Source organism: Nothobranchius furzeri, chromosome 17, assembly GCF_043380555.1.
Source record: "Nothobranchius furzeri strain GRZ-AD chromosome 17, NfurGRZ-RIMD1, whole genome shotgun sequence".
In the NCBI taxonomy this organism is placed as follows: domain Eukaryota; kingdom Metazoa; phylum Chordata; class Actinopteri; order Cyprinodontiformes; family Nothobranchiidae; genus Nothobranchius; species Nothobranchius furzeri.
In genome coordinates this window covers 57,398,938-57,470,237 of record NC_091757.1, presented here as the reverse complement: position 1 = coordinate 57,470,237, position 71,300 = coordinate 57,398,938, and the positions used below count along the sequence as shown (strand labels likewise).

At 42.5% G+C, this 71,300-nt stretch overlaps 4 protein-coding genes across 10 annotated transcripts in view; 2 read left to right on the top strand and 2 right to left on the bottom strand.

Moving 5' to 3' along the window:
* Positions 1–21,310, bottom strand: part of aacs (acetoacetyl-CoA synthetase) — a 68,564-nt gene extending 47,254 nt beyond the window's left edge. Inside the window, exons 1-6 of the mRNA XM_054731682.2 lie at positions 21,026–21,310; positions 18,372–18,475; positions 12,980–13,100; positions 11,053–11,166; positions 4,421–4,518; positions 3,650–3,764 (exon numbers count right to left, since the gene is read on the bottom strand). Coding sequence (XP_054587657.1) covers positions 3,650–3,764; positions 4,421–4,518; positions 11,053–11,166; positions 12,980–13,100; positions 18,372–18,475; positions 21,026–21,164 — 691 coding nt within the window. The 5' untranslated portion in view covers positions 21,165–21,310. The remainder of the gene's footprint in view (positions 1–3,649; positions 3,765–4,420; positions 4,519–11,052; positions 11,167–12,979; positions 13,101–18,371; positions 18,476–21,025) is intronic.
* On the top strand, positions 42–2,518 carry LOC139063659 (zinc finger protein 862-like). Its single transcript, XM_070546244.1, has one exon. It carries the CDS (start codon positions 194–196, stop codon positions 2,378–2,380), a length of 2,187 nt encoding a protein of 728 aa, XP_070402345.1. The 5' UTR covers positions 42–193; the 3' UTR covers positions 2,381–2,518.
* Positions 21,311–28,314: 7,004 nt separating the features above from the next.
* gak (cyclin G associated kinase) lies at positions 28,315–54,762 on the top strand. The gene is made up of 29 exons (XM_015973235.3): positions 28,315–28,629; positions 31,290–31,351; positions 32,354–32,413; positions 32,692–32,806; positions 33,151–33,293; positions 33,408–33,533; positions 37,951–38,040; positions 38,147–38,282; positions 39,085–39,197; positions 40,918–40,996; positions 41,472–41,589; positions 44,990–45,039; positions 45,178–45,326; positions 46,777–46,899; positions 47,386–47,519; positions 47,646–47,840; positions 51,278–51,395; positions 51,502–51,581; positions 51,713–51,906; positions 52,017–52,175; positions 52,272–52,432; positions 52,519–52,780; positions 52,864–53,058; positions 53,177–53,314; positions 53,398–53,481; positions 53,584–53,859; positions 53,941–54,089; positions 54,184–54,360; positions 54,430–54,762. The coding sequence occupies exons 1-29, from the start codon at positions 28,488–28,490 to the stop codon at positions 54,529–54,531; spliced, it is 3,930 nt and encodes a 1,309-aa protein (XP_015828721.3). The 5' UTR covers positions 28,315–28,487; the 3' UTR covers positions 54,532–54,762.
* Positions 54,763–58,155: 3,393 nt separating this feature from the next.
* si:dkey-164f24.2 (fibrous sheath CABYR-binding protein) lies at positions 58,156–68,909 on the bottom strand. Of its 7 annotated transcripts, none has more exons than XM_070546235.1 (12): positions 68,759–68,909; positions 66,563–67,009; positions 63,493–63,540; positions 61,673–61,708; positions 61,262–61,561; positions 61,143–61,175; positions 60,991–61,056; positions 60,834–60,905; positions 60,543–60,617; positions 60,321–60,450; positions 58,947–59,045; positions 58,156–58,378 (listed from the first exon to the last, which is right to left on the bottom strand). In XM_070546235.1, the coding sequence occupies exons 1-11, from the start codon at positions 68,801–68,803 to the stop codon at positions 58,990–58,992; spliced, it is 1,308 nt and encodes a 435-aa protein (XP_070402336.1). In that variant the 5' UTR covers positions 68,804–68,909; the 3' UTR covers positions 58,156–58,378; positions 58,947–58,989. The 7 variants fall into 7 exon arrangements, with proteins under 7 accessions (XP_070402336.1, XP_054587652.2, XP_070402338.1 ...); XM_054731677.2 differs by having other exon boundaries at positions 60,334–60,450; XM_070546237.1 differs by having other exon boundaries at positions 61,021–61,056.
* Positions 68,910–71,300: the final 2,391 nt, after the last annotated feature.

Here is a 71,300-nt window from a genome sequence, read left to right as displayed (position 1 = left end):
CGCACAGCCTGCAGCGAATGTGGACGTTTGTATCGGAGCCATTAAAATCCCACAACATCGAACCCGTTCTTCATCTTGGTGATTGGCGGCGCGCTGGATTTTTTTTTCTCTCCACTTATCAAAATACGAGCTCAGTCCCTTGCTAGCAGCAAAGCAGTGCTTCGGTTGGCGGATTTAACGCCTGCATGCAGACATGGACCGCTGGTTAAAACGGAAATCTAACAACGAAGGGGAACCTGCTCCCAAAAAAACTGTACAAGAAATCCCCAGCACGGAAGGCAGCGAGGGAGGAGGCGTTGGAGGCAGGGCGGGTGGCAGCGCCGATTCCAGCGATGCTGTGAATGAGACGGATCCTCCGGACTTTCAAAAAGGTAGTGCCACTGAACGTAACGTTAGCAAGCAGCCTAAAGATAAGTTTCAGGCTAACTGGCTCAGACTGTATCCCTGGCTTGAAAATAACAATGGTGAAATGAACTGCTCCATTTGTAAGATGTACGGCGCTGTGCCTTTTGCAAGTCGATGCTACAAAACATCAACTTTACGTCGTCACGCTGATGGTGTGTCTCACACTGCAGCAATAAAAAGAAAACGTGAGGCGGATTCAGCTAAAAGTGTAATGACCAAAGCTATCGAAGATGCACATTTACAGTCTGCTGCAGAAATGAAGGGGCTCCTGAAAACTGCATATTTTATTGCAAAAAATGAAATGGCAAAAGCTAAATTTTGCCATGTGGTTAAATTCCTGAAAGAAATGGAGTGTCCTGCTTTCAAAAAACTTACAGAAACATCAAGCTATGGTAGCTACATCAATGAAAAAGGACTGTCAGAAATGCAGCAAGCTATTGCAAGCACACTTGTGGAAGATATTGACAAAGCTGTTGAAAGAAGTCCCGTGTTTTCATTAATATTGGATGAATCTACTGACATTAGTAACACCAAACGACTGATTATCTATGTCAGGTTCATAGATGACAACAACGTCAAAACAAAACTGATAAGGAATTCTGAAATTGCTGATGGAAGAGCAGACACTATTGTTGAAGATGTAAAACAGCTATTGACAGAAAAAAAACTGGATGGAAAAAAACTTGCTGCAGTTTGCACTGATGGAGCTGCTGTAATGACAGGATGCAGACAAGGAGTTATTAAAAAGCTCAGAGAGCTATACAATCCAGACCTGGTAGGAATCCACTGTACGGCTCATCGTCTCGCACTTGCTGCCAGTGATGCAGCCAACTCTGTGCCACAGGTGAAACGGTTTCAGCAGGATTTGAGATCAATTTTTATTTTTTTCAGTAATTCTGCTGTCAGAAGCAACAAGCTGCATGAATTGCAGAAACAGCTGGATGAACCCCAACTGAAGTTCACCCAGCCGCATGCAGTAAGGTGGCTGTCAATTCACAATGCAGTGTCGGTAGTGTGTAGATCACTGAAATCCCTGAGAGATGTCCTGGAGCACATGGCTTCCTCTAATGCACAAGATGCTGACAAAGCTAAAGGTCTGCTACTAGCTGTGAGACAGTTTAACTTTGTGGCTCTTTGTCACATGATGAAGGACGTACTGATGCATGTAGTCCTTCTCTCAAAACATTTTCAAAGAGAAGATCTGGACTTCTCCACAGCACAGCCAATGGTTGAAAGTACCAAAGAAGCCCTGAAGGAAATAATCGTCCACCCTGGCCCTGCAGAAACTGAATTCTTCAGCTCTCTTGATGGAAACAAGTTTAAAGGAGACAAAATTTTTGACTGCCACACCCAAAAACCAGCCTTTGATGACATGAAGAGCAGGTACGTGGGATCTTTAATAACAGAGATTGAGAGAAGATTCCCCTGTGAGACACTGGATGTTCTGTCATGGTTTACGATTTTGGAGCCAAAAAAAGCCATTATGGCAAAAAAGTCCGATAACTTTTCTCATTATGGCCTTGAAAAACTCGACAACCTTCTTGCACACTTCTCAAACTATGTAAGTGCAGTGGATGGACGCTCGGAGTTTGCCTTGCTGAAGCAAACTATGGTTTCCAGTGACTCGTACGCCTCATTGACCTTCCAGCAGTTTGCAGAGGCTGTTTTGAGTGACCATCGGGGTGTGTTCACTGAAATGGAGAAGCTCATTAAGATCGCTTTAGTCATCCCAATTGCCAGTGTGTCATGTGAACGCGGATTCAGCACACAAAACAGGATAAAAACAAGATTCAGAAATTCTCTGAATAACGCAAACCTCACCAATCTGATGCTGATTTCAGAGCTTGGCCCTCCGCAAGAGCAGTTTGATTTCAACAGAGCTTTCATCAAATGGAAAGAGATGAAGCAGAGGAGACAGAAGACAGAGAGGACAGAGGACCAAGCGGAGCGTGGGAGAACCCCGCTCCAAAACTAATTAGTACTGTGAGCTAACAGATACATTAATGTACATAGTTGCAATCGTGTTTGATGCCACATCAACGAAACTGTTTGTGTTAAAAGTTAAGTTAATGAAAATTCATCAGTTTGAGATAGAGGAATTCAGAGAAAGAAATCAGAGTAAGAAGCGAAGATGGAGACAACAGATAAAGAAGCACAAACAAGAGCAAAGATGCAGCCCAGAGAGTTGGACAACAAACTTCAGCAATGAAAATTGTTAAGATAATTTCTAATACCAGTGCAGCAAAAAGGAGCATTTTTATTTGATTTTTATACTTCAAAGTTATTACAATGGAGAAAGATGCAGTGTTAGAGGCCAAGAAAAAGACAACATTCGGACAAAAGAAAAGAAGGCCACAGATGCAGCTATGAGGACCACTAAGCAAGATTAAAAAAAGTTAATAAATGCATCAATCTGAGGTAAGAATACAACAATGTTAAGGCCTGTTGTTAATCCCACAAGTAGTTCCTGGAAAGTTTATATTTATTTTTTTAACTTCTGTGTGAGGAAAGAAATCAGGCAGAGGAGATGAAACAAAGAAAGGGACAAGAGCAACGAAGATGAGAATGCTGCAGGAGTCCAATGAAAGCTGCTTATAAACGTGATGTAAGGTATGATTAGTACAACATAAGACTGCACATTTGGTAATCACCCCCCCCCCATATATATAAATTCCCCCTGTACAGACATATGTGAAGGGGGAATTCCCCCCTGTTTTTAGAAGTGAATTTCAGGCCCTGCCAAGCTAGTAGGAATATTTGGAACAGACGTTGGAGAAATAATGAAAAAGGACAGAATTTGATAGTAAACAAGTAAAAATATTACACTCTAGCTTTAAAGCCACTAAAGTGTCACTTTTATATCACAGTTTGTTTTTCTGTGGCTCTCCTAAAGAAAACCATGCATGCCACTAAACTTCAATCCCTTATTTTGAAAATCAAGAGTCTTTCATTAAGTTTAATCAAGAAAAAATATAATAATCAGCTGTGTAACTTTTCCAGTTCCAGTTTGTTTGTCTTGTTTCAAATCGCTGTTTACCAGTAAGTAGGAGGTGAAAATCCTGTTTGAGCTTTACTGCTTAGGTGTTTTAGTATTACGTAGACACATAATGCGTACGTAGCGTGTACGCGGTAGTCCAGCCACACGGCACATTTCCACAACTCAGATGATAAAACTACAGTTTTCATCACAAGGATGGTTCCCAGGAATTTATACAGATCAACTCTGAAACGTGCAGCTGCCAACCTTTAACAACATTCGTCAGCTTCTCCATGTGGTCGTGCACTTTTCCGTTGTAAACCACGGCAGCGACGGAGAAGATCAGTTTGGGCTGGATTTGTGAAAACCGGTCCAGGACACCCTGCGTTTAAAAAAAAAGGGGATAAAATTAAAAAGTTAGAGCAAACCGAATCATTCAAGTTCGCAGGTAAACTCAATGACAGTGAAAATAAAAATCATGTGATTTCATCGATAACGCACGCCCAACCTGGATTATAGACTATAATCCAGAGCATTTACAGCTCTATTCGAGCAGAATTGACTTATTGATGTCAACTAGAATGGTCAAATGTAATTCTGAAATTAGCCAGAGGGGGCAGCATCACATCAAAAACATGAATCCAGGACCAAATCAATCAATCAATCAATCAAAGCTTTATTTATAAAGCGCCTTCCGCAACCCTGTCAGGAAGCCCAAAGCGCTGAAAGGACCAGGATGACAGCCGACCAGAAATGAGATCTCCCAGATGAAATAATCTAATATCTAATCTCAGACCAGCCCGGAGTGACTCAGAGCAAAACTTGGGAAGGCAAAATGTCACTCTGACACACTTTTATGCACAGACTTGCTGATGATTCACAGAATAAACAAAGTTAAAACACTTAGTTGATGTTTTCAGGGAAATATTGCTGAAATGAAGGATATGAGCCTAAAAGAGAGCTACCGACATGCTGCGTGATGCATGAGCAGAAGTAGATGAAAGTAATCTGGCAGAAATAAGTCAGACTAATTCTTACATTGACTCCAAAATCAACAGACGTGGAGCTCCAAATGGCTCCGATGCTGGCGGCTGCTAACATGGCCTCTAGCGCATGGATGCCGTTGGGAAGGTAGCCTGAAGAGGAAACAGGAGGAAAGTGTCAAGATCCTCAAATCAAATAAAGATGATCAGAAAATAGCACATTTGTACTCGTCAGACTATAGATGACATTAGGGGTAGACTGATACTGGACGGCCGATATTCCACCTCTTTAGTTGAGATGATATCATGCCAGGCGCATTGGGCAGCCCAGTATTATTTATATGTATGATTAAGTTTCTGCATAACAAAATAAACTCTTTAAAACTATATTGTCACGTGAAATTTCTTTTTTATTTACCTGTATTGATTTTAAAGGTTGGCCAGTTTACTGATTTGTTTGATTCACTTGGTTACACGTCTGATTTCAGTGAAGAGAATTAAGATTCAACAGTTGGGTGAAATCAGAGTTCAACAGCTGATCCAGGTTCATGTGCATCCACTGTTGTTAGTGATGTTAGCATGTAAACAAAGCAGAATTGCCTCGATATCGGCCGTGAAAGCTGGCTCGAAAAAATCAGCAGCATATATCGGTCATCGGCTGACCATGACCTCTACGTCAACATCAGTATCAGCAATAGAAAACTCCATATCAGTCGATTTCTAGATGATAAAATGTCAAAATAACAAAGTTCAAAGATCTTCATTAGCCTGTGTGTAACTGATGCATTTTCATAAGATAATGATGACAAAGTCTGAGAAGGATTAAAGGGGAACTAGAATGTTTTACTTGCTTTTAGCACCCCCTAGTGTTAGTCCGTCAGTTGAACCAAAAGCTAAACCTATCTCCTCGCTGTGCGTTTGTCTTTTTAACACCTTAATCAGCTCAAATGACTCCCCAGCCTTCATTAGTGTCTAGAGGAGTGATTCATCACTAGATTTAACAAATCGATTGTGTTCCTGATCTAAAACAGGCAGGAAATGTGCTGAAAACAGACCGCCCAAGTCCCAACAGATCACCCTGCCTATCTGAAGTTGCAAGTGGATGATTCCTGCCACAGGGGGCGATAGGGGCATTAACCCTGTAAAGTAGGGGTTGGGAACCCTGGTCGTGGAGAGCTGCTATCCAGCACGTTTTAGAGGTTTCCCTGCTTCAAAACACCTGATTTTAATCAGCAGGTGACTAAGAGGCTTCTGCAGAGCTCGATGAGCTGCTGAACAGGTGAATCAACTCTGTCAAAGCAGGGAAAACTCTAAAACGTGCTGGACAGCAGCTCTCCGGAACCAGGCTTCCCTACCCCGGCTGGAAAGTCATTTTAGCACAAACTGCTTCAAGAAAACGATTTAAAAATATGAAAAAGTTGCAAAGAATCCCTTTAAAAATCTGGATGAGAAATAATGTTGTAATATTTTCCTCATCGAGGTCAGCACTAAGGCGCGTCACGTGTTTTCTCTCCGCTGAAACAGACCTTCTTGTTCCATTTGAGTTTAAGAAAACAAAAAACACTCCGATGTGAAAGCAAATCTTCCCATAAACCAAATTAAACACAATAGCTGTTAGAATTCATGTCTCTGGCATGTTGCACAATCCGGTTTGACGTTTTACGGTTCGGGAGCAGAGTCAACACTTTATTACATTAAGACATAAAAGAATGCACCAGCCTTCGACATGGAAGCTCCCAGGCTACCTTGGGTCTGTCTCACTGATAACGTGGATCTAATCTAACCTAATAAAGCAGTAACGCACCCGGGAGGACCCACTGAGCTATGAGACGGCGGTGTGGTCACGTCCTGGGACTCATGACTAATCAGCCTGGTCTGGTTTCTGCTCCGTAACCAGGAAGCAGGACGACACAAGGAGGTGACGCATCACCATCCTGCTACACTGGTTCCACAAGCTCACCTCATTCCCGGGATGAACTGCATCATAAATCCTAATCTTCGTGTTGGACCTGCTGCGTCGCTGCGGTGACGAATAACCGTCCTGCAATGTTTTAACACACTAAGCGCGTCGCTGAAACACACCGGCTCAGACGAGTCGGAAATCTGTAGAACCCAAAAACCTCTTACTGGGAATCTTAGCGTTACTCCAGCTTTTCTAATAATGTATGAAATATCTGTGAAAGTTAAAGTTCCAGATGTAACTCCACTGCTGTAAAAAACCCTAACCTGTAGATGTGAGACATCCTTCGATAAAGCCTGACCGACATCATGAACATGGCTAAAAGAACCCAGAACAGCTTCTAAAGGCCTCGCTTGGTGAACGTTTAGGGTCAGAGGTCCCGAGTCAACGGGCATCAGCGGCTGAAGTACCGTTTGCTGAGCAAAAGTAACACCGTGACCCGTTTCATATTTACCTAAAAACGGTTTTCTGATCCTGAAATCTTTGAGGATTTTCTCTGTGGATTGACGAGAAAAATAAGGGACGTTTTTGAAGGTGTGCGTCTCGTTTAATCTGCAGTCAAAGTCCAAGTTCACTGAGAAACCGTTTTTGACTTGTTTATAAAATCTGATCATCATGAGTTTAACATGCAGATCAAACGTGAAAACAGTCTTGCCCCTACTGCGCACTGGAAGCATCAGCGGCTGCTTCAAATACAATCTTTTATAGAGTGTAACAAACCAGCCGCGACGCGGCAATTTCAGACGCGCCGCTAACGATAGCATCATGCTCCGCGAGCCGCTTCTGGGATGCACCAACTGCTGCAGTGAGCGTAGGGCTAGACAGGAAATCACACACAGTTTCAGAGTAAAATCCCGCTAGACAGGAAATCACACACAGTTTCAGAGTAAAATCCCTGGTGATTTTCAAAATTAAGTATTGCAGCGATGCTATTTCATAGAAATGCTTACGTGTGACCTAACGGCTTATTCACTCGCAGCATTGTTCCTGAAGCGCAGAACTGTGTTTTTTCATGTGATTAATCCTGGCAGTGGATCTCGCAAGGAGGTTGGCGGGAAGTCTCGAGTGATCGCATGATCTCGCGGGTCGAGGAGCACGGCAGGGAAGCCGCTTCGCAGCTGAGACTCTCCCAGTGTGCACTGGAGTGCTGTGATTGTCGCGAGTAAACCGTTCAGTGTGCAGCCGGGGTCACACCCCTGTTTCCTGATCTACATCACACTGAAAATCAGCATTCATGGACTCGTCCATATAGGCTCGTGATGGGATGGCTGTTGCTGATTTAGCAACCAGGAGAGAGCAGAGCACGTTTTGGCTAGTACAAGCTAACTGTTAGCATTAGCAACTCCACAAAATATCAGAACTCCTTCGGCTTGTTTTTTGTTGCAGAGCAAATGGAGTCAGTGGTAGAGTCAAATGGCTGTTAGCCAATAAGAGTTGAGATGTCCAAATATCAGGAAGTAAGACTTCGTGTTCTGCTCCCCTTGATCTGGCTCACTTCTAATTCTTGAAACAGGAGCGCCAGAGCTTTCCCCCCACAGAGATGGACTCACAAGGCATTCATTTACACCAGAGATCACTGAATAAAACCACATTTCCTTTTATTCAATGTTTTTAGTGGTTGAAGATTACAATAATAGCTTTGTGTATTTACCTGTACTTTATTACTTTTCTTCAGTGTGTGTGCTGCTGTAACAAGTGAATGACCCCACTGTGGGATTCATATTCTCTTCTAATAAACAAGTGAACTTGGTCTTTAAGAAAACAAGGAATGTTCAATACTTGCATTGTTTTACAGTTAGCCAATACACTGACAGTCTAGCTCTAGTCTCATTTCTGATACCGATATACCCTAACCCCCACAAAAAACCCACATATCTCCTATCATGCACACTTCAGCATTATCTGTGCTGATATCGGCTGATAATATCAGACATCCCTAATACCATCATCCCAACCATCAGACATGGTGGAGACAGTGTGATGGTCTGGAGCTGCTTTGCTGCTTCAGGACCTGGATGGAACCATGAAAGAAATGTAAAAGCATCTAAATGAAAAATGCAGGAGAGAGAGAGAGAGAGAGAGAGAGAGAGAGAGAGAGAGTGTGTGTGTGTGTGTGTGTGTGTGTGTGTGTGTGTGTGTGTGTGTGTGTGTGTGTGTGTGTGTGTGTGTGTGTGTGTGTGTGTGTGTGTGTGTGTGTGTGTGTGTGTGTGTGTGTGTGTGTGTGTGTGTGAGAGAGTCATCTTCTACTGCAAAACATGGCTGACTTCATCAGCTGAGTGCTTATATATCTTCCAGATTTGAGATATTGACAGTTTAGCTGCAATCTGGGGACAAGGACATTCCATCTCCAGTGCACGCACACACACACACACACACACACACACACACACACACACACACACACGCGCACACACACACACACACACACACACACACACACACACACACACACGCACACACACACGCACAAACAGATGTGAGGAAAGTCTTCAGGAGGGATGTGGATGAAGGCATAAAGTCGCCAGTGTCTCCTCGTCCTGCTCTTGCTTTTATTGCACCCCCCCCCGCCCCACCCATCTTGTGTAATGACACTCCCACAGTGCGCCACTCGTTTAGCTAATGGATTGTCCTCCCACCCTATCCATCTTTCCTCTAAGCACACACACTTTCACACACACTGAGTCCATCCCTTGACTGAGAGGCTTTATAACAACGAGCCGTGAGAAAATGAAGCTACGGATGTTGGAAACATGATTCTGGTGTGAATAACTTCAGAAACACTAGAGGTCAGAACCTCTCCATGACACAGGTAAACAAGTCAAAGCAGCAGACTGTGTGCAGGATAAAAACTGCTGAGTCACTGTGACAAATTAACCCTAATTTATTTATGTAAACTATGTTAAACCCATTATAGGGTTAACAATCTAAGTGATGCCCAACATTCGGGAATGAACACATGATAACAGCATAAAGTCAAATGTTTCTGTGTGTGTGTGAGTAATCATTCATGTTGATGTTGGTGATTTGGCCTGGTGGTGGGTGGGGTTACCCCTCATGCGAGTGTTGAAATGTCTCCAGACATAAACTCTGATTTCATTGTAAAACTGAGCAAATCTTCCAGAAGCTTTTTTTAATTATTTTGTTTATTTTTGTGTTTTACACCTTTTTAAAATTCCCACATACGTCCAGCGTCTCTATGCTCTTCTTCTGCAGGCTTGTCTTTGTAAAATAGGCAAAACATGATTTTTCATGAGGGGAACTAGGCAGGTTTGGCTTGCTTTTAGCACCCCCTAGTGTCTGTTTGCAGAATCAAACGCAAAACCTATCTCCTTGCTGTGCGTTCGTCTTTTTAACTCCTTAATCTAACAGCTGAAATGTCTCTCCAGCATTCATTGTTGTCTACAGAAGCGATCCATCACTGAATTAAACAAAGCAGCGGAGTTCACGATCTAAAACATGCAGGAAACGTGCTGGAAGCAGTCTGCAGCACCAGGTATGTCAGCTCTATTTTGTCTTTTCCCCAACAGAGCGGCCCGCCAGGCTGAAGTTGCAAGTGAAATATTCTGGCCACAGGGGGCGATAGAGCCTGGGTGGCCTTCCATTAGCCCTGTAAAGAGCTATTTTAGCCCATAATGGCTCAAGAAAATGAGTTAAAATATGAAGAAGTTGCAATATATTATAGATAAAATAACTAAATTACATATAGAGAGAGACTATAAGCCAGTTTGTAACCATCTCTTACATCTATTATCATTCTTAATAAAACTAGAGTCCGTCCTTGATGTCCCAAAGGACAGAAGAAGTTTATACGATCTCAGAAAGATCTGTTTTTTTAAAGGTGGATCAAAGTTTTGCACAGATAACTTTACATTTAGTTACTGACAGACATTTCAAAGTCACCTTGGTAACATCAGCTACAACTAAATTATGTTTTAGATGATGCTGCATCTTCTCAAAGAGCAGCGATCGCCGGCGTCAACCCTAAACGTGCTCACTAAAACATGATTTTTTCCAAAATTCTTTAACAAACATTGTTTTTCTAATAGTTTAATAATTAAGTTGAAAACCTTCTGTCCACTGCTGCATTTTAAACACTGCGTTTTACTGTTTTTCTAACAAAAATGACCCTTAATCATCCGCTCTCCAAAGTTTTTAGGTGTTGCAGGCGTTAATGGAATGATAAACAAATAAAATAAAACTGACAAAGCTAATAATATTAATAATAATAATAACAACATTCTAAACTGTTCAAACTCTAGCAAGCTTTAGCTAAACTTGGATCTGATGTCCATTAAAATGCTAATATCGCTGCACTGGTGCTGCTCGGTGGTGCGCTGAACAAACACAGATCGGTGTGACGGTAGAGAAGAGATGTGCTGCCTCAGCAGTTTCTGCTGGTACACATGTGAGGTGGGACTAAAAAATGGTGACATTCAGAAAGAGATGAAACTTGTGCCAAAGCAACCAACTCTCCCACTCTAACCCCAACCCACACACACACACACACACACACACACACACACACACACACACAGATAGTAGGTAAAACAGGAGACACTGAAGCAGTAAGAACACCAGGAGAGAATGTAAGGAGAGAGGTATGAACGTCTGCAGCATGGAGATAATCCTAATTTGGCAAATAAAACTAAAATTGACATGGTAAGGATGTTATTCTCTTGTTTGTTTTCCTTTATGAGGAGGAAAACAACAACAACATTAAAACTCACCTACGACCCTGTCTCCAGTCCGGATGCCCATCTTCCTCATGGCTGCAGCAAATAACGCCACATCACGCCTCAGCTCTCCAAATGTCACCTTCACAACCTCCTCCTTGCCTTCTCCTGGTTCACAAACACAAAACTAAACAATAAAAAACACTAAACTGGATTTGCAACAGAAATGTTTTACAGTAAATTAGGACTGGGCAAAAGGACGACAGCAACATAGATTTTGAAATCGCTTTTCCTCAGTAGACATGCAGGAACGGGTCGATAGAAACTTCAGCAGGTGGCGGTGGTAGATCTGGTCAAGGAGGAGCCAGTTCCCATAAATGTCCTTTAACAACTGTTTAGGACCATCTTGGATATCATTGCTGCCGCAGGAACAACATACACACACCTTTTCATTTTATTCTCAAATAGCCAACATATTGATACGGGCGAGATAAAACCATAGAAATAAACGTCATTAACCGTATATTTTCGGTAGAACGCCTACCTCTACATAGAGAACACAAAATAAGGGACCAGTCGTGTTGACATATTTTATCTAGTTAACATGGGACACGGATAAAGTAGCAGTGCAGCTAAAGACGTCGGGTGCCAGCTCTGAGTGATAAAAGTCGGGGAACCCACAGATCCTGAACCAGTTCCACCTGCTAGATCAGCCGTAGGGCTAGACCTACATATCGGTCGGCCGGTGTATCGGGCTGATGTTTATCAGTTTTTATACATCGTGGATTTAAAGTCAGGCACATCCCCCGGCAGCCCGATATAGTTTAAAGAATATAGTTTAAAGGTATTTTTAAGTTCACTGATAACATCTGCATGAAAAATGCTGTAACTTTATTTAGGTGCCTGACTTTAACACTGAGCAGTGCAGAAAGTTAAGATTTAACAGTTAGTTAAATTCAGAGTTCAGAAACAGATTCAGCTCGGGTTGGTTCGCTGGAGTTTTTGACAATTAACCCTTTGATGCATGAATCATGAGATCTTCAACCATGATTTTTTTTAACAATTTTTTTCATTCGTCTTTAGGTGTGAATGAAACAAATTTCAACAAATATTTTTTGTAAAATTTTATAATTTACAAATAATTTATTACATGTCCACCTCAGTGGACAGCGTGCATTCTGAGCATGAAATATGTTGGCTTGGCTTACTGAAGTCCAAACGGAGGGGCTCAAATGCAATAAAGTCTTCAACAGCTGTGCTTAATAGCAAAAACAAATAACAATTTTGAGTACATGTCCACTGTAGTGACCTTTATGCATCAAAGGGTAAAAATTGCGTTCACATTTTCTAAGTTAAACATCTCTTTCAACAACGGGAGTTTCTGCATCTGTACTGCTCCGCTTCAGCCCTGGAAACACAGCTATTGTCTACTTTATTATTTTCATTTTTGTTCTTCGAAAGCTGCTTAAAGATAGAAAACGAGTTATTTGTATTTTTTAGCTTTATAAACTGCTAATTGTAAAAAATAAATAAAAAAAGATTATAATTCTGGGAAAATTTGACTTTAAATAACCTTTATTGTGTAAAAAGTGCTGCTTTAACACTTGAACGCAGGTTTTAGATGTAAGATAAGAAACTGAGACAAAGAAAAACACAAAGATATCTGAGAGGAGCTCCAGTCAGGAACAGAGCCGCTCTTTAAGTAACAGTCCGCTGACATGCACAGCCTCCTGCTTTGTGACCAGTGGATCTTCTTACAATCACATTACACACACACACACACACACACACACACACACACACACACACACACACAATAAAACAGGTCCTATTTATTACTGAGAGGTAGAAGAGAGCAGCGGTTAATCTAATTCCATTGCATCAACTGAAGCTTTCTACTCTCTCTTTAGATCCAAAATATCTTTTTTACATGTAAACAACATTCAGAAATGTAAACATAACGTTAGTGTTTCACACATACTTGCAGCGTAGACAGCCACCTTGTCCTGGTCAGCGTGTTTGAGCAGATTCTCGGCGTAGTTGAGTCGAGACCCTTTAAACCACTCTGGGACATCTGAGATTCGCTTGGACGAGTCTATCACCTGGAACGCAAGCCATGGCAATACATCAAACAGCTAATAATTTACTTAGAAGGAAAAAAATCAAACAGAACATCTAAAAAAGAAATGTGTTGTCAGTAATAGTTGACATTTTCCAAATTAGGTAAATAATTGTGCTCGGAAATGTTTGACTGAGTGGTTAAATGTGTCCTGGAAACGTCTCCTTGGACAAATATTGAGAAGGATTTTGTGGGCGAGAACATGTGGTCGGCCCGTTGATGTGTGTGAAAAAGGCGTGTCAGCATGACGACGCAGCATTGAAAACATTTATTTTCTCATTAAAGTTGCTGTTTCTTGCAACTGATCAGTGATTTAAAAACAGACAAGTGCAGATTTAGAATCGGTTAAAAAGCAAAAGGATTTTTCATTTCAGGAAGATCAGAGACAGACAGGACAGGAAGATCAGAGACAGATGGGACAGGAAGATCAGAGACAGACGGGACAGGAAGATCAGAGACAGACGGGACAGGAAGATCAGAGACAGACGGGACAGGAAGATCAGAGACAGACGGGACAGGAAGATCAGAGACAGACAGGAAGATCAGAGACAGACAGGACAGGAAGATCAGAGACAGACGGGACAGGAAGATCAGAGACAGACAGGAAGATCAGAGACAGACGGGACAGGAAGATCAGAGACAGACAGGACAGGAAGATCAGAGACAGACAGGAAGATCAGAGACAGACGGGACAGGAAGATCAGAGACAGACAGGACAGGAAGATCAGAGACAGACAGGACAGGAAGATCAGAGACAGACAGGACAGGAAGATCAGAGACAGACAGGACAGGAAGATCAGAGACAGACGGGACAGGAAGATCAGAGACAGACAGGACAGGAAGATCAGAGACAGACAGGAAGATCAGAGACAGACGGGACAGGAAGATCAGAGACAGACAGGACAGGAAGATCAGAGACAGACGGGACAGGAAGATCAGAGACAGACGGGACAGGAAGATCAGAGACAGACAGGACAGGAAGATCAGAGACAGACAGGACAGGAAGATCAGAGACAGACAGGACAGGAAGATCAGAGACAGACGGGACAGGAAGATCAGAGACAGACAGGACAGGAAGATCAGAGACAGACAGGACAGGAAGATCAGAGACAGACAGGACAGGAAGATCAGAGACAGACAGGACAGGAAGATCAGAGACAGACAGGACAGGAAGATCAGAGACAGACAGGAAGATCAGAGACAGACAGGACAGGAAGATCAGAGACAGACAGGACAGGAAGATCAGAGACAGACAGGACAGGAAGATCAGAGACAGACAGGACAGGAAGATCAGAGACAGACAGGAAGATCAGAGACAGACAGGACAGGAAGATCAGAGACAGACAGGACAGGAAGATCAGAGACAGACAGGACAGGAAGATCAGAGACATACAGGACAGGAAGATCAGAGACAGACAGGACAGGAAGATCAGAGACAGACAGGACAGGAAGATCAGAGACAGACAGGACAGGAAGATCAGAGACAGACAGGACAGGAAGATCAGAGACAGACAGGACAGGAAGATCAGAGACAGACAGGACAGGAAGATCAGAGACAGACAGGACAGGAAGATCAGAGACAGACGGGACAGGAAGATCAGAGACAGACAGGACAGGAAGATCAGAGACAGACAGGACAGGAAGATAAGAGACAGACAGGACAGGAAGATAAGAGACAGACAGGACAGGAAGATCAGAGACAGACAGGAAGATCAGAGACAGACAGGACAGGAAGATCAGAGACAGACAGGAAGATCAGAGACAGACAGGACAGGACGATCAGAGACAGACGGGACAGGAAGATCAGAGACAGACAGGAAGATCAGAGACAGACGGGACAGGAAGATCAGAGACAGACAGGACAGGAAGATCAGAGACAGACGGGACAGGAAGATCAGAGACAGACAGGACAGGAAGATCAGAGACAGACAGGACAGGAAGATCAGAGACAGACAGGACAGGAAGATCAGAGACAGACAGGACAGGAAGATCAGAGACATACAGGACAGGAAGATCAGAGACAGACAGGACAGGAAGATAAGAGACAGACAAGACAGGAAGATCAGAGACAGACAGGAAGATCAGAGACAGACAGGACAGGAAGATCAGAGACAGACAGGAAGATCATAGACAGACAGGACAGGACGATCATAGACAGACAGGACAGGAAGATCAGAGACAGACAGGACAGGAAGATCAGAGACAGACGGGACAGGAAGATCAGAGACAGACAGGACAGGAAGATCAGAGACAGACAGGACAAGAAGATCAGAGACAGACAGGACAGGAAGATCAGAGACAGACAGGACAGGAAGATCAGAGACAGACAGGACAGGAAGATCAGAGACAGACGGGACAGGAAGATCAGAGACAGACGGGACAGGAAGATCAGAGACAGACAGGACAGGAAGATCAGAGACAGACAGGATAGGAAGATCAGAGACAGACAGGACAGGAAGATCAGAGACAGACAGGACAGGAAGATCAGAGACAGACAGGACAGGAAGATCAGAGACAGACGGGACAGGACGATCAGAGACAGACGGGACAGGAAGATCAGAGACAGACGGGACAGGAAGATCAGAGACAGACGGGACAGGAAGATCAGAGACAGACAGGACAGGAAGATCAGAGACAGACAGGACAGGAAGATCAGAGACAGACAGGACAGGAAGATCAGAGACAGACAGGACAGGAAGATCAGACACAGACAGGAAGATCAGAGACAGACGGGACAGGAAGATCAGAGACAGACAGGACAGGAAGATCAGAGACAGACAGGACAGGAAGATCAGAGACAGACAGGACAGGAAGATCAGAGACAGACAGGACAGGAAGATCAGAGACAGACAGGACAGGAAGATCAGAGACAGACAGGACAGGAAGATCAGAGACAGACAGGACAGGAAGATCAGAGACAGACAGGACAGGACGATCAGAGACAGACGGGACAGGAAGATCAGAGACAGACAGGACAGGAAGATCAGAGACAGACAGGACAGGAAGATCAGAGACAGACAGGAAGAACAGAGACAGACAGGAAGATCAGAGACAGACAGGACAGGAAGATCAGAGACAGACAGGAAGATCAGAGACAGACAGGACAGGAAGATCAGAGACAGACAGGACAGGAAGATCAGAGACAGACGGGACAGGAAGATCAGAGACAGACAGGACAGGAAGATCAGAGACAGACAGGACAGGAAGATCAGAGATAGACAGGAAGATCAGAGACAGACAGGAAGATCAGAGACAGACAGGAAGATCAGAGACAGACAGGAAGATCAGAGACAGACAGGACAGGAAGATCAGAGACAGACAGGACAGGAAGATCAGAGACAGACGGGACAGGAAGATCAGAGACAGACGGGACAGGAAGATCAGAGACAGACAGGACAGGAAGATCAGAGACAGACAGGAAGATCAGAGACAGACGGGACAGGAAGATCAGAGACAGACAGGAAGATCAGAGACAGACAGGACAGGAAGATCAGAGACAGACAGGAAGATCAGAGACAGACAGGACAGGAAGATCAGATACAGACAGGACAGGAAGATCAGAGACAGACAGGACAGGACGATCAGAGACAGACGGGACAGGAAGATCAGAGACAGACAGGACAGGAAGATCAGAGACAGACAGGAAGATCAGAGACAGACAGGAAGATCAGAGACAGACAGGACAGGAAGATCAGAGACAGACAGGACAGGAAGATCAGAGACAGACAGGACAGGAAGATCAGAGACAGACAGGACAGGAAGATCAGAGACAGACAGGACAGGAAGATCAGAGACAGACAGGACAGGAAGATCAGAGACAGACAGGACAGGAAGATCAGAGACAGACAGGACAGGAAGATCAGAGACAGACAGGACAGGAAGATCAGAGACAGACGGGACAGGAAGATCAGAGACAGACGGGACAGGAAGATCAGAGACAGACGGGACAGGAAGATCAGAGACAGACGGGACAGGAAGATCAGAGACAGACGGGACAGGAAGATCAGAGACAGACGGGACAGGAAGATCAGAGACAGACAGGACAGGAAGATCAGAGACAGACAGGACAGGAAGATCAGAGACACACAGGACAGGAAGATCAGAGACAGACAGGACAGGAAGATCAGAGACAGACGGGACAGGAAGATCAGAGACAGACGGGACAGGAAGATCAGAGACAGACAGGACAGGAAGATCAGAGACAGACAGGACAGGAAGATCAGAGACAGACAGGACAGGAAGATCAGAGACAGACAGGACAGGAAGATCAGAGACAGACAGGAAGATCAGAGACAGACAGGACAGGAAGATCAGAGACAGACGGGACAGGAAGATCAGAGACAGACAGGACAGGAAGATCAGAGACAGACAGGACAGGAAGATCAGAGACAGACAGGACAGGAAGATCAGAGACAGACAGGAAGATCAGAGACAGACAGGACAGGAAGATCAGAGACAGACGGGACAGGAAGATCAGAGACAGACGGGACAGGAAGATCAGAGACAGACAGGACAGGAAGATCAGAGACAGACAGGACAGGAAGATCAGAGACAGACAGGACAGGAAGATCAGAGACAGACAGGACAGGAAGATCAGAGACACACAGGACAGGAAGATCAGAGACAGACAGGGCAGGAAGATCAGAGACAGACAGGACAGGAAGATCAGAGACAGACAGGACAGGAAGACAGGAAAATAAAGACCAAGAAAACAAAACAAAGTTCTTCAAAAATAAAACGTAGGTAGATTGATCCCACTACATGTGTGTACCTGTATAAAGCAATACTTTATCAGCATGTAGTATTTATATAGTTGATACAGTTCAGATCATCTTCAAACCTCCGTCCCATGCCCAGGGGCGTATCTAAGCATTTTGGGGGCCGAGGCTAAATAGACCCCTGCCAGGTATTTTAAGTTGAAGTGCTATCTGTTTTTATATTAGACGTTTTATATTTGCAATAAAGTCCAAAAGTGAAGAATTTGTTATTTATTACTTGGTTGTTCAAGCTACCTCACAGAAGTGATCTGTTGTTAAAAATTAAAATAAAAAGGTAATTAAATAAAAAATAAGGAACATTCTGGAACTGTTTCTTCCTTTTCTTATTTTTTTTTTTATGTATCAAAAGTATCGGATCGGGACTCGGTATCGGCACATTCTCAAAATCAAATGACTCGGACTCGAGGGCAAAAAAACCTGATCGGGACCTCTCTAACAAAAACTACAAATAATCTTTCTTCCTCTGTTGGGCTCACCTCCTCATAGGTCTTGGAGCTGACGACTCCACAGAAGCACCACACCTGGGCCCAGAACTCGGGGTAATTGTCCACTGACCACTGGTAAAGGTCGCTGTAGTTCACTAGAAAACAGAGAGTCAGTGAGTACAACGGGGTAAAGTTTAGCTCAAACCGCTATCAGAACAGATACAGCCGACCACTTGCCTTCAGGTGTTTACCGTATTTTACTAAAAACCTTTAAATAAACCAAACGATAAACAATCAGAGCTTTGTTCTCCACTGACTTCTACTCATCCTCTAAAGATTAGAGACAAAGAGAAATCTCAGTGGGTCTGTAGGTAGGTTCAACAATCAGCCATATCATTAGAACCACATCAATAAGCATGTCCCTATCGCAATCCCATGTAAATATGTAGTCTGGCCACAAGCCATTGAAACAACTCAGGCGTGGGACAGAATCTACGATTGTCTTTCATACTGTCTCTGCACGCAATTGGACAGTGCTAGGACCAATCAGAGCAGCAAATCATCATCAGTACAGAAATCAGCAATTTGATAAGTCCACCATACACCAACAAAGAAGAAGCAAATACATCCTTTTTTTTTAAACAAATGACTCAACTACGTCCATGTCTCAAATAAAAGCTCAAGTCTAAATCACTCAAAGCAGGAAAATCAATTAAAAATAATTTAAAGAAAAAATGAGAGAAAATGAAAAAATGGAAAATAAAGAAAAGGAAAAAAGAAAAAAAAGAAGAAAATAGAAAAAAAGACAAAATAAATAAAAAAATAAAAAGAAGGAAAAATAAAATAAAAGAGAAAAAAGATAAGTCCACCATAAACCAACAAGGAAGAAGAAGCAAATATATCCTTAAAAAAAAAAAGACTCAACTACGTCCATGTCTCAAATAAAAGCTCAAGTCTAAATTGTTCGAAGCTGATGCTCAAGTCGTTTTAATTGAGCAGACGCCATCTTTGTAGTTTTTCTCCATCACAGCTCTGGTGCTAAGCCCAAGCTTTATAATAAGTATATAATAAGTATTTTCAACTGAGTTGTTTGCTTTGTAGCACACCTTAAGGTGACGTGTTGTGAATTGGAACTAAGCAATTATACTGAATTGAATGACTGCCTAGCATAAGTACAGTGTATAACCGACCTGTTTTACTCATATACTCCTTGTTGTTATGGGAGCACAGCAACATATGTCTCAGTTGTAGGATAATAAAGATTCATTCAATTCAGTTTTATTACTGATATCAATTTTTGTGTTACGATACTGAATTTATATTTAAAAGCAGTGTATTGATTTATTTTTATATGCAAACGTTGAATGTGTTTCATGCGTGGTGCAATTCCAACTCCGACTGCTAGGTTGCAGCAGCTTTTACCGCCTTTACCACCCGGATGTGTACAGGAAGCATCTGGCCATAGACTTATAATTAAGTTCAGTTTAATTACAACATTACAGATATTTTCTAGCCTTTACTGTTGCTGGAAACTGCCAAAAGCATTGAAGACATTTCCAGCAGAAAGGTGTCAGAAACCCAATGAAGGTTTGTTTAAACCTGTATCCATGGCAGGAGGGGATAGAGCTGGAGGAAAAGGTAAACCTGCAGGGGCAACATCAAGCTTTCAGGGATATTTAATCAGAATGACATTTACTCTCTGCAACACCTTGTGAGTATTAATGAAACATAAAAAACACCTGAAGAATACAAATAAAAGGAGACTGAGGAGCCAGAAACATCAAATTTAAGGCAAAACGTAACTAAAGTTCTGAAATGAAAAGAAACTAGATTATTGCTCTTCAGTGGTAAGGAGTTCAGAGATCCGATGGCCTTAAGGGGGAGACAGGTAGTTCCACTTTTAAGTCAAAAAGAGTTTTAAATGTTTATTTAACCTTCAAATCCTTTAAAGAAACTATGGAACAAAAGAAAATCTAATCTATTAGGCTGTTACTGGTAACTTTGCACCAGTGCCTGTAAAGGTCAGGTTGTTTTTGGAATTGATAAAACGTGTTTTAGCTGCTCGAGGTCCACCAAGTGCCAGCAATGGAAATGCAGATGTGGCCTGCAGGGACTCCATCTCCAGCTTTGGTTTAAAACATCCTCTCCTACTTGCTGGTGCACATTCATCACTCATCCATGGTCATGCTAAAACAGTAGTAAAGAGGACAGCTGGACTGGAAACGCTTTGTGGTTCTGGATGTTTAGTGCAGAAACCTTCCTTATGATGGGACTAAACGCATTAGGCATTTACACTTATATTCATAACTGCACCCTGTTTTAAATGCCTCAGGAACATCTGATGGATAGATAGAAGAGGATAGATCAGCACGTTCTTCTGCATTCCACCGAGCAGCGGCAGTGTGTAACAAAAACATGCTATCTCTCAGGCTAGCAGCTCTGCAGGCTGGGAAGCTTGGTAATGATTATTCACAACAATCAGGCCAACCCGGAGTGGTAAATGGTTCATTGCTGCTGAAGAAGGAGCGATAAAGGGATCGGAAGGCGTGCTAATGCTAGTGCAGAGATGTCTGGTGTTTGTGTTTAGCAGCCAGGTCCCAGCGCTGCATGCAGGTTCATAATGGTAATAATAAGCTGGTGGAGGGAACCACTAACCAGCTCAGTGAAATCCCTTCAACGCCCCCTCTCCTCTCCTCTTCACTCACCCAGATTAAGCCCGTAGTCCGCGTTGACCTGCATCCTAAACTTGTCCATCTGTGTATTCCTCTTGGAGTCCGGATACCACAACACTTTGGTGTCCATATCCATTATTTTCTCGCTCTTCCCTTCCGTGTCTTTGGACATCCTTGTTGCGTCCTTCTGGCGGCTGCGAAACACTAATAAACAAGCCCGTAGAGCTCCTAGCAAAGGTCGGCTGCTCCTAGAAGGGGGAGCCGATAACTCGTGTGAGCGCGACGGCTAGCTTGCTTGGTTTGAACTGCATGGGACAACATGCGCGAGACTCCGCTAGATGGGCGTGGCGTGGGGCTGCCCACAAAACAGAAAGGCCACGCCCTGGCGTCATGACGTACAGTTGCGTACAAGTGTTCAAGATCAACAATGTTCAACACTGTTGCCAAAAGGATCGGACGACCTCACCAGTAGAGAACAAAACTCTCAGCCGCATGAATGATAAATAATTATGAGAATGTGAAACGCGCGTGCAACAAAATTATTCATCTGCTGTAATAATGAACAATACATTTTATCAGAATGAAATTAAATAAATGTCTTAGGCAAATATCAGGGAACTTGAAGAGATGTTCAAGTTGTTTATGCAAAGGAGAAATTATATGTGATGTTAGTTAACTAAAATAATATCCTTTTTCTTTTATTTAATTTTTTAAGAGGGCAGAACTCTTTATTATATTGGTTTACACTGATATCGCAAATTACCAGTTAAGAGACTATAGATATCTGCAATAAAGCCGATATCGAACACCGATACTTGAACATTTTTAAAGGCTCAAACAAACGCCGCATTGCAGATATATTGCCATATTATTTTTCAATCAGATATTTATGCAAACTGGGTGTTCTCAATATGACTCACTTTGCAGCTAATAATACAGTTGATCTCAGTTGCTTTGGTGCATTTCTCACAACAGAATTAAACTTTGCACAACAGTTAGTTCAACCTCCACAACATGTAGTCGTTTTGGCACAACCTAGTGGCGGTTTCATGTTCATTTCATCCAAAGACATGTATGCAGTTAAGTACAAATATCTAAAGAATGGTCACTTTTGACTTGCTATTCATCACTATCTCCTTGCTTTTATCATGAATGTCACAATTATTTATACTTGTACCGGCTGAATAGTCATTGTCCTTACAACTAATAGTCTTCCATGCGTTCGTTCTTTTTAAACATAGAAACAGTTTTGTTTACCTGTTTTATAGCTACAGTTTTGCAGACGGCTGCCGGCTTCTTCAGGCTGACGCTGAATAGTCTTCATTTCACTGCTCGTGTCATTTCACTCAAAACTGTTGAACATCTTGTCGAACACTTTGTACACCCATTTTGAAAACCCTATTTTAAAGGAGTTTCCATGGAAATCTCCATAGATTACTTTTCTCAGGTGAACCTTATCTCACACTAATGAAAACTGGTGTGTGTCCTGGTAACAATCGGACAATGTATGTAGTGGTTTGGGATAATGTTAGCTTCCATCACTCTGCTGTAGTCAGGCAGTGGTTTGCAGCACACAACAGGATGCTTATGGAGTTTCTTCCTCCTTACACTCCATTCCTAAATCCAGTTGAGGAGTTTTTCTCTTCCTGGAGGTGGAAGGTAGATGACAGGCATTCACATACCCAAATGGCCCTGCTAGCAGCTATGAATGCAGCTTGTGATGACATCACAGCAGAGTCCTGCAGAGGGTGGATTCGGCACTCCAGAAGATACTTTCCCCGATGCATCGATAGAGCTGACATTCGCTGTGATGTTGATGGAAATATGTGGGCAGACAGACGGGAGCGTGTAGATATCAATGACTGATATGCAGCAGTGTCTGTTCAGGTTTTGTTTCATAACTACTGCAGTAAGGTTTACTGTCTAAGTGAGTTTATGTTTACTGTAAAATGTTTGTTTTACTGTATTTCCCCAGTTGCACAATGCTGTGAACAGTTTCAATTAAATATTATCAAGAGTGCATATGAAGTGTCTTGATTTTCCTTTATAATTTATGGTTTTCAACATGCATGCATGCTGTCCAGACTTGCCATGTCATTGGGAAGCTCCCACAAAGAAATCCGTCACAATGAGAACATGTTCAGACCATTTGATTTTGTGACCAGCACCTTTGGTCACAAAATCACAAAATTGTAATTGTGACAGCCCTGACACTTTGATTGATATAAGTACTTGCTTTTGATGAATATATAATCTGTTTTGATTAAGGGACTTGCTTTTGAAGCATTATTCTGAGCAACTGACTTTTCGTTTTGATGAAGTTAGGGTTAGGGTTGCACTTTTGCAAGTTATCCACCATGTTTTGCAGTTTAATTGTTTTGAGAAAAGCCTTCATGGTGGTGCAGAGGTCAATTCTGTTGTGAGAAATGCACCAAAGTAACTGAGAAAAACTGTAATAATGGTGTACGAGCAAACGTTAAAACATGGTAATAGAGTGGAGCATTTACTTGTACCACCATAGATTTTTAAACATTTGACCTATCTTTGAAGACAGGTATGACCTATGCTCTCGAATTAATTTAGTCTCCTAAACAAGACAACTTTTTGAAGACAAACAGACAAACAGACAGACAGACAGACAGACAGACAGACAGACAGACAGACAGATAGATAGATAGATAGATAGATAGATAGATAGATAGATAGATAGATAGATAGATAGATAGATAGATAGATAGATAGATAGATAGATAGATAGATAGATAGATAGATAGATGGATGGATGGATGGATGGATGGATGGATGGATGGATGGATGGATGGATGGATGGATGGATAGATAGATAGATAGATAGATAGATAGATAGATAGATAGATAGATAGATAGATAGATAGATAGATAGATAGATAGATAGATAGATAGATAGATAGATAGATAGATAGATAGATAGATAGATAGATAGATATTTGTTCACCAACGCAAAGGATATCTTGAACGTAACTCAACATGAACGCGCAGTTAACTCGGGGCTGTGTGCGCGCGGGAAACGTCCTGTCAAAAAGGAGGTCTGTGATTGGTCCTTAGCTAACTGGTTCCACATCAGCCGACCGATCGGTCCACGCAGGAGGCGTCCCGTCACCGTCTGACTGGCATCTCGCTTGTGTCACTTCAGAGGGAGTTGGTGAGTCAATCGGAGAAGTGGACCGAAGAGGTGTGTCCAATCAGGAAGAGAAAAGAACCGACCTGATGTTTAACCTGGTGGTGCCATCATGGTATCATGTTGATCAAAAGATCGAAAATACTGTTTATACAAGTTATTTTCGACTTTTCGTTACACAACCTGGCACCTGGCAATGTTATAGTAATTTCACATTATGATTTATTTTCAGCCTTTATCTTTCATCCAGATTTCTGAGACACGAGAAAGCACTTTCCTATTGAGGCCTGATTACATAGAAAACTGTCTATAAGACACAACATGTCAAAGAATGTAAAATAAATACACAGTAAAGACAAATATATAATAGACTCATCTTCTTGAACTAGGAAGTTAACGTTTTATTTTTCAGATAAGTAGTTTAACGTCTTCAAAACAGGTATAAACCTGTTTATCATTCTGTGATTTTAAGTAGAATTTCATAAAAATTGTATTTGCGAAGCAAAATTTTCTGTAACTTCGTATGACTGAACATGTCTTGATGCCATCATTATTTACTAGTCAGAGCTGATAGAGAAGGCCTTTTCTGTCAGGCAGCAGACAGGAAGTCGCTTCTGTTGTAATGAAACTGGAATATTCCACATGCTTTGCTGCTGGTTGTGTTGGTAAAGCAATCATTCTTAACAAACACACAGAATGTAACACAATAAAAACAAAATAGGTGCAGACAGAATTTGGACTTAATGTCCCATTTTGACTGCATTTTTATTTTTATTTCCAACTGGAACTCTGACACCTAAAACCTAGATATTTGATTTAATGTATGAGTTTCAGTGACCTGTCTTACAGCTTCATCTGTTACATGCCCCACTTGGATCTTGTCATCATTCCACCCCAGGTTATCTTTTGTCTGTTGCCACAGCAGCACATGTCTCGTGTAACTGGGACACATTTTGTAATCAGAGTCAATCACCCAGTTTAAATGTGACTTTTAGAGAATTTCTCTTCTCCTTTATTAAAACTCGTTTCATGGTTTGTAAATTTTAGAAATATTGTCCTGTTGAAGACAAAAAGATGGTCTCATCCAAACTAGACGAGACGACACATTGAATCTTGTGGCAGTGTTTGTGGCTAAGCCTTTAATCTTAAACAATTCACTAACAGCTTCTCCAGCAAAAAATAAAAATAAAATAATAACAATAATCATTCTTCCTCCTCCATGCTATACAGTGGGAACTTCAATATCGGACTTTCAGTCCTTTTTTCATTATACCCAATGGAATGAATATGCGCTGGGTAAATTTTCCTTGTCCAAATGGTCTTTTGTTTTCTTTCAGTTAATGGTACTTTATAGCTTATTAGCTCATACAGCATCCTGACTTGAGTGTTTCTTATGGGGTTAAAATGATGACCGTTTAAACTGAGATGCAGAACTCAAATTGAAAGCTCACATCAGCGTGGTTGGACGAGGCTGGTTCAGAACTCTGTAGCCAGATTTCTGACAGGGACGAGAAAGTCCACACACATCACTCCTGTGCTGGCCTCAATACACTGGCTCCTTGTAAGTTTTCGGGCAAAGTTTAAAGTTCAGTGCTATGTCTTCATGCCTCTTTACGGTGGTGTTCCACCATATTTGGCAGCACTGATAAAAAGACTTACGCCATCATTAACTCTATGCTCGGCTGACCTGGAGCTATTGATTGTGAGCAGACTAGGTACAGGTCTAGAGGAGATCAGGTTTTCTCGGTCTTAGCTCCTTCTCTCTGGAATGAGATTCCACTTGATATTAAACTGCCACCATCACTGCAGGTTTTTAAGAGTCGTTTGAAGACTAACTTTTATCGTTTGGCTTTTGCGTGACTTGGTTTTATGCTTTTATCTCCTTTTTATTGTTCTTCGTTTTTTTAGTGTATTTTAGGTTCAGCACCTTGGGTTCCTGCAAAGGCAGTGGAAGGTGCTATATAAATAAAGATATATTGATTGATTGATTGATTGATTGATTGATTGAAACTGAAAATAAACGTTTGCACTGAAAAGAAATACTGACACTGAAAAATATAATTGTTATTGAAAACATTTACCCCTTTGTTCCTCGGCTTTGAAAATACCAATACCCTCCTACTGTCCAAATAACCAGCAGGGGGCGGTATAATACAAGAAGATTTGGAGTTAGACTGATGTGACCAAAACCAGAATCCTAAAGTCTTCATCACAATCTCTGAGTGTGCGCGCGCGTGTGTGTGTGTGTGTGTGTGGGGGGGGGGGGGGGGGGGGTTAAACTGGAAAGCACAGAAACTGTGTCTTACGTGACAAATAAAAACAAATACAAGACAAGAAAAGTTGTAAGAAAAACATATTATGGCAATTGCTAGATACAGCAGTGGTAAACAACATTCTAGTTAAAGTGGATTTATTGCGCTGGGAATTGAGAGTTTTACTTGATAACTGAGTTGGTACTTTGCCTGAACAATAATAATAATTTATTATTATTATTATTATTATTATTATTATTATTATTATTATTATTATTATTATTATTTCAGACGATATAGCTTAAATTAAACACTGTATTTGGATTCTGAGATTAATTAGAGCTAGATGAAATCTCAAGTTTAAATTTTTATCATAATTTGATATTATATTTTATTTATTTTGTTTATATTATTCATATTTTTTGTTTCATTGTATTTGTTTAACAGACATGTTCAACTTAATCTAGAAACTTGATTTTAGTAAAGGCTCATAAGATTATAAGAGGAAAGACAGAAAGAAAAGTCATTGAAAATTAAATAAAAATGTGAAGTTTGATTAATCAACCACCAAATATTAACCCTTTATCGAGTCAACTTCCATATTTAGACACTTCCACTCACGTCATAAACAATCATCAGAGATCAAACTAGTCACGGTTTGCGCCATGGTGCCATTCCACCAATCAGGGCGGGGCTATAAGGCGCCAAATATTGGTGCGTCTGCAGAAACCAGAACACTTCTCGGTCTCCTCTTGGGTTTATAGTCAGATCTGTAAAACTAACAATGCCAGCATTATGAAACTCTCATCACAAGGTAGATGTGCTAAATAAGAATATTTGTGTTGTAAATGTTAAACTCAATTAAGTTGGTGAAATTATAGCATGAAAACTAAATGCGCCATATTTGAACATTTATACTTGAACAAGTAAAATAAATTAGGAATATTTTAATGTTTATGTTTATTTATTTAGCAGACGCTTTTATCCAAATCGTCTTACAAATTATAACCTATAGGGCATGTTGTGATCTGTGGGGGAAACCGGAGTACCCGGAGGAAACCCACGCATGCGGGGAGAACACGCAACTCCATGTATAAAGGCAACAGCCGAGTTTCGAACCTGCAACCTTCGTGCTGCATGCGAGACAACAGTAACAACTGCGCCACCATGCAAATCTGTTATTTTTAGACATATTCATAATATTCATGATAACATACTAACAAGTATGATATTGAATATATTTTACAGTTTTATAGTAAGATTTCTCTGGGAAATGAAGGCAGTCACTGCGCCAACCAATCTCACCATCAGTGATGATGATGAACAGGAGGAAGATGATAATGGGACAAATCCTCAAATATAAAATATTCTAATAATCTATACTTGATCCAAAATAGTATCTATTGTTCAATAACTTTTCAAAAATATTCCACAATGATTGCTTTTTCTTAAAAAAAATTCTAAATTGTTTAATAATTATGAAATATTCTGTATTTTTTAACAGTGATATAATGTTCTAAAATTAGCTAAACTGTGTCTTATAATGATCTATATTATTCAAAAATAACGATTATTTAACTTGTTGGATTTCTTTTACCAGAACAGGGCCAACGTCCATATTTGATCACTTCGTTTTCTCTGACTTTCTGCATGAAAATAAATAGTTTTGAAAATTGTAACAACAGAAATGCCTTTTGGTTATGGACTACAACAACACCCTGGGGTTGAAACATTTTTTTTAATACTTCAATGAGTGCCCTATAAAGAGTTAATAGCAGATCTGGTCTCATCTGTGTAAGATCAATATTATAAAGCCAAATTCCAACGTCATCAGCAGGTGCTTTTATTTTATGCACTTCTGTGTCACGTGACTTAGTCACGGCCAACGTCATCACCTTTCACGGAAGTCAGAGCTGTGACGATGGTGGCCTTGTCGGTTTATTCGCAGGAAGACAATGTTTGCTTTCAATGAAAAAATAACACCGCGTTAGAAAAGAACAGCCGGTGTAGTTTTCTCTGCGGAACCTGCGGGACCTTGGAGCGCTCATCGGCGGCCTAAACGGGCGCTGGACAAGAAAATACAAAAATGTCCCTCTTCCAGTCGGCACTGGATTTCTTAGCCGGGCCCGGCTCATCCGGAGCGGCAAGCCGGGACCAGAACGACTTCGTCGGCCAAGTCGTAGAGCTCGGTGACATGAAACTGAGGATCAAGAGGGTGATTGCTGAAGGTGAGAAACTGAACCACGACAGGAAACGGGACCGTAATCTCTTACAGACATGCTAGGTGGTAGCCGGATAAGCTAAACATACTAGCAGCATCAGTTAGCAAGTGCTGACCTGTGAGTCACCAAATCCCACTCGATCATTTTGTTTCTATCTAGTAAAAATTCATTTTGAATGTGTGAAATGTCTAAAGGAAGACCTGTTCAGCCCATCCCGCACGTTCACGTGACTTGTGTTGTTTATGATTTGGTGGGAGAACGCAGACATTGTAGGTTAAATTACCATAGTGCTAATATAATAATAACAACAACAACAACAACAACAACAATAATGAGAGATATGAGAGGCGTGTTGGTAAACAAACAGCCACATCAGAACAAGTGGCTGTTTCTGGTTTTTGAGAAACTCGTTCTGAGCTGAGATCTTGGGAACAAATGTACACCCCAATCAGAAATATGAAAATAAAGATTATTTTAGAATCCTGGACAATAATTTCCTATGATCCTGCAGCAGACACAGCTTTGTTTGTTTGTTCACAGCAAATTAGATACAGCGGTGGTGTAAAACTACTGAGCCTGTGTTTGTGGTAGCAACACAGTGTAATTAAAGTAAGTTTATTAAGAGTGGACTTTAAGCACATAAGATAAAATCTAAGCATCATTTTTTAAAGAGATTTTCTGTGTAAATATTTTTAAAGGAGCATTTTGTCCTTTAAAAGTCATAATTAACCTGTGTCTTATTTGTTTTCCATTTAATTTATGCACATATACTCTCAGTATATTTACATGAATCAGCATCTGTGTACTCTAAATGATGGAGTTGTACATGCCCACAAGAGGTTAAAGGGAAAGAACAAAACCTTTCAAATCCAAGCAGGTGGAGATCATTTTACTCAAACACTCTGCTTTTCCAACTCCCATGTTGCTGTTTGAAAGACGTCTTTGTTCGTTTTTACCAGGATCTTTGGTGGAACGTGCTACGAATAAGTGACCTGTAATATTCTTGTTGTCGGTTGTATAATTAAGGGTGGAATTTTTAAACAAGGATGCTTGGAAATCAGAAGAAAATGAAACTTAGGTTTCATCTCTCCTCATTGTTACAGGTGCTAGCGTGCAATACCAGTCTGCTTATTTGCTTAGTTTATTATTTCTTTACTAGCTTATCGTTTGCTGTTGCTTTTTAATTTGACTGAAGTGAGATCATGTTATTATAGGTGTAGATGTTACAGGTTTGAATCCCAAACAAGTTCAGGAATTTGGGGCTGGAGTCATGAAACCATCTTCCACACCTGGGCAGTCCCTCTTATGTAAATAAAGTGTTAAAGATTAGAGGCTTGAGCCTGTACTTCTAGTGATTTCTGTTGAGCAAAGCGGAGCTGGTGGTTAATGAACCCCTGGCTACAGTGACCATGCTGGTTTTCTTGGACCTGGTTGTGAGTAGGTTTTTGTTAAAGGTGTGTTTGACTGAAAATACAAATTTTTAAATGTTTTAAAATCCTCAAGAAAGGCGGTTGGATTTTTTTAATTGTCCAACCATCCATTCTCTTCCGCTGATCCGGGGTGGGGTAATGGGGGCAGCAGCCCAAACAGAGAGGCCTAGACTTCCCTCTCCCCAGCCACTTGGACCAGCTCCTTCGGAGGAATCCCAAAGCGTTCTCTGGTCAGTTGAGAAACAGTCCCTCCAGCGTGTCCTGGGTCTGCCCATGGGTCTCCTCTCATTTGGACTGGAGGAAAACCTCACCAGGGAGGCATCCAGGAGGCGCCCTAACCAGAAGCCAGAGCCACCTCAACTGGATCCGCTCGATGTGGAGGAGCAGCGGATCTACTCTGAGCCCCTCCTGGATGACCGAGCTTCTCGCCTATGAGCCCAGACATCCTGCACAGAAAACTCATTTTGGCCGCTTATTTTCACTTTAATGGCACGATAAAACTCCTCCTATTCCGCCTTCAGGATAATAAGTTACGGTCATGTCTACTAGAGTAATTGTAGTTGTGTGTTTGTTGAAAGACGCCTGTTGTGTTGTCACCGTACACTAAAGCTGAAGCAGGTTCTTTTTGTTTTGTGGCAGCAAAGCTAGTTTTTGTGAATGGCTCTGAGTTCTTTCATGAATTAAGCTGTAAAGAGATCAGGAGGACACTTTCAGTGCTTCTGTTCTACAGAAATAGTTTAAGTGTCAGTCTGTAACCGACAGAGAAGTCATGAATGCAGCATTTCTGTGAAAATGTGCGTTTTCAGCCATCCAGGGCCTTCAGGTTAGAGAAGTCCTGGAGACATGAACGGTGTTGTGTTTCCGCTCAGGGTCTGCTCAGCCGTGAGCGGATACGGTCTTGGTTACACGTTACCTGTGGTTCAGGTTTTCTGCAGGCTTTGTGATCCTTTCTGTGGCATTTTACCCTCAAATGCTGAAGAATCCATCAAACTGCACGATGTAGGCTGGCATATTTGATTAATCTCACTCTGGAAGCTGTTGAGAAAAGTTCCACCGAAGTGTGACGTTGGTTTTTAGCGGCGCTACAGCGTTACAACATCAGCTCTGAATCCAACTTTTTACACAACACTATGAAGAACTGCTGAGAAGTCATTGTTGTGCTGCTTAATAGCAGTCAGACCCGTAGAGATGGCAGCAGTGCGCCTGACGTCCTTGCTGCTGTTTGTTTGTTTGTAGGGGGCTTTGCCTTCGTGTATGAAGCCCAGGACATGAGCAGTGGGAAAGACTACGCTCTGAAGGTAAGAGGAAGCAACATTAACAGAGAAAATTGGCTCTGGTCACAATTTATAATTTGTTCAACAAAAATGTTTTGTAGTCTAAATGATTTAAAGATTGACCATGTAGTCAATTCTGTAGCCATTTTCTATCTCGCTGTTTTAAAACGGTGTTTTTAGGGTGTAAATCAAATGCAGTGAATCGGCAGCGTTCCCACCCACTAACTGCACCGGGCCTTTTACCGGGCCGCTCCGAGTACCTGCTCCTGATCAGGCGCTCCGAAGGTTCCTGAACACGGCCGTTCGGCCGGCCCGGTCAAGTGGAGACACGTGTTTGTTGGGAGGTTCCTGTAAATTGCTTGGTGTGTGTGTGCGTGCGCGTGTGCGTGTGCGTGTGTGTGTGCGTGCGCGCGTGTGCATGTGCGTGTGCATGGAGGATGGCTGCTTCTACTGAGCCAGGATTCTCTGGAGGTTTCTTCCTGTTAAAAGGGAGTTGTCCTCTCCACTGTCACTGCATGCTTGCTTAGTATGAGGATTGTTGTAAAGACTCTGACACTAGTCAGTGACACTAGTCAGTGACACTAGTCAGTGACACTAGTCAGTGACACTAGTCAGTGACACTAGTCAGTGACACTAGTCAGTGACACTAGTCAGTGACACTAGTCAGTGACACTAGTCAGTGACACTAGTCAGTGACACTAGTCAGTGACTCGATGCGACCTGCTGGGTTCCTTATATAGGAAACATTATTTCTGATTGGCTTAATGAACTGACCTGAATTGGAATGTTTATTATGTGAAGTGCCTTGAGACGACTCTTGTCGTGATTTGGCGCTTTATAAATAAACTTGAATTGAACTGAAAATTGACCCTGAAGTTCCAGTAATGAAAGCTCATCAAAAGTGACCAGTGAATCTTCCTTTTTCTCCGTGTTATTAACAAAAACTGTTAAGGAATAGAACGTTACACGTGGATCTTCACAGATGTCTCTAGATCCTGGTGATCCACGTGTGTGTTTGTGTTTCAGAGGCTTTTGTCCAACGAGGAGGAGAAAAACAAGGAGATCATACAGGAAGTCTGCTTCATGGTATCCTTCATCTTCTGTTTAAACCACCTTTGTGTCTCTTAAGATCATAAGTGTTCGTTTTCAGTACACGGCCGGGGTCGTGTGAATAAGAAAAGGCATGGTTTTGTAGCTTGTGGCTGAAGTCTGGAGTTGGGTAAACAGTTATTACTGAAGACGGAGGAGGTTGTTTGTGGTTTCTTTTGTGTAGCGTGGTTGTTTTACAGGTTTTCAGGGACGTTTATGTAGCGTCTGAAACGTTACCCTGTGATCGGGTGTGTTCCTTGACCCTCTGCTGTCAGAAAAAGCTGTCCGGTCATCCAAACATGGTTCAGTTCTGCTCGGCCGCCTCAATCAGTAAAGAAGAGTCCGACACGGGGCAGGCCGAGTTCTTGATCCTCACTGAGCTGTGCAAAGGTAAATGCTGACACACACACAAACGTTTCCTGAGATTTTGATGTTCTGGCCTTTCTTCTCTCCGTCAGAGCAGAATATGTGCTTACGCGTTAATCAGCAGACATTCAGGGTGGCAGCTGAGCTTGTCAGGAACTTGGAAACGTTTTCTGAGGCCCTTTGATTTCCTGCCCTACTTCCTCTTGTCCCATTAGAACACGTCTGCTTTTCATTCAGCGTGTTTTACAGCTTAAGAAGCAAATATCCTGAGTTGCTGCTGCACATCAAAGCGTGCACTAATGTTTGAAATCCTCTTCTTTGCCTGTGTGGAGCTTCATTCATTCACGTTTGTGTCTCCCCTGCTTCAGGTCAGTTGGTGGACTTTATAAAGCGGGTAGAGCAGAAAGCGCCTCTGTTGTGCGACACCGTGCTGAAAATCTTCTACCAGTCGTGCCGCGCCGTGCAGCACATGCACAAACAGAAACCTCCAGTCATCCACAGAGACCTCAAGGTTGGTTTGTCCCCCGCAGATGAACGAGTGAATAATGTATCACAAGGGTTATGAACAACGAGACATCAATGTTTGGCCGCTGTGCTTATCGCGGTCGCCTCTGATGCGTTGCAGATTGAGAACCTCTTGATTAGTAACCAGGGCACCATCAAGCTGTGTGACTTTGGCAGCTCCACCACAGTCTCGCATTATCCTGACTACAGCTGGTCTGCACAGAAGAGATCTATGGTGGAGGATGAGGTACACACACTCAAACAAATGCGTTAAAAAAAGCGGTTCTCTGATAATTCTAATATACTAAACACCCTTAAGTATTTATGAGAATGTGTTTATTACCTTAAGTCTTCTCAATAAAACCACTATAGTGAGTAGGGATGTGAATCTTAGAGCAACTCACCTTTTGATTCGATTCCGATTCTTGGGGTGCCGATTCGATTCAGAATCGATTCTCAATTTAAATCGATTCACAATCAGTATTAACAAAGAGCGCCAGCTCCAGGATGAACTACTTTGTTGTACAAGTTAGTTAAAGCTGTGGCACATTTTTATTTGACTTTAAACTGGTCGTGCTCCAAAAATGCAAATTTACACTGAAACTAAAGTGATTCTGAAACTGTAAACAGAAGCAATCTTTTGGCCAAAAGGCAACATTTATTTTTGCTTATATTATTATTTTATTTTATTTTATATTATATTATTATTTTATTTTATATTATTATTTTATTTTATATTATATTATTATTTTATATTATATTATTGCTTACAAATCTGTAGCTACCTAACAGTAGCTTTGAAAGTAATACGGTCAAATACTTTTCAGGGATGTGTAGAAACAAGTTACATGAGTAATCCTGAGTACTCACTTATCAACTTAGATAATAAATATGAGAATATCTCAAATTTCTGAGTATGGAAAAAATGACATTCAAGCGTCCTCTTATCAGCAGATTCAAACATGAATCATCTCAGTTTATGGGACCACAGACGTAAACGGAGTACTGACTCTCCTAACAAAGATCAAAAAGTGCATCTCAAACCTGTAATGTGCCAAATATTTCAGTTCTTGGAATCGATTCTGAACCTTTGTCAATCGATTCTGAATCTTTATAAATAAGAATCCCGATTCAGACTTGAACCGATTTATTTCAGCACCTCTAGTAGTGAGGCTGCACTGTGGTTCGGTTGGAAGGTCTCATGTTCAAATCCCAGTGAAGTTGGCACTTTCTCTCCGTGCACGCGTGGGTTTTGTCTGGGTTCTCAACCAAAAACAGGGTCACGTTGGGGTAACTGGAGACGAAATGGGCCCCCCGCCTGTCGCCCTATTACTGTTCACTCCAGTAAGGTTGGGTGATATTTGCCAGTCCAACAAATGACAGTGGGAGATGTCTTCACGCCGCACGCTGTGATACACCAATCACAATCATTCCTAACCAGTTTGTGGAAGCAGATCACAAGGGGTCCTCATGTGGGAGATTGTTGATTTCCAAATTTCCAAATGACTGTTTGGTGTGTTAATAAACAACAAACAGCACAGCTACGGGTTTGAGCTAGACACATTAGAATTGGGCGGCATCATCAAACATCTTCTTAGTCCCTACACCTCCAGCAGGTCCCTGAGGTCCAGTGATCAAAGCCTACTGGTTGTGCAGCACCAGGCTAAAGGTCAAAGGTGACAGATCATCTGCTGCTGTGGCCCCCAGACTCTGGACCTCTCTCCCCCTGAGCCTGAGATCAGTGGACTCAGTGGTCTCCTTTAAAAGCAGCTGAAGACTCACTTGTTCAGGCTGACCTTGGTGTGACCTCGTGTTGATTCTTCCTCACTACCTCCTTTTCGTGCTGCTAACTCCCAATTCTGCCCTTCTCTGGATCCTGCTTTGTCGTATTCATTGTGTCCTCCTCCTCATTTTTGTAGTTTAAATTTTAAAATTGTCCCCTTCTTTATAATATTTATACATCATATATATAAAATCTTTTATTTAATCCTTTTTATTTAAAATTTCTGTTCTTGTGAAGCATCTCGTGATTTTTATCTTGAGACTGTATAAAAAACGGTTTCTTCTTCTACTTCTGACCCGTCGGCGAGTACTTAAAACAGAGCAAACCCATCATCTGAGAAAGACACGTCTGAATGTTGTCAGTGGTACATTTAGTTGGATTGTGGACGGACTTCTTGATGTGAACTGTTGTTTGAAGTCTTTTCTAAGCACAACATAGTAGAAGATTTGTTTTTGTCTTGTTTTACTGACAAGTTTCGGCGAACGCTGTAGCCTTCCTCAGAGCTCGGCTGATGCTGCTTCTCCGTTTATCCGTGGGCAGCGGAGGATAAACGGATATGAGTGAGTTTGGCATTATTTAGAATTTCCACACGGTTTGACACAAGTGCTGACTGTGTCTACAGTAGCGCTGGACAGTAATTCAATAAGGATATTACATGTGGTTCAATAGGGGAAAAAACAGATCAATAAAGAGTTTACTGTCTCCATCGCTGCCTATCAGGTATCTTCATACTAGAGTCATTACTCACCCGAGCAACCAGAACCACAGACCCAAGCCCTTCCCTTTCCAGCCTAAACAGACAGCAGTGTGACTTACACGAGATGTTGCAGCAAGAAGAAACTCCTGAAAAGGTTACAGTAGTTCACCGGTGTGGTTGTATTTTCATTCTTACAAGTCTGACAAGAAACAAGCAGCGGTTTGCAAAATGAGCAGAGAATCGATAAAACCAAGCCTGGTAATGCAACCAACTTGTTTTCATCATAAAGTAATGACACAACATGGCCAAGGCTGCACTTCAGATGTTTTTCTACAATTTTCAAAGAATTTTCATTAATTATTGATATTTACCTATACAATTTTTGTCTATGTCGTCCAGCCCTAGTCTACAGTTATGGCTGTATAATAATAATAAAATGCATTATTATTATTATTATTATTATCTAAAAGCGCCTTTCAAGGGACACGAGGACACTTGACAGCAATAAAATAACAAAGAAACCATGTTAAAAACAGCAAAAATCACACAGAAGCCTAAAAATACAAACTAGATAATAAAATCAATGAAGATGGAAAAGGTGACACTAGCTGTGTGCAGTCTGGAGCAGGTGGGGTTGGAGTCTAGATTTAAAGGAGGGGGGGCGAGTCAGAGTTACGGATGGATTGAGGGAGAGAATTCCAGAGACGGGGAGCAGAGCTGCTGAAGGCTCTGCTCCCCAAAGTGCTGAGACGGAAAGGTGGGACAGAGAGAGTGATAGAGGAGGATGATCTGAGGGAAGGGATGGGAGAGATGATGTGAATGAGGTCAGACAGGTAAGGGGGAGAACGGTTATGGATAGCTTATGCGTTGTCTAACAGGAAGCCAGTGAAGCTGCTGCAGGACAGGGCTGATATGGTGACCCTCAGGGGTTTTAGAAAGGATGCGTGCTGCAGAGTTCTGGACCAGCTGGAGCTTATGGATGGACTTTGGTGGTAAACCAAATAGGAGTGAATTGCAGTAGTCGGTTCTTGAGATGACAAGGCTGTGAACACGTGCGGAAGCAGAGTGGGGGTGAGAGAGGGGTGAAGGTGATTAATACCTCGCAGGTGAAAGTATCATTGATTACACGTATAGCATCGTACCAATCACAGCTTAAATGTAAACACACGCAGTGTTGCAAAAGAGACGCTGATTTGACCTGGAAGTATGTAATGTCCCATCTGCGGGACGAAACTGGCCAATAGTCGGTGGTCGATATGAGTTCAGCCGGCCGACCTCACGAGTCCGCCTGATGCAGTAACGTTTGCTGCATCACCTCTTAGCCGTCTTTCACAATGTGGACAGAATTACATCACGTCCTTTCTCTGATGTAACACTCTCACTTATACGTGTCACACATCCTCTTCCTGTTGTGACACTTCCTACGTTTCATAATACTTCCTCACTGCTTTTGGAAAAGGTTCTAAAATGAAGAAAATATCTAAAAAAACAAGTTATAGTTGTGCAGCCAGTGTCTACTTTTTCACACACACCAGAAAAATGATGTAAACTCACGGTCTCATTTGAGACGTTTTTGGGCTTTTGTACAAAATCTTAATACATTAGATTTTTCTTATGTACAGATTTTATTTGCCGCGACATTTCTGACTACAGGAAACGCATTTTTATACACTATTAATACACGAATCATCATTTTGTTGAAGAACAGATTAATCAGTGTAAAGATCCTTAGTTCGGTTCCTCTCCTCAGAAGGAAAAAATAAGACATTCGTAGGTCTCAATAATAATAATAATTCTGTGACAGTAATGATTTCAGGGTGTTGCAGAAAAACCAGAAACCTTTAACTGAATTAGCTGATGGAGGTCCAGGAAGTCCTGATTGAAGAATTTAATCCTGTTAATACCATAACCACAACGCGCCCTGCTACAGATGACCTCAGCATGCACCACTCCGGAGTTGGTTAATCTAATAACCTGCATGTCTGCCAAACACGCGTTTTAACGCTCGGGAGTCGGGAGGAAGGCTTTCTGTGATCGGGGGTCTTGGGTGGAAAATATCCCGTTTTTACTCATGAAGCTGATCCCAAATAAATGTTGTTTTTTTGCATTTTTAATGACGGCTTTATCAAGGTTTGTGAAGAAGTAAAATCTGACTCCAAGTGAAAAGTATTTCTGTTATTTTAGATAACCAGGAACACGACTCCAGCGTACAGAACACCCGAGATGATCGATCTTTACTCCAACTTCCCCATCAACGAGAAGCAAGATATCTGGGTGAGAGCATGGGAAACGCCTCCGTTTCTCTTTCTTTCTGTTTTTTATCTTTGCTTCAGTTTATTTATTCTTATTTTGGTCTTCATCATGCCCTTTCTCCACGCAGGCACTTGGGTGCATCCTCTACTTGTTGTGTTTCAAGCAGCATCCTTTTGAGGACGGAGCCAAACTGCAGATTGTCAACGGAAAATATTCCATCCCTCAGAACGACGTCAAGTACACCGTGTTTCATGACCTCATACGTACGTGTCACCAGAACTCCAATTCTTTAAAGAGCAAGTCACCCCCAAATCCACTTCTTTTCCTGATAAACTATATAAATGTGTGTCTAATCGTGCTGCAGACACGTGACACCAATAGTTTAACACTTTAGTGCATTTTAGTTACAATTAAAATGTTCTGCCTAAAACTGTCAGTGTTGTGCCGTTGTCAGGTAAAAACTCTGCACTGCATTTGAATTTAAATCTGCCATCGCTATTGGCTAAGAGGTACCCTAGAACGTTAGCTGGGACATTATGATGTCATTGTGAGCCTGTGTGTGTGTGTGTATTTGTTAGCGGCTCCGCCCTCTCCATCTGCTAGGCAACAGCATTTGTTGCATTTTTCCAACAGGAAGTGGGAGTTGAGTAAGAATCTGGTAGGGGGTGACTTGCTCTTTAAATAGTTACGATGCTTCTCAACAAGTCCGTTGTCCCAGTTAGCTGATTTTTATAAACTCTCTGATGCGTGAGGACATTTGTCAAAGAAATGATGATTAAACAGAATTTCTTTGACTAGAAGTCACCGTTTTTAAAATATAAGCACACACACTTCAGCTACATTTAAAAAATAAAAACATAACGGGCGTTTTGAGATATCGTAGACATCTCTTCAGACAAATTAAATTTCAACAAACGCTTGTAACTTTGTGTTTTCTGAAGTATTCTGCAATGTTTTTTGAAAAATGTCCCTATTTTCTCAGTATTTAGTTTCGTTGTTCTGTTGCTGGAAAGTTCAGTTGTGCACTCGGTGGCTTTATGTGCAGCTCTTCCTTTTGTCCTCCAGGTTCCATGCTAAAGGTGAACCCCGAGGAGCGGCTGTCTATAACAGAGCTGGTGAACCAGCTGCAGGAGATCGCTGCAGCACGCAACGTCAACCCCAAATCGCCCGTCACTGAAGTGAGTCTCTCTAACCTCGGCGTTCCACCAGATGCATAAGCAGCACAAAACTTTCTGAAGACGTAATAAGCAGCGTAGGCAACGGGGTTGTCTCCGTCGCGTGAGCAGCAACACACATCAGGTCTGACCCAGAGGTGTAGCGTCGTGTCGCTCGGCTAACTTTACGCACCAGGTCGAATTTTTTTTTTACGCTCCATGCATCCAGAACATGTCATTCTCAGCAGTTCAGTTCAGGCTAGACAGGAAATCACACATAGAAGCAGCATGTTTCAAAATAAAAGGCACCTTCCGGTTGACATCATTACCTGCGACACTTCTTTGGATGATGAGGTGAAAAGAACAGAAAATAAACGGCAGACACTTTGGATACATGCTGCCATCCTTGCTTTTTATCGTGTGAACTGGAAAAGTCACACTTGATCCAACAGTTCCGTTATTTTGTGGGACCAGTTGCATGGAATGCTTCTGCTGGGACTGCACATCCATTAATCCCGCACCGTTTACGCGTCCGGTGGAAAGCCGGCAGGTAACGAGCTGCACAAAATGACCATGGTCGTAACAACTTTAACTTGTGTTCACGCCGTGAAGATGCTATTGGCAGGCCTGCCACATGGCCTCTTCCACTGTGTGCTTTTGTTTAGTCTCACACACACACACACACACACACACACACACACACACACACACACACACACACACACACACACACACACACACACACACACACACACACACACACACACACACACACACACCCGAGGGTTACAGAGGGGTCTGTTTTCTCCTCTCTTGGCTCCTCTGCTCCCAGCTGGCGAAGTGCTAACAGCCCTAAAGATGCAGAAACACGGAGATTAAAATCAGTGACATGAAAGTCGGTTTATACCTGAACGGATTGCAGCACCTCAGCAGTACTGTGGTACACACTTATCAGCCAGCTGGCATCAGATTTAAGATATTAGTTCAGTCTAGTTTAGCAGCTAATCCTGCTACTTATCGCTAAATCCTCTCAAATTTAACCCGACTTTTCTTCCCATCTTGGCTTCTTTTGTTTGTTTGTTTGTTTGTTTGTTTTGTTTCGACTCACCGTTACGTCGGATGTAGATTTCAGCATCCCTGCTAAACTTTTCACACATTTAAAAATACATTTTTTACCCTTCAGCAAATTGGCAGCTGAAGGTTTGCCTAAAACTCAAAAATCTGGTCGTAAACGTGAATCCCAATCAGACCGGTGAGTGTGTGCAGGGGTTTGACGATTGCTGATCTGATTAGGATTAAGAAGGGGGTTCCCTGCTGGACATAAGGAGATTACAGCCTCCCTGCACCTCCTCTGCTCTCCGATGCAGACAGACATATGGGCGACATACTGTAGCAGAGTGGAGAGAGAGAGGAGAAAAGTCGTTAAGGAAGGGAGGAGAGGTGGAAGCGAGAGACTGATAGAGAAGTGCAGTAAACAGCTCAGAGGGGAAGGAGGCAGAAGCTGTCTGGCTGCAGATCTGACAGCAAACTAGCAATGAATCATTTAAAAGGATTCTTGAAGAAACGTGATTTTACTTTGGGATTATTCGTTTCCGGTATTAAAAGTTGAATCTTTCAGTCTTGGTTGCAACTTTTTGCTGTTTTTTTTTTTCTTGAGTTGATTCATTTTGCTCACCAACCAGTTGCTATGTTGAGCACATACTACTGTTGGCGTCCCACGTATGATGGCTATGAATGTCTGCAGCTGCTGGAGCAGAACGGAGGGTTTGGAAACAACGGAGCACAGCTTCCCGTGCAGATCCACGGCATCCAGAACAACGCAGGTAAAGCTTTATGTCTGAAGATTCAAGCATGCTTCTGCGACGTCTGTATCACAAGTATAAATGTAGAGTTAAGGAGCAGCACAACAATGAAAAGCATCTTTGCCAAGTTCTTACTAGCAAAAAGAAAGCTGAACACACCAGCTGACAATACTCATAAAATACTGTTTTACCACAAAGTGTACTGCAAGTTATTCCTATTTCTTTGTAAATTTCCCCAAATTACCTTAATAAGCTTATTGATTTTCTCGCCTCATGCCTTTAAGAGGATTTCTGCACCGCCAGTCGACCATCTGTTAAAAAGTCGTTTCCTCTGCAGATTGGATCTAACGGCATGAACCCAACGTTTAACAGACTGAGTGCAGTGGAAATCTGCTGTTTTATTTCAGTTCAGCTGCATACCTGATGAACCGCCCTGTGCTGTCGTGGTTTGTGGCTCCGCCTCTAGATCGTTGCTGTACTTTGTTCTTATGCCCAGGTGTGTATGATCCGGATCAAGCAGGAAGTGGATTCTTAGATATCTTGAGGGGGGGGACGGAGCGCTTCCTGACAAACATCAAGGATACGTCCTCTAAAGTCATCCAATCAGTAGCCAGGTGAGACGAGTCTGTCGGTCTGTATTTATTTGTTATGATCATGTCAAATCTTCCATTTTTAAAACAAGCTGATTACATTTTCTGAATGTCTTTTCTCACATGGCATTCTGTTATTTATGAAGAAATTACTCAGTGATTTGTTAATTCTGCTGTTAATATGGGAACTCATGATTGCTCCGCCATGCCGGGCTTTTTCAGCGTCGTGTGACGGTTAGCTGCTGCTATAATCGATGGATGCGTGTTGGAAGGGTAGTGACGCACCGGTCCCCCAAATTTAAGCTTCGGTTCTATTTTTACGTGATTCTCTTCCAAAACGCGCCAAGCTCTGTGGTTCAGATCAGGCCAGACAGGAAATCAAACATTCAACATAGTATTAAACATCCAGAAACTTTCAAAATAAAAGACACTTGTATATTTCCAGTTACGTAACTAGTAGAAAAAATTATGTTCTTTCCTGTGAAACCTCCGTAGCCGAAGTAAAAAGAACAGAAAACAAACCATAGGTCCTTTTGGATACACGCTGTCATCTTTCTATTGGTTTATCACGTGATCTTCTGAAATCACGCGTGATCTTGCATTTCTCAGGGGATTTTATGACCTAGCGGAACCAGTTGTGTATGACGCTTTCTCTGCCAGTTCACATCTGATTCTCGTTTATTACGACGCGTGCTACTTGTGCATCCAGTGGAAAGACAGGATTAAACTTATTTATTGGAAATTAGTTTTTTCTTTCTAAACAAAGCAGTTTTATTTGTCTTGCCTTACATTTCACTACAAATATCATTCCCAGTATCTGATTACTCGCCATTTCTCATTTGTCCACATTCTCATTCACAACCGATCCAGCCCTGGCCCCACGCTAACTTCAGAGGAACATTTTGATTTTAGTTTGTTATTGTTTTGTAGATTGTATATTTTTAAAGACGGGCATAAAAAAGGCCAAACGTTAAACCTCTTAATAAAAGTATAAACTCCTTTTTTATTCTACCATCAGTTTGATCCATTTGTTTGGTTGTTTATTGTTTTTTTGTGTTGTTTCTGTTCTCTGTCCCCACCCTTCATGGTCCCACTATGTGTCCTCCACCTAGCAGCCCGAGGTAAATATGGGTCGATGGCATTTGCCAGCTCATGCGTATTTCTGTGTGTTTTGCAGCATGTGTTGGATAGATGGAGGAGTGTGTACAGAGGCTTTTTCATGCTGTGTTTGTCTGCCATCACAGCTCAGTCATCCTAACATCACACACTCAGTCATTCAGCAGGGTGAACGCGGAGCGGGATGTGAATGAACAAAGGGGCGTACATTAGGGGTGAAGGGATGTGAAAACAACAATCAGGAAATCCCAACAAGATGCCTGACGTAAAGCTTGAAAGGCTCTCGCCTTAAGATGACGTTGGTGTAATCTTGCAGATTAAAAAAACACCGATGGGACCTTTGGGAATGGTCGAAGGCCAATGTCAGACCCACCTAACCGATTGATTGATTGATTTTGATTGATTGAGTCCTGGATGCATCCAGTTTGTCCAGCCCGTACTTGTTGAGATGATTTCCAAACCCAAACTGGTACCAGTGGTTACCTCCCGATCAAACCCGAGACACGGACACAATACACCACTTACTTTAACGTCCAGACAATCCTTCGCCCACTTTGAACACCTCGGCTTAAACGCTGATGCAGCTAATCTATGAAATTTTACGAGACTCGGGTCAAAAGTGACGACGACAACGAAAGAGAGGCCGAGGAAGTGTGTGACAAGTTATTCCGAGGCTGGTCGGCGTTGACATGGAAGACGTGGACAAATGGTTTTGGTGCTCAGGAGGAAGATGAATGCATCAGTCAGTGACTTTTCCCAGTGGGCTAACTTACCAGTATTTAAAAAATAAATGACCCACCTGTGCAACAGGTACTGTTTGCAAATGAGAACCTCCTCGCCTGCGTCCGAGACAAGCCCGAGCCCTCCAACCCCAACTCTTACCCACATGCACACAATTAAAAGTGAATATTTACATGTTTTCTACACACACACAGAGTTAAGCCTCTTACAGAGTGTTTATTGTACTATTGGCTGTGTTGTCTGTATTTAATAAAAGCTAATTTTTACAAAAATAACATTAGTAACCTCACAACTTCAGCACACACAAGGTTGTAGGCAACCTCTGCAGTCTTCTGGGGACCCTCGGTTGGGAACCACAGTCCTGTATTATATTACTTGTTTCTGCCTTTTAAAGGTAGTTGGTGCCGATCGTATTAACTTACTGTCGTTAGTCTGGAAGCGTGTTTTTGTCCGTCACACCGACCATTCAGTGACTTCACCTTACTAGAAGGAAAGTCTATATATGGTAATCGCCTCTATCCAGTTTCGCGTTTGTCGTCCGTTACGATGTTTTATTGTTGGCTAACATCACGGACATTTTACATTTAAATATTTATTTAAAAGTAATAAATTATGTGTATAATTTCTCACCCATAACGCGCCCACATTAAAGATGCTTCCACCCGGACCCACGATATTTAATTTTCGTACTTTTTCCACCTGTTGAACAGCTTTTACGCGGGTCGCCTGCCGGTACCGACCTCCATGCTGGAATCTGGCCAGCAGGTCATTAAGAGCCTGTTAATCACCTGCTGATTAAAATCAGGTGGGTTAAAGCAGGGAAACCCTCAAAACATGCTGGATAGCAGACTTCCAGGACCAGGATTTGACACCCAAGTTTGCAAAGCTTTTCTATTCTTGTTGAGTGATAACTAATTTTGTAGAAGTGACATGGTTGTGGGTTTAAATCCCACCAAATCAGCAGTTTCTAAAACGCGTAAAAGCCCTCCTGTACCACAGATGAAGCTGATCCCCTTTTGTCTCCATTCTGGTCCTCAGCTTGTCGTCTCACCATGTCTGGATGGATTTAAAAAACCTGTTAAGTTTGAATTAATTTGACTTAAACGGTTTCAACGTAACACAAAGTAGATTTATGAATGGCTGATTTATGATTGAGTGAATAAATAATTTTGTTCCGTCTCATCTGCTGACTGAGTAACCGTCTCACCTTCATGTGTTTTTAACCAGCATCCCTCTCTGATGTCACGTGAATAATAATGGCCGCCACAGGCTTTCTGTACTGAACTGTAACATGGAGCAGGAGTCATGCTGTGCTGATTTTCTTCATGTGTTCTTTAAGTTTGTTTGTTGTCATAAGATCAAGAAGAACAAAGAATTTATCAATAAAGTTCAGCATAAAGCTTGTGGTTCATTAAATACTAAAATCATAAATCAGAGGGAAATGTTTAATTTTTTAATTTGTTGATAAGTCTTTAAATTACTGGGATTTTTTTACCCAAAGTTATTATTACTTTATATTTGCCTCTTCTGACTGACGCTGATTTATAAACGTTGATTTCTATTACAGCTATGCCAAAGGGGACCTGGATATTTCTTACATCACCTCCAGAATTGCAGGTAACAACATTCTTCTGCTGTTTTTATTTATTTATTTTATCTCATTTTATTATTACTTATGAGCTCATGGATGCACTGATAGTCCTGTCACACATTTTAGGCCAGATAAACATTTAAGATGTGTGTTTTTGTGTGTAGTCATGTCTTTCCCAGCAGAAGGGGTGGAGTCTGCCATAAAGAACAACATCGAGGATGTCCGTCTGTTCCTGGATTCGCGTCACGCCGGTCACTACGCTGTTTTCAACCTCTCTAAACGATCTTACAGGTCGTCTCGATTCCACAACAGGGTATGTGTAGATGTGTAAATTATAAAACAATACTTTAAAGGCACGCTTAGTAGTTTTAGCTTGCTGTTGGCATCCCCATGAGTCTGTTATTATTTCACTGTTGTGAAACTCTCCTCCTCGGTGTGCCTTTGTGTTTTTAACACCTTAATCTGCTGAAATGTCTCCTCAGCCTTCATTAGTTTCTACTGGAAACTCATTAATAAATCCAACAAATCAGCTGTGCTCACCATAGGGATGCACCGATACGATACTGGTATCGTTATTGGCGGCGATACCAATACCAATATCAGTATCGGTATCGGTAAAAGTTAACAGATACCAATGCAGTTGCTTGAAAATGGGTTCACTGTAACTTGTCATTTCTGTTCACCTAATATTTTAGTTTTGTGATTATTTCCATTCAAATATTTTACTTTTTATCTACCTCACAGTCTTTTCCTGTTGAAAGCAGAGAAGAAAATAAAATCTGTATTCCAAATCATTTCCATTTTTTGTGTGGTAGAAGTATTGGTATCAGTATTCGGTATCGGCGAGTACTCCGATCCAAGTATCGGTATCGTATCGGTTTGGAAAAAAGTGGTATTGTTGCATCCCTAGTTCACCAGCTATGCATCATGTGCTGGAAGCAGACTCCAGTACGACTTTTTTCACTCGTAGCGTTCAGCTTCAGCTCAAAACTGCATTTGAATTTAAATCTTTTGAATTTGAATTTAAATCTGCCATCGCTATCGGCTAAGAGGTACCCTAGAACGTTAGCTGGTACCATATGATGTCACAATGTCGTTGTGAGCCTGTGTGTGTGTGTATTTGTTAGCGGCTCCACCCTCTCGGTCTGCTAGCATTTGTTGCATTTTTCAAACAGGAAGTGAGAGTTGAGTAAGAATCTGGTAGGAGGGTGACTTGCTCTTTAAAAAAGTGTAGAAGTAAAAAGGCACAACGTGTGTTAATAAGGAAATAGCTGCTGAGCCGTGTCGATGCATGTCTGCGCATGCGCCGTGACTGGTTCTGGTACTCTCTGGGTTGCAGCCGCTTGCAGCGCCGCCTCAGCAGGGCGATACCCTCACAAGGGATGAGCAAAATATCAAACATGCCAGAAACCCATACAAGCTGATTAGTAGCTGATCACATGGTGTCAATGGCCTCTCGTAACCCCCAGTATACTTACTACACGCCCCGATCTTGTAGATTCTCACACGAGGGGCCTGTCGGCTCAAAAAAGTGAAAAAGCTGCACGGTGTGTGCTCGGTTGAATGGGGATCAGTCCGGATACTCTGAAGTTGCAAGTGTGGTTTTCTGGCCACAGGGGGCGGTGGGAGGCTGAGTGACTTCTCATTAACCCTGTAAAGGATCATTTTAGCACGCACTGGCTCAAGAAAATGATTTAAAAACATGTAAAAGTTGCAAAGTATGACTTTAATCCCATAAGTCGGTATTTTTATTGTGTTTGCAGGTTTCTGAGTGCAACTGGCAGGTGCGGCGTGCCCCCAACCTCCGCAGTCTGTACAATGTCTGTAAGCACATGCATCAGTGGCTCAAACAGGACCAGAGGAACATCTGCATCGTGCACTGTCTGGTAGCTAAATCTGTTTATGTTTACTGATGCATTTATATTAACTTTGACTTTAATAGTTAACGGATGTAGTCCTGGTGGGACGTTCGCACCCCGGGATGGAGCTGAAAGCCGTGAATGTTTGGTAAAATGTACCCGGAGGTTCCGCTAGTGGAGGCTGGCCTCGTGGGCTATCTTGACAACTGAAGTTCCCGTCGCCTCCACCTGAACTTCAGACGTCAAATAATTATTTTTAAAGCACGAGTCAGTTTTATTAAAAGGTGAAAAACAAATGGGTTTTTTTACATGTTAATAAAAACAAATGTTAAAAAGTTTTATAAATAAGTGCATTTTTCTAAAATGCTTTAAACCCCACAAATATTCCATATATGTCTGGAACAGCGAGTGTGTGTACACACACACACACACACATGCTGAACAAACCGGTAGATTCAGAAAAAGTTAGGATGGCAAGAACACATTTTTACCATCAAACTTCTTCGTCTGCAGGACGGCCGAGCTGCATCAGCTGTGGCGGTTTGTTCGTTCCTGTGCTTCTGCCGTCTTTTCTCCACGGCTGAGGCGGCTGTTTACATGTTCTCGATGAAGCGCTGCCCACCTGGTATAGCACCTTCACACAAGAGGTACCACACGGTTCAGCCTGGACAGCCGGGTGTTCTCAGCACTTTTATCATCTTCATTAGTCCTAATTCTCTATTATCATTTATCTAAATATTACTCTGACTCTGACTCGAGCGCTTTGCCTCCAGGTACATAGAGTATATGTGTGACATGATGGCGGAGGAGCCCATCATCCCTCACAGCAAACCTGTGATTATTCATTCCATCGTCATGACGCCCGTGCCGTTGTTCAACAAGCAGCGAAACGGGTGCAGGCCCTTCTGTGAAGTTTATGTTGGAGAAGAGAGAGTCCTCACTACTTCACAGGAATATGACAGGATGAAGTAAGTTTTCCTCTTATTTCAGTGAGAATGCTAGAAATGTACAGAGAAAACAATCACAAAACATTTTAGTGTCCCGATCGTGTTGGGAGGAAGGTTCTACTGAAGCCGGCTGGGTGGTTGCCAGTTTTTCTACTTTTGATAAAACAAAAGGAGGGAGTTTTGGTTGGGCTGTGAGCCCGCGGGGTCGCTGAGTCTGCACCATGCAGGGTTTTGTAAAGAACCTAAGCCGACAACAGGAGCGACCCAGAACCTATGTCTCTTATCCCTGAGAAGCTACAGCATCTTTTTGTTTTACTCTTAACATCTGGTGAGCCAAGGCTGAGCTAACAATGAATTTAGACGCAAATTTCAGCTCTAAAATGATCTCAAGCCACTTTTTCTATTACCACCAACTGGATAGTGCAGTGAAATGTGTGTGTGAAGTAAACAATGACTCAGGTGGCTTTTTACTTCCTTTATGAGTGGTTTGGATCTATGCCAGCAAGCTAACAGCAACACAGCAAACAACCACACTTATATGTAGTTAGTGCTCCCTACTGATAAACACCCCAGGAGTGCCAACACTAGATATGACAATGGTGTCTACCCATCAACTTACTGTGTATGACTCGTCTTTGCTTGTTACCTAGACTCTGCCATCTGTAACTGGCAACAGCCACGAAAATCACACAACGGGAGGGAGAAAGTGAATTTTTCTTTACAGAACATGGACTGCAGTACCAGTGCGTTTTAGTCACTGAGAAATATAAACTACTCACGGAGAGTCGGTATGGGTTCAGACCTAAAAGAAGCAAAAATGGCTTTAATTGATGCAGTTGAGGGAATCAGTAACTCAACTGATCAAAAGCATTATTCACTGGGATTTTATTTAGACTTAAAAAAGGCGTTTGATACAATAAACCAGTTTATTTAAAAAACTGGACCGATATGGCATCAGAGGGAAATCATGACATTGGCTTCAAAGTTATCTGTCTGGGAGGAAGCAGTTATTGAAACTAGATGTTTGTTCATCCTGTCAGGATATTACTGTATTTTCTGGAGTCTAAGTCGCACCAGCCATAAAAGAAGAAGAAGAAAATATCATTTCTATAGCACCTCTCAAGATAAAAACCACGAGGCGCTTCACAAAAACAAAAATATAAAAAAGCATTTAGAAAATGTTTAAATATGTAATAAAATGAGCAAAAATAGTCAACTGTGATTAAAAATGTTAAGAAAGAGAGAGAGTGAACAGGAAAGGGGGAAATGAGTGGATCCTGAGGAAGGTGGAATAGGTGGGGAGAGCAGAATAAAGAGAGAGAGGTGAAGAAGGTCATACAAAAGCCAGCTTGAACAAGTGAGTCTTCAGCTGCTTTTTAAAGGAGACCACTGAGTCCACTGATCTCAGGCTCAGGGGGAGAGAGGTCCAGAGTCTGGGGGCCACAGCAGCAGATGATCTGTCACCTTTGACCTTTAGCCTGGTGCTGCACAACCAGTAGGCTTTGGTCACTGGACCTCAGGGACCTGCTGGGGGTGTAGGGACTAAGAAGATCACCAATGTAAGATGGTGCTTGTCCATGTAAGGCCCAATAGACCAGAACCAGGATCTTGAAATGAACCCTGAAGTTGACTGGCAGCCAGTGAAGCTGGAGGAGAAGCGGGGTGATGTGTAAAATGTATAATGAAGAAGGGAAAAACATATGTGAGTCGCATTTTGTGGGAAATTTTATTATTTTTCTTACAAAATTTGAGACCAAGCATTTCACATAGCAAGACAAGTACCGGTAACAATAACAGTATAAACACCAGGGTGCAGCAGCGTGCCACTGTCTCCAGCAGAGATGGCGGTGTTTCAAACCCTCCCAGCAGGACAGGAGAGCTCATTCCTAGTCCGGAGCCGGCCCGCAGCAGCGCAGTATACATAATTTGGTATATAAGTCACTTTGGTATGTAAGTCGCAGGACCGTCCAGACTATGAAAAAAAGTGTGACTTATAGTCCGGAAAATACGGTACATGTGGCATCCCACAGGGGTCGGTATTGGGCCCTAAACTATTTTTAATGTACATTAATGACATATTTAATGTTTCTCAAGTACTTAAGATGGTTCTGTTTGCTGATGATACCAACATATTTTGCTCTGGTAGTGACTTACAACATCTAATACAAGAGACGAATGCTGAACTCATCAAATTAAAATCATGGCTGGATATAAATAAACTATCGATAAATATGAGCAAAACAAAACTAATCCTTTTTGGTAGACATAACACTAATATGGATTTGAATGTACAGATGGATGGAGTAAATATTGAAAGAATGAAGGAAACACAATTCTTAGGGGTAATTATAGATCAGTGGTACTCAACCTTTTTTCACTGATGTACCCCCGTGAAATATTTTTTTCAGCCAAGTACCCCTAATCAGCGCAAAAACATTTTTGGTTGTAAAAAACAAGACCTTAAATAGGTGCCTTCAGTGACTGATTTATTAAACTTTGAAACTGATAAACAAGTACAAAATTCAACCATTTGGGGAAAAAAAACTATTTTGAATATTTTAAATCTTAATACTCCATAACTAAATGTATTGGAAATATTTTTCATCACTAAAATGTGATTCTAATTAATTAATTGAAAACAGTCACCATAAAACTATTTAAAACCATAAGATTACCCATTGAAAAATCCATAAATGTGCAAAACACTGCACATTTTTTGTAGTATCTCTTGAACTATTTGGAAAAACAATATATATATAACTAGAAATATTAAAAAAAAAATCAAATACAGGCCAAAGAAGTGATTAAGCTAATTATAATTAAAGATTTGTGCTCATAAAAAGCATGTCAACGTAAAGTGTTCTCTTTTGGGATCATAGTATATCTGTTCTCTAAAAGAAATCATCGTCATTTTAAATAACAATTGCTAAATCTCAAAATATATTTTTAAAAATCAAAAAGAAGACTGAAATCTTAACATTACTGCACTGATCGGAGTGTTTTTACAGACTTTTTAGTGAGACACTTGGGCTTGTGCTTCACTGAGGATCTTTTTCTTCCTTGGTGGCAGGGAGGCAACTGCTGTGATCAAGCTCTTTTTTAGACACAGTCTGCTTCTCTGATGTACCCCCTGGAGTTTCTTTACGTACCCCCAGGGGTACGCGTACCCCCATTTGAGAAAGGGTGTTATAGATGGTATTAAACAAAGTGAAATATGTCTTGGTTTATAAATCACTCGGGTTACTTTATTGCTCATTAGTATTTCCATACCTTAGCTATTGTGCAGCACTTTGGGGTGATAATTACGTTAGTGCAATGCAACCATTAATAATTTTGCAAAAGAAAGCGAGTTCGAGTGGGGACTCGGCATGATTACTTCGTTCGTACATATTGCACCATTAAACAACCTGAAACAGCTGATCTAGTCAGTTATTCCTTCTTTCACACCTAATCTTCAGGGATTTTAAGATGGAAGATGGGAGAGCAGAGATCCCCCTGAATGTTACGGTCCAAGGAGATGTCCTGGTGGTGATCTATCATGCGAGATCGACGCTAGGTGGACGTCTACAGGCAAAGGTACTGACCCTGTAGCGGTGGGAACTACTAGTGATCCTGTAACGTTGCTTTGTTTAGGTGAAGATAAATATATGATTAATAATTAAAATCCTATAAAATCATCTAGATGGCATCCATGAAAATGTTCCAGATCCAGTTTCACACAGGCTTCGTGCCGAGAAACGCAACGACCGTCAAGTTTGCTAAGTAAGTGTTGTGTCCCGGCCCGATGCACGCTCTTAGAGGTCTGGTCACACTTTAAGCCTCCTTTGGCTGTCTCAGGTGTTCAGTGTGTTTTAGTGTAGTAGTGAAAGCTTGTGTCACCGTTCTGCTCTCAGGTACGACCTGGACGCCTGTGACATCCAGGAGAAGTATCCAGATTTGTTCCAGGTTAACTTGGACATCGAGGTGGAACCTAGAGACCGACCCAACGCCAGGAGTCCTCCATGGGAGGGCTTCCAAACCAAGGGCCTCAACCCCAAAATACTCTTCTCGTCCCGGGACGAACAGCAGGAGATCCTCAGCAAGTTCGGTTGGTGCTTGTTTGGTTCCGCCGTCCTCCCGCGCTCCAGCAGATGGAGATGTTCTGGTTTTCATTCATTCACTTTTAATGAGGTCATCCCGAACATGTACTCACCACAGGTAAGCCCGAGTTGCCTCGTCAGCCTGGTTCTTCTACGTTTTACGACTCGGAGTCGTCGACGCCAGCTCAGACTCCAGACAGGCTCGACTCAACGGAACCAGAATCTCCGATGAGCAGCGAGGCCACGGGCAACTTCTTCCAGACGCTGGACTGGGAAGGTCATTATTCTGGGCTTCTGCAGCCTTTCCATTCTGAATAAAACGTTCAAGAGACAGGTGAAACGGTTCCCACGGCCCGGTTCTGTGTTTGTGTAGACCGCCGAGGCTCTCAGGATGCTCCAGATTTCCAGGAAGGAGGATCCCTGAATGACCAGGAGGACATGAGCGATCAGTCGGAGGGGGAATCTTTTTCTGCTCCCAGCTTGGACACTTTATCGCGGGACCACAGTGAACAGCTGCTCGATGCGGATTTCCAGGTGAGGAAAGTCATTCACTGGAACTTCACGTGGAACCTCCACGCAGACTGACCGTGCACTCCTGTTCATTCCCTTTTTCCATCTAGACGTCGCCTCCTGCACCTCCAGAACCTCCTCGCAGTGACACTGCTGACCTCCTGGGGTTGAATTCTGACCCGGATCCCCCTACCGTGTCCTCAAACTCGTCCCAGGCTCCTAATCAAGGAGATCAGGGAGGAATGAAAGCGGCTTCCAGCAACGGTGATCTCCTCAGTGACTTGTTTGCGCCCCCTGCTGGTCAGACAGGAGCAGCACAAGAGGATTTATTCTTCAGCGATCCGACCAATGGCACCACTCCAGACTCCAAACGTAAAGGGGAATAAAATATAAACACTTTTACATAAATTCTCGTTTAATTTAAAATAACGCATTTTTTCCAATGTGTCCTCCAGCTTTGGGTGACCTGTTTGACCCGTTTGGGGTGGGTTCTGGCTCTGGTGTTGGCTCCAGTGTCGGCTCATCTCGACCAGCTTCTGGACCGGACCTGTTTGGAGACTTGTTGGGTTCAGATAGTTCAGCAACTAGTGGGTTCGGCTCAGCCCACGGTGGCACCACACCCGCCTCCAACACCAGCCTCTTCAACCTCAGTAGGTCCAGTTGTTTGGTTCCTGTGGTCCAAAAATCCTTCTGGTTCTCTGAAGTTCAGCTAAACGTCCCGCTGCTCCTTAAAGACGAGACCCAGCTGATGCATCTTTTTCTCCATAGATAAGATTGTCAAAGATGCCCCGAAGATGACGTCATCAGCCAGTCAGCCGGACCTGCTGAGTGGGTGGGACAGCTGGGCGGCTCACACCGCCGCTGGCGTCGGCAGCACCACCAGCAAACCCAGTTCTACCAGCACAGGTGGGTGAAGCGGGTCACTGGAGGATAGGTGCGTCTAACCCGGAGTCCTGACTCTTCTAACTCTGAAGGTTTTGCGTTTGTAGCTCCTGGTGCGTCCATGTCAAAGGCCAAGTCTCAGACCTTTGACCCGTTTGCAGACCTCGGTAATCTGGGCTCTAATCTAGCAGGTAGATTAGCCTCACGTTCCCTCTTTTTTAAGAAAACGATGAAAACAAGAGCGTCAGTCGTGAGAAATGTGTTGCTTATCTTCTTTTTGTGTTTCCTTAAAGGTTCATCCAGCAGTCATTTTTCTGGGCCTGCCTTCACCTCAAAGGCTCCTCCTCCTCCTCCTCCTTCCACCTCCTCTTCCTCCTCTAGTAAGCCTCAATCCCAGGCCTGGCAGTCTGGAAGACCCGCAGCAGCCCCGAGTAAACCTTGGATGTCGGCGTCTGGATCAACACCGTCCCAGCCTGCCGCTCCACCGCCCTCCAAACCCAACTACAACCTCCACTTCTCCAGTGTGATCGGTGGGCGGGAGGAGCGGGGCGTCCGCGGGCCTGGATTCGGTACGACGGACTCCGTTTGGCTTTCCGTTCGTGTTTTACCTCTTTGTGTTGACTCGTCTTTGACCTTTGTTTACCGAATAGGCCCCAAACCAAAGGTGAAGGAGGACGACTTTGAGGACCTGCTGTCCACTCAGGGCTTCGCTTCGAGGCCGGATAGGAAGGGACCGAGGACCATCGCCGAAATGAGAAAACAGGAGATTGCAAAAGACACGGATCCTCTCAAACTACAGGTAACACTCCAGATGCACGCGGCTTTAGCGGACCAGCCCGTTCATATTTCACACGAGCAGCTCCGTGTTTGTGGCTTCCTGTTTTATCCTGCAGCTTTTGGACTGGATTGAGGGCAAGGAGCGAAACATCCGAGCGCTGCTGTCCACGCTGCACACGGTGTTGTGGGAGGGCGAAACCCGCTGGAAGCCCGTGGGCATGGCTGACCTGGTGACACCTGACCAGGTCAAGAGATACTACAGGAAGGCTGCGCTGGTTGTCCATCCAGATAAGGTACGGGACCTCGTCGTCATTTAAACACTTTTGGACAGATTTGTAGTTTTATTCTCGCCGTCTTCTCAGGCTACAGGTAAGCCTTACGAGCAGTACGCCAAGATGATCTTCATGGAGCTGAACGACGCCTGGTCAGAGTTTGAGAACCAGGGATCCAAAGCACTCTTCTGAACCCCCCGTGACCAAACCACATGAGGATTAAACTGGTCTAGATGGGACAGGACTGGGCCCACATTGGGTCATTAAGCCTCTGAGAGGTGTCCTCTCCACCGCTCCCTTCTTCCTCCTTTACCTCCCCCCCGCCCCATCCATGCCTGGCGGTGATGAAACATTCCCACCGGCTCTAAGCTAACATCGTGATTGTTCTCGAACTCACCGCCTACCTGTGCGACTGCCTGAGTGGTGCTGCATAAATCGGGAGGAGGACGGGCGATCGAGGTGATGACTAAAACAGAATCTTCCATGTTGGTGGTGAGATAGTGCTGTCTACCGGCTCGGCGGTGTAAACCGCTCAGCGTGGAAACATGAAAGCTCGCCCAGATGATGGACAACAGAAGAAGAAACACCTTCTAAGTGCTGCTGCTGCACGCGCTCGGACCACCTCTACCTTCCTGAGCCGTTTCACTACTGAGCACCACCAGAGCTGCTGCTTTTACTGCTCCATCCTGAAATGTCCTTTTGGGAGTCCCGTAGGAATCCAGTCAGGCGGTCTGTTATTGAAGTGCTCTTCGTTCCACACTGTGCACGCTCTTCTACACCAAACCTCTCAACCGCAGCAGGTCGGCGTTCCTGACCAGGAGCATCCAGGTTTCAGTGGCGCTGTAGCAGGACGTCTGCAGGAACAGCCACCCACCTGCCCAGTGATCACTGCTCTTTTCTTTTCCCCAAGCATCTCCATCATCGTTAAGAGTTCTGTTCTGCCTTTAAGCTCCGCCCACTTCCAGTTCACATCACAAAGGATACAGAAGTGTCTGGTTTTCTCACTATTGACCTAAAATATCACTTCAGTGTAAATTATATGATCGTCCATCAGGTGGCTTTGTGAAGAATCCAGTCTGCAGGCTGGATTGTGTGAGTGTGTGTATGGAAGTGTAGAAGTAGGTGAGCTTCATGCTCTCCAGCTTGTTCATCATCTGATTTTCTTCTTGCTCTTTCCTGACTTTTCCTCACGGACCAATCAAATCACTTAGTTTCTTATTTATTCTTAAGTTTCGTTGAAGATCTGAGGTTATATTCATCAAAATGAACGGCACAAGTTGAAAATTCATTTAATATATGTATATAAGTGGAACGTGTGGGTCACCGTGAGCCTTTGTTGCTGTTTTCATTCCAAAGCATCAGATGTGAATAGAATGTGCTTTTGCAGTCTGTCTGTGGTTTAGTCCTCTAACGTCTTCACTTTTCCCCTGTTTAAGGTGGAAGTGAAGTTTCTTGTGCTGTGTGTCGGGGGGGGGTGGGGGTGGGGGGTCAGAGGTCAGAGGTGAATTACTGATGCTTGAGACGTGGGTCGTGGTGGTGAACACCACTCATCAGCAGTGTTTACTGTACCAAATGACATCATACTAATATGAATGTAAATTTAAATGTAAAAAGAAATAAAGAACATCTTTTGATCTGAGACTAATTTCTTGTCTCGTCTGTTTTTAACATCAAAGCGCCGCTGCCATAAAAGCTGGTTTTAGTTTTTTAGTCATTAGCATCTTTCAGAGCCTCCAGCTGGAAAACGTCATTTAAATTTAATCTGATATAATTTTTATTCGTTTTTTGTTACTTGCTGATTTAAGATCTTAAAATCTCAAAAAACATCAAACTACTTTAGGACTTTATTCTCAGATAGTATAATCTTTTTTATATAAATAAAAAAGTTCTGATAACTTTCTTTTTGTTTTTTTGCCTTTAATCTTAGAAAATTAGATTTTGTTTTCTTTCAGATTTCAAAATGAAGGAAAGTTAATGTTTGTATAGATATGACAATAATCTTTCTGGGTTTCTTTTAACACCAAAACCCGTTTTAATGTTGATGTATGAAGAACTCTTCATCAATAAATATGTAAAGAAATGTTGAAAATAATTAGATTTGTTTAATTAACTGTTTGTTTTATTTCCATTTGCAGCATTACTTTATTTACATTTTTTATTTGTCTATTTTGGAAGGAGTCCTCCATATTAATGATTAAATACATAACCCATCCAAAGCAAAGGTCACCAACCAGGTGTCTAGGGGGCCTGGGGTAACATGGAGAACGCGTGACACAAAAGAAAATTAACAAAAGTTTTATTTACTTTTCTCTTAATTCAGAAAAGATGTCTATTATTATTGCTAACCACCATGGATCTAAATCCCCTTTTATCAAAACAGGTTCAAACAGTAACATAACTCTAAAGAGCACAATATCAAAGTTCTAAGTGGGAGACAACAGACCAGAGGAAAGGCAGCTCTGCACTATTGTCCCCCTTGGTGAGGAGCTCCAGCTGGTCCTTTAAACAATTTGCAGCTGATGAAAACCCAGCTCAGCTGGTGCAGGGAGGAGCAAGGGTGAGCCAACAGGCCATAGTCTGCAGGCAGGCTCCTCAGATGCAACATAAAAATGAAATCACAACACAAAAAGGCTCCAGCCGTAACAGTGTGTCGTAATCAAAGCTAAAGGCAACATGTTTGTGGCCGGGCTGTGTGTGTGTGTGTGTGTGTGTGTGTGTGTGTGTGTGTGTGTGTGTGTGTGTGTGCGTGCAAAACAAACACAACCTGATTGATTTTGTTCATGATTTTAAAACTAATGAGCCTGCATGATGGGTCTGAGCGCTCACGACGCGTAATCCTGAGAAAAACGATGCAGGACTTGATATCATCATCATCATCACCTTTATTTATAAAAGCACCTTACAGACGTATATCATGTCACCAAGGTGCTGCACAAGACTAAGCTAAAAAGATAAAAACAAGAATATATAGGAACCCAATAAAAAAATTTAAAACAGCAAAATACAAAACATCTGCTAACACAGATTTAAAAGGCAGATTATAATAACGGGTCTTCAGCGCCGCCTTAAAAAGCTCTACTGACCTGGAGAGTCGCACAGATTATGGAAGATCATTCCATAATTTTATAAATGATCGTCTCTGTACTTTCATCTGTATTTTACCCCAAAACACGATATTTTGTGTGTTTTTTTTCTTTATATAAAACTTCTTCAACAGGAATACATTTTTAATCATTCACCAGTTTTATGAAACAGACAAACTAAAATAAAAGAAGAGCCCACTCCTCGGTCACGGTGAGTTACAGATTTATTTCAAAGACAGAGACGGCCTACAGCTCGACAGTCACCCTCCTGTCAGCTCATCTCCCCTCAGCATCGTCGGCTTTAACATCAAAACGCTTCTGCTTCACTCCGACTTTACAAAAACACTTAAAAAGAAGAAACTTTATGATTTGATTGTTATCCTCACACCCGTGTTAGCGTTGGCACTTAGGAGGGAGAGGGTGAGGGACAAAGGGAAGGTGGTTGAGCTTGTTTGGAGGTTTATAAAAGACCAAGTGAGGGAAAAAAGTGAACGAGGAAGACATTTCCTTTTCTAATAAGCATTAAAACATCAGAACTGATCGGAAATGTTGCAGCGCCTAGAAAATGCAACCTGTGTTTGCCATTTGGAGGCAGAAATAGAAACATGATAAAAAAATGTCACCTTTTTCTTTTTCTTAAGAGCGTTTGACCTCTTAAACATCTTCGCGTCACAGCACACCCAAATTCCCCGTGTGGCTTTTCTGTGTGGTTAAAATGAGCCACGGCTGGTTTCTATCCATGCATCTCCGCTGCTGCCTTGAGAGCCTCCGCCTCTGCACGGTGACATCTGGATTGAATGTTTCAACGGAACCCGGGGCAGGAAAGGCACGTCAAAGTATGGATATCCCTTCGATTTCCTGGCCGTTTTTGTCCGATGCCTTAAAAAATGAAACAGGTCTGGTTGACGCCCCGGGAAGTTTTGAGTCCTCCGAAATAACTAAATAGAACAGGGCACCTGAAAGCAAACAAGTCAGAATGGTGGTTAGTTCTCTGTGAGGTGTGCAAACTAATAACATGTGTTGAAGCTCAATCTGTTAAAGGAGACACATCATTACATGTTTTCTGAATTTCTAATAGTTCTATGGTCGATATGAAACATGTTTATGAAGTTTTTTTGCACTAAATACCTCCCACCTGAAGCGATTTCAGCAGTTTTATTATTGACATTTTCAGTACCTTCCAGAATGAGCCGTTTGAGGGCTCTGTCACTTTAAGAAAACAAGCTGAAGATGGCCACACCCACCCATCCCCTGATCAGGCTGCTATAAGCTGAAAATCTGCGGGAGGAGCTCTGAGTAGAGCTGCTGATGTTCTGTTGCACATGAGCGGCAGGACTACTGTACTTTCCCCGTTAATGACATCACAAACAGGGACTTTTTGAAACTTCATTTTAGGCACATCATTCCTAAAACCAAACACTGACAGGAAACTGATGGATGGGTTTTTTTCACTTCCAGGTGGCAACACAACATGATGCAAAAGGTGAGTTTTGTATAACAACCTTTTAAAAGACTGTGACTCACAGAAAACGAAGGTCTCCTGAGATTTGTGGTTTGTCTCTAGCCTTCAATTGAAACTTCTGGAACAATGTGTCCATTCAGAGCTGTTTCCACTGAAATTTCCTAAAAAAAAAAAAACAAAAGACAGATCACTAAATGTTCTACTAGAAATAGCAATTAGCTGAAGGGATTTGACACCAACGTGCTTTAACTTGAACTAATTCTGTCTTAAAGCAGCTTTCCGGAGTTTTCCCCTTTCAGAAACGATGTAAGATTTTTCAGAAATCCGTAAAAGTGAATATCTTATGCACTCTGATATAATATAAGCAATATGTCTTTTTGTTGTTGCTAAGCACGCCCCCTGCCTCGCAGAGCTCCGTGCAATAGGAAACTGAGTGCTGATCAAAACTAACCAATAGCGTTAGACTACCGCTTAGATGCTTCACATTTAAGGAAGTACCTCGGCTGATGCAGAGCTGATGAACTTTTCACGGAGGAGTAAAGCTTGGTTTATGCTTGACGCGTCCGCGAGGTCCGCACGGCTCCGCGCGGCGAAATTGCATCATTTGACAACCACGCCACTCCACCGCGCCTCCACACGGCCCAAACTTTCCGCACCGCGCACCTAGGACATTTTCTAACCACGCGGACGGTCGGACGCGGAAAAACATGGCGGAACAGCAAGAACTAGTATGGCAGAGGTTGGTAAATACAGACATTTGTATGATTCAGCTCTCAGAGATCACCGTGATCAACATGTTGTTAATAATTCTTGGAGAGAAATAGCTCGCACTGTCAGAAAAGACGAGGACGCTGTTAAAAACTGCTGGAATGCCATGTTGTAAACAGTCATTTCTACTTCTACTATGGTGTAGTGTTGGATGCATGCCGTAGAGCTCCATGCTGCCCCCTACAGTTTGGGAGAATATTGGCTCACCGCAGAGACGAGCCGCATGAACCATAAACGCTGCGAGTTGTGAAGCGCGTTCCAGCCGCGAGCCGCATCACCAAGCGAGAAGTAAACGCGTCAAGCATAAACCAAGCTTAAGTCTCTAAAATATAAATATATAAGAACACAGCACGACATGAGAATATCACTCGTTTTAGCCGTTTGTCGCTACAGAAGCACATTTATAAACAGAAACGTGAAGTCGCCATCTTAAACAGAGCAACAGACTTTTTGTGTGATATGCTTGTCAGCCACTAGATGGTGCCATTGGATAAGAGAAATACTCCGGAAAGAAGCTTTAAACAACAGTTGGACAGATACATGATCTCTGATCTGGAAATAACATTTTCAGTTGTTGTTTTTTTACTCCTGGAGAAAATAAACCACTGCAGGAATTATGGTGTGATTTTGATGCTGATTTGACACAATTTTATTCTTTTCTGTTTAACCTGGTTGATTTACCACTGAACCGAGCTGCACAGACTTCACCGGGAGCTGAATGAGACACGTTGCATCACAGGCTTCTGTCTTTGGTTCCTCTGATGAGGCGCTCAGACTCGTCTGCTCAGCAGAATTACTCTGCAGAAGACAGAACAGAGTCCTTGCATCAGGTGGTTTAATGCTGCACAAATTTAAAAACTAGAAGAACAATGCACAGCACAGGAACTTACAGAGACCTCGTCCTCTGGAGGTGCAGCAGCAGCAGGACTCACGTCTCTGGACTCTGTTCCAGCGATGATAAACTCCTAAAACCACAGAAGAAGAACTTTGCTGTGACACTGGCTTCATTTCTAAATCATTTCAATCCCATAAGATCAAAATGCTGCAGACAAAAAGGAAACAGCAGCATGATACAATACCCCCCCCCCCCCCCCCCCAAAAGCTACTCAATTACAGTGACGTGAGTAAATGTAATTCGTTACTTTCCACCTCTGAATAAAACCCAGTTTAGTGGATCTCACCTGCTGGATGACAGCTGATGCTGTTAGAGCGCCCTCTGCAGGCCAAGCACGTGCTGTGACATCATCAACCTCCTGATGAAAACAGAAGAGGCGGATGTTCCCAACTTTAATAGCTCATTCCTGATTGGAGCAGGATTTTACAAAGATAAAATTTTACATAGTCATGAAGACAAACTCCGGCTCCGACCTCTTTGGTTTCACTAACTTCAGCTTCCTTCACCTGCTGAGACAGGAAATTCTGTGATGTCATCAGTTTAGACAAACGCAGCATTATCAATACATCATGACTTCTTTAGTTCTTGTTCATACCTCTGGGATTCCTGCAGACAGGACAGGAGCCTCCTAGTGTAAACAGAAAAAGCACAACAACAATAACTAAATTCCACTGAAGGGATGAGACACGATCAAATCGAGGACTTTAGTTTCACCTCTGCAGCTGCGTCTTCCAACACCTCCTCCTGAATCGAAGCTGCAGGGCTCGGTGACTCCTGTTCAAGTTCAGGTCTCTCTGCTACAGCCGCCACCATCGATCCATCAGCCACATCTGCAGCAGCTTCTGCTTCGGCTGAAACGTGATTGCTAAGATCTTCAACTGCTGGATCTTCACTGGGTTCCCTCACATGTTCTGGTACTGAGACATCTTCTGTGACGGCCACCTCCAGTTCCACTTTATCCTCGGTGACTTCCTCTGAGAGGATCTCAGCCTCTGGTGCACGGACGTCATGCGTCTGCACATTTAAATCATCACAGGATGTGATAAATAAGCAAATGATTAAGCAAAAGTGTCACACTTTTGTTGTTACTGTGCAAAAATACAGAGTATGGCAACAGAACCTCACCTGTTCAGTCTCTGGTATTGATACGACGTCCACTGTCTGAGTCAGGAGAATGGAAAAAGCATCATCAGATCATCAGAATGCTATATATATATATATATATATATATATATATATATATATATATATATATATATATATATATATATATATATATATATATATATATATATATATATATTTATATATATATCTGAGGCTAAATTACTTTTGCTTACAAGACGAGCAGGAAGACTGTTTGGTTCGACACACGCCTGCACTCCCCCTGAAGTGCTTTTGACAGCGATTTTGAACGGTAGCTAATTATTGCATTCTGATCTGTCCTGGGGGGGGGGGGGGGGGGGGTTAGTGAAACACGAATAAATCTAATTTTCTGAAACAAAATCGGACAGAAGATCAGGTGAGTTTTCCTGGTTGTTCAGGCCAACTTTGAATGCAATATTATAATCTATGAATAAACTTCTCAGTTATAACAACATCTCTTCTGCTGTTGCTTGGCAGGGACACCATACAAGGAGAAGGGGCGGAGGGCAGTTCGAAGGGCTCATGACTGACAGGAGGCCCAGTCATTTATTTATTTAATCAATTAAAGACCAAGTTCACTGAGAAACCGATTTTTACTTGTAATTTTTAAAATAGGATCGGTCAAGAGTTTAACACGCAGGCTGAATGTGAAAATAACCTTTTACCACTATTCCCGGCATTGGCTGCCGATAGAAAATAGACGGGGCAACGCTGGGATTAGGAACGCCAGACAGGTCTACGTCACACTGTCGGTTCAGACTTATGGACTCACCCATCTTGACTTGTGACGGGGAAGGCGGTTGTTGCTTTAATGTCCAGCAGAGAGCAGAGAACGTCTCGGTTAGTTCAAGCTAACCGTTAGCATTAGCAACTCCACCACACAGCAGAACTCCTTCAGGCGTGTGTTATTTGTGGAGAAAAAGCATCAACGCTGCAAACAGAGTCAGTGTTGTTGCTGTTAGCCAATCAGAGGCAAGATGTCTGATTATCATAGCCTAGAAATCTAGACAAACAGCAGCAGAAGCAAAATGATTTAGCTTCTCGTGTTGGTCTAGCGACGCTCCATTGGAACCTCTTCAGCCCTGATCGGTCTTGTGGCTGGCCAATCACAGCGCTCTGTTGGTGTGGTGGGTGGAAGGATGTGACCAACAACTCAAGTGGAGATGGCTTGTTTGAAAGGCTTTGGCATCAACTTTGGACTATTTAGAGTTTTGTTTGAGTCAAGAGCTGATGGAGATACTTTAGTCCTTTGTTTAGAAAAAGGATGTGTTTGTGTCTGTCATCCATAGCGTTGAGTACATCACGTTGTTCGTTTCCTGTCGTGTTCTGCTCACCTCTCCTCTGGCTCACTTTTAGTTCCTGAAACAGGAGCACACGAGCTCGTTGTTCCAACAGAGACCGACTCGCAAGGCAACTGCTTTTACTAGAGACCACTGCATTTGTATGGAATAAACTGAGTGAAGCTGGTCTTTAAAAAAACCCATGAGACAGCCCCCGGGGGGGTTGCTGTTATTTTATTATCTTAACTTCTGAAAGATATTTTGCTGATTCATCTTGGCAGAAAACTAAATTATTCCTGGTTCTTAGCAACTCCTTAAGGTGTTCCAACAAACATATTTTTACAGAAAAAGGATCCAAACCGGCTTCGTTTTGTAGGTGTCAAGTCAAGTTATTTTCATGAGGTACGTTCTGCCGCTGGCTACTCAAACATGCGCAGCCGCCAGTTCATGTGGGGGGGGGGTTGAAGGACAGAAATGAGTGTAGAAATGTGAAATGTGCCTAAAACAAGCTGGTTTTACTTCAGTCGCTGCAGGAGCCCCCACTGGAGCCTCATCTGGAAGTCTGATCTGGGAAGGAAACCGGGCGAGGACTTCAGTACAGTTTTATTAAGATGAACATGCATCCATTTAAAACAGACACTAGTTAGCAAAACATCCCATCTCATGAAAAATGCACACTCAGCTGCCTCCCTGACTTGTGACGTTTTAAAAGGTCACGCTTTAGGAGCGGCGTGCACAGGAAATGTGCCTAAAGCCAAGCAAGCGTCTACAAAGCAGTTTGTGCAGAGTGTCGCTGTGAAGGCTTGAAGGCATTTAACAGAAGAAGTGAGAGATCTAGCAGGTTTTCTGTCCGTAAACGGAAATGCAGGCCCAAATGAGATCTGTGAGAAAAGCTGCGAATGGGAGAGACGTTCTGCTTCTTATAGAAATCCTGCAGCCAGTTGCATGATGGGAAAGTACGACTCCCTCTTTCCAGTCACTTTGTGTAACTTGCAGCTCAGATCTTTCTCTAACACACTTTTTGAGTTCATTGATGTTTGGATGCTCTTTTATTTAGAGAAAGAAGAAAAAGAAACACTTCTGATTCAACTTCAATCAAAACTTCACAAAACTGTTGAATGAACTCTGCCTGTGTTGTTTTTTCTGTTCAAATTCACCTGAAAATTCCTGGAAACGTTTCTAAAAGTCTTCGTGCTCCGCAGCTTTTGAGTCCCTTATAGCAGCAGCCTAAATGAGCGCTGGGGCGGCACTCGCAGTGCAGCCAGGTGCATTGAGCTGTGGTGGCAGTCTGAGGGAGAGGCACATAAATACTGCAAGTCTTCATAGTCTGATGGTAAATTATTTAGTCTATCTTGTGCCGGTTGCTGCATGTAGAGTGAGCAAGCAAGGCCCCTCTTCCTGATTTCATTTATTTATTTCAATCATCCAGTTTTTCAAAAGTCCGTTTAGAGCTATTTAGAACAAGCCAATAGGAGTTGTCCATGCAGGGAATGCTGCACGTGTTGTCAAAGCATCTGGGTAAAAATGTTTGTGCATGCTTCGCCACAATAAAATGTTCTTATTTTACTCTCAAAAATCCCCTACAATACAACTAATTCCAACGTTGTTCGTTCTGTTTCATCCCATCACGCCAAGCAAGGAACCGCCGGTAACGGAACGAAACATCGATGAGCATCTGCAGGTTGTGGAAAAGATATAAAGCTTAAAAGAAAACGGAGGGAAGGGAAGGGTGGGCGCTAAACTGGAAAGGGTGGAGGAAGTACAGAAGTAAGAATGGACACAACATTCTAACTAGAAGCTGCATCTTCTGCTGAAACCCCTTTGATTCCTGAGCTGGTTGACACTAATAAAACTGCAGCAATAAGTTTAGCAATAAAGAAAAATACATAGAGAACTAAACATATGCTGGAGGACATGAAGCAACACGTTTGCAGTCGTCTCTGGTCTAAATAAATCCCTAGTGAGTCATTCTCTGAGAGATAAAAGCTCTGGCATTCCTGTTTCAGGAAGTAGAATTGAGCCAGAGCAGAGGTGGGCAGAAGACGACAGGATTTGGAGCCTTACTTCCTGATATTCAGACATCTCACCTCTGATTGGCTAACAGTAATGCGACTCTACCACTGACTCTGCTTTGCAACGCAGATTTTTTTCTCCACAAATAACACAAGCCTGAAGGAGTTCTGCTGTGTGGTGGAGTTGCTAATGCTAACAGTTAGCTTCTACTAGCGAGACGCGCTCTGCTCTCTCCTGGATGCTAAACCCACAACAGCCTTCCCCCTCGTCCAGGAATGTTAATTTTCTGTGTGATGTACCTGACTGGCGTTTTGAATCTGAGCGTTTTCTCGTCTGTTTTCCACCTGGGATTAATGCAGGGAATAAGTGTAGAAGACTATTTTAATGTTTAGCCTGCATGTGAAACTCAGAGTGGGCCATCATATTTAAAAAACAAGTTAAAAAATGGGTTACTCAGTGAACTTGGTCTTTAAACATTTCAATTAACCAAAGAGTATTGAGATCAGTGAAACAGGGGGTGTTTTTCAAAGCCAAGGAACCTGCCTTGATGTCGTGGCCCCGCCCCGGTTGCCTAGGAGATACGCCATCGGGAGCCACCAAGACGTGTTCCAATGTTCATGTTCTACCGAGGCGTGTGTTCTCCGTTTGTTAGCCGTTTAGCTAGCTGAACAAGGACACACGAGAGGTGTCTTGTAGCCTAGCCTTGGTCAAAAATTACCCAGAATACACTGCGGTATTTTCAAAAGGACGGCGGATCAGAAGCTGGCAGCTACTTTGGAGGCAATTTTCAAGTTTAAAAGTAAGTCAACTAATTTCAAATGTTTTTTTTGGATCCAAAGAAGTTATTTATGGTTGGTTAGCTGCAGCTTCGGTGGCTAGCAGGTAGTAACTCACTTACATATTTAATTTAACAAACATATACACAATTTAAAAAGTAAAAGGCTCGTTATATATTTATATTGAAACGTATACATATAAAACATAACGTTAACCTCGTGTCACCTGACGTTACGTGACCGCCGTGGAAGCCGCGGCCACGTGATGCAAGTCTGTTCCATTTAACCGTTTTCTTTGACCAAGGAAGGACCGCGTCCTGGTAAGTAAGGCGCCTGGCCTCGCAAGACATCGCCTCACAAGGCCAGGCGCCTTGACGCTGAGAAACGCCCACTAGGAATGTGCATTGTAGGTAAACTTGACTCTGGTCGTGCAAAAAACAACTATCCAAGTTTTGCTGAAGGAAAGCATCCTCTCCCTGAAACAAATGTCTGCAGGCTGCATCAGACACAGAAGTAAAGGTACGATCATGTCCCTACGTTCCTCAAAACGGATCACATCGAACACTTTGTTCCTTTGGAGCCGTCACCAATTATTGTCTCCCACAACTAGCATGCCAAGCTAACAGCAATATGTGTCTATATGCATGAAGTTATTAAAAATGTAAAAAGCTTGTAAAACTGCAGAAATGTGCCGTCATTAGGAGGCATGTGATTTTGATTAGACCCTAAAGGATATCGGTGATTTGGTAAATCTCTGTGGGAAACTGTGGATAAATGAACAAGTAGAAGATCTTTCTTACCTCATTTACCGGTTCTGGTTCAGGAACATCAAGTTCAGCCTCCTGTCCTACGCCTGCTTCATCTGTAACAGACTCAACTGGTGGCGTCCATCCAACTAGTGGTGCTTCAGTGATGTGAGCTTCAGCCTCAACCTCCGGGTGGATCTCAACTTCCACTTCTGCAGGAACCTGCAGTAACAACTCAACATCCGGCTCTTTCGTCGTCACCTCGGCCTGGACTGGCTCGGCAACAGGTTCTTTCACCGCCGGCTGTGGTTCCACTTTGGGAGTCTGCACAACAGGAACAGTGATGGGAATGACCCGTGGTTTGTTTTCTGAAGGGGGAGACGCAGGTTCAGGCACTTTTGTGGGAGTAGTTGTCGGGGGTGCACTGACTGCGGTCCCTGGGCTGGCTTTGATTGGTGGATTGGCTGCATGTTGCTCTTCGAGTGCTCTCCTCTGGGCTTGCTGCAAGGAGGAAAACCAAATGACATCATTACTATCAAAATGTGCTTCTAAGTGTGTAAAACTTCATGTTTCTCTGGTTTATTTAAACTAAAATGCCAGTTTGGGAGGTTTAAGCACAACTGAGACCCGTATCAGTCCTGCACTGATGCTGCTGACAGGCCGAGGTTCATGCCAGCACACCCGTGTCTACAGCAATACCAGGCACACCATGTCCCAGCCAGGTCCAACACATTTTTCCAGCTCTGGACAAAACCCCCTGGGCTTTGATGGAGGTTTTAGGAAAGCAGAATGGGGATAACTGGGAGTGGACTTAGCAAAGCTAGTTAGATAATGGGAGCTAATTAGTTGAATCAGAGTCATCCTGACAGGTCTGGTGAAGCGGGAATAGGAACTGTGCGAGTCAGCAGCGACCCGTGCCCCGTGGGCCAGACAGCAGGTCTAATCACTTCATAATCACGTTATAATCACTCCCCCAAAATGCTTTTGTTAGGCTGACAGCCCCAAACGTGTGTGTGTGTGTGTGTGTGTGTGTGTGTGTGTGTGTCCAGCCAGCTCCAGTCAAAACAACCTCTTTGTTATCAGCATTAAGCTCGATATCAGAAACTCTGAACCTGACAAACACGGAGGGATAAATTATTCAGAGAATCAGAGTCAGTATCGAGGCTAAAGGAGGAGACGAGGACTCGGCCTGATTTAGCGGACCCTAATCTTTCAGTTGCTCTGCTGTTGTTGATAGTGGAAAGCTAAAAATGACTTATGAGGTTGTTTTTATCCGAGTGTCAACACCAGACTTTGAGACTGAAGGAGGCTGTGCAGCATCCAGTCTGGCAAAGCTATTCCAACACATTCCTAGTCCACACATGACCAAATACAGCGCTGAGACAGCAGAGGCTGGGGGATAGGACCCGAGTGGTTAAAGCATGGGAATAAAAACTACACAATGGGTCGTTGTTAATACCTACAGAAGTGAGATGGAGTAACTTTTTCACCTCTCAACCACACCCTCCTCTCGGCTTTGAGCACTATGTTCACAATCATCTTCCCTCTGTGGGGCTCGAGAACTTTCAGAAGAGAACAGAAGTGGCACAAAATCTCATGTCTTCACTTTTTACATTTTCTTGCATTAAATGTTCGGATATTTTCACAGATTTTTGGACATAAATGTCTAAATTAACATTAATAATTTTCTTTTAATTTGAGCAATTTCGCACTTTTTGTGTGCACAGAGCAAAACTTTTACATTTCTGAACATGAAACTAAAACCAGAAACTTGCTTTGTTTATTTGTTGCATGACTGCAGTTTATTTGAGTTAATTTTCTGTTCTCTATTTGAGCTTTACGCACGAATTAAAACGATTTTTGCTCTTATTTGAGTTTTTACGCACGAATTAAGACAATATTTGCTCTTATGTTTGTTATTACGCACAAATTAAAACGATTTTGCTCTTATTTGAGTTTTTACGCACGAATTAAGACTATTTGTGATCTCTGACCTTTTACGCATATTAAGACCATTTGCAGCCAAACACAACCAATGATTAGGAAAAACAAATGCGATTCGTTATACTTTTTGATTCCTGTTACATTTTTTATTTTGCATTATGGAAACCATCATCACCCGTTTTAGTTTTTGCATATTTTACCAACCTTTGCATAGTCTGAAAAGCGAATAACAGCACGAATCATGATTCATGAAAACACACGACCAGAATAAACGTCAGTAATAAAACTGCGCGCGCCACCACTCACCACCCTCCTCATGCGACGCTTGTTCTTCTTCCTCTTGCTGGGCATTTTGATTTGTGTTATTTAGAACCAGAAAGAGAAGCAGCTAGGCAGAGTGGCTGTTTATAAAGCTCCCAGCCTCTCCGCTACCTTTGGGCCAAGCCTATAGGAGCGCTGGGACGCAGGATGGAGGCGTGGAGACGCAGAGCGCGACTGGCCAGGACGCATGAGAGCGCAGTCACGTGTTTGGATGTGAGTCCTGCAGCCTAGAGTCGGAACGGTGGGTTATTATGTAAGACCTCCATCAAAGAGAAGAGAGAAAGACAGAGAGGTCTGAAGACTAGGGATAGTTTTTGGCACTCTGCGTTTTTCAAAACTCTATTTTTTAACTTTATTTTTGTCAGATGTTGAATCAGAAGATGAAAATTCTTTGAAAACAAGAACAAACTACGTTGAGATGGCGTTCACTTTTGTCAATTGTTTTGGAGTTTATTAAAAATCAAGAAGACAAATTAAAGCTTTCGTTGTTTGAGCTTTGGAGAACACAAGAAAAAAAGCTGTTCACGCCCCCTTTCCTTTGGACATCTGAGAGGACCCATTGGGCACAGCTCCTTGGGATGCATAAATAAAAATGCTTTCTTCTTCTTCGTGGGTTAGAGAAAAAACCCTTAGGATTCACTTTTAAGAGGAAGTAAACTTATTTTTTTTCTAGCTTTTGGTCCAACACAGGCTCATTTGACTTTATTCAACATGACAGTTTTCCCCTGAAGGCTTGCAACTTGATTTAATCCTCACAGGTGAGTGGATTTTTAAAGAGTGATTCAACACCTCAGCAGCATGTTCACGGTGAACATGATGGTTTAACACCGTGTTGACGTCAACTTTTTGCCTCTGCTGCAGCTTTAAGATGACAAAGTGTCAAAGCCAGTAAGGAACTTGGTCCCAACTGTAACTGGATCCTGCTGTGTTGCGCCTCTAAAACATCATTTGCAAAAATTGAGAGTTTATGAGTAAGTTCACATACTGTTGTCGAGTTGTTTGTAGTTTGCGAGCCTTTAAACTGCAAATTAATCAATTTCCCTCTGGGATTAATAAAGTATTTTTGAATTAAAATGAATTGAAATTAACATTTTTGCAGAGCAAAAAAAAAAAGCAACAAAATCGTACACATGCGATGTTGCATTAGCGGATGTTCACAGAAAACTCTGAGCTGAGTCGGTTCAGCAGGTTCATCTCGTTACTCAGCAGAAGCTTAAATTCAAATGAAGCAGAAGAAGCTGCATTAAAGAATGAATTAAACATATTATGGTGAAGAATAAAAGCAACTTCTGTTAGAAAATTTAAGATCTTGCAACATGGCACCAGACTAAGGCAGGTTAATCAGATGATTTATGTAACATATATTATAATTACTGGATTTAGGGATGCACGATATATCAGCATCAATATTGGTATCGGCCGACGTGAGTCTTTTTTTAACATATCGGTATCGGTCTGATAAGTAAAACTGGGCCTATATGAACAATTTGTTAACATTGAGGTTAAAAATTCAACTTGCATCATTTCCAGTATATCCAAAAACTGATTTGAGAAGCATAAATAGATAAATGTACATATTCCTCGGTGTCCCTCGCACTAAGTGACAAACTCGTGGGGACCAGGCTTTCTCAGTCCAAGCCCCATTGCTGTCTACCTCTTTGCCAGTTTTTACGAGTCGACGGAAAACACATTTTTTTCGATTAGCGTTTCCAGAACATGTTTGAAGTCGGCTTGCTTTTATGTTATTTTTAGTTCTTGTTTGTAATTGCTGTTTTATTCCTTGTTAGTTTGCTTTTATTCATTGTTTAATCCCTTTGCCTTACGCTCTACGTTTTAACTTCTCTTTTTATGACTTTATGTCATTTTACAATGTGTTCTAGCGCCTTGGGTGCCCGAAAAGGGTTGTGGAAGGCGTTATCTATAAATAAAGCTTTGATTGATTGATTGACACACACACACATACGTATGTGTATATATACTGTATATGTGTGTGTGTTTACATATATATATATATGTTTACATATCGGTGCATCCCCGAGTGGATTACATCAATGAAAAAGTTGTAGATTGAACAATGTGTGTTTGGCGCTAAATGGCGAAAGGAAGAATTTAAATCATTAATGTTAACAGTATCTTATACGGATAATGCTTGTTTTCAGGTTCTGGATTTTTAAATGTGGAACACAAGAATCAAGATTAAGCAGATTTAAATAGAAACCTTAAGTCACGGGGGAAATGTTGAAGTGAGAACCCTTTTCCTGTGAAGTCAAAAGCTGTCAGCCGGTGAGAAGAGAATCAGCACCTAGACACAGATCTGAGATGTTTACCGAGTTATCCAACAACTGCTCCGACTTCAGGAACACACAGGGATGTAGTCTGTCAGCTCATGGTTACCATCACTGACCCATCAGTGCACACGCACACACACACACACACACACACACACACACACACACACACACACACACACACACACACACACAATCACAGGGCAGAGAGTTCTACATATCAGTCATATTATTTGTCA

Coding starts and splice junctions, on each gene's coding strand:
- LOC139063659 (XM_070546244.1), top strand. CDS start 194: ATGGACCGCTGGTTAAAACGGAAATCTAACAACGAAGGGGAACCTGCT.
- gak (XM_015973235.3), top strand. CDS start 28,488: ATGTCCCTCTTCCAGTCGGCACTGGATTTCTTAGCCGGGCCCGGCTCA. Junction 40,997..41,471: donor CGGCATCCAGAACAACGCAG/GTAAAGCTTTAT, acceptor TCTTATGCCCAG/GTGTGTATGATCCGGATCAA. Junction 52,176..52,271: donor CCAGACGCTGGACTGGGAAG/GTCATTATTCTG, acceptor GTGTTTGTGTAG/ACCGCCGAGGCTCTCAGGAT.
- si:dkey-164f24.2 (XM_070546235.1), bottom strand. CDS start 68,803: ATGCCCAGCAAGAGGAAGAAGAACAAGCGTCGCATGAGGAGGGTG. Junction 63,541..66,562: donor AACCAGAACCGGTAAATGAG/GTAAGAAAGATC, acceptor TTTCCTTCCCAG/ATCAGACTTCCAGATGAGGC. Junction 61,709..63,492: donor GGGCTCCTGCAGCGACTGAA/GTAAAACCAGCT, acceptor CTCCTGACTCAG/ACAGTGGACGTCGTATCAAT.